General features: G+C 41.0%; 4 protein-coding genes, 2 long non-coding RNA genes and 1 pseudogene across 8 annotated transcripts in view; 4 read left to right on the top strand and 3 right to left on the bottom strand.

Moving 5' to 3' along the window:
• The window catches only part of LOC144712315 (lysine-tRNA ligase), a 4,771-nt gene extending 859 nt beyond the window's left edge, over window positions 1-3,912 (bottom strand). The window contains exons 1-5 of the mRNA XM_078586552.1: window positions 3,446-3,912; window positions 3,223-3,372; window positions 2,332-2,590; window positions 930-1,148; window positions 1-92 (exon numbers count right to left, since the gene is read on the bottom strand). The exon at window positions 1-92 is cut by the window's left edge and continues 51 nt beyond it. Of these exons, the coding sequence (XP_078442678.1) occupies window positions 1-92; window positions 930-1,148; window positions 2,332-2,590; window positions 3,223-3,372; window positions 3,446-3,709 (984 nt within the window). The 5' untranslated portion in view covers window positions 3,710-3,912. The remainder of the gene's footprint in view (window positions 93-929; window positions 1,149-2,331; window positions 2,591-3,222; window positions 3,373-3,445) is intronic.
• A 15,264-nt stretch (window positions 3,913-19,176) lies between these two features.
• On the bottom strand, window positions 19,177-20,146 carry LOC144712029 (3-dehydrosphinganine reductase TSC10A pseudogene; annotated as a pseudogene).
• A 4,336-nt stretch (window positions 20,147-24,482) lies between these two features.
• Window positions 24,483-28,004, top strand: LOC144711817 (uncharacterized). The gene is made up of 2 exons (XR_013583666.1): window positions 24,483-24,928; window positions 25,004-28,004. It is a non-coding gene; the product is annotated as an uncharacterized LOC144711817 (long non-coding RNA).
• On the bottom strand, window positions 25,997-27,806 carry LOC144711816 (3-dehydrosphinganine reductase TSC10A-like). Its single transcript, XM_078585901.1, has 3 exons — window positions 27,267-27,806; window positions 27,050-27,197; window positions 25,997-26,550 (listed from the first exon to the last, which is right to left on the bottom strand). The coding sequence occupies exons 1-3, from the start codon at window positions 27,804-27,806 to the stop codon at window positions 26,231-26,233; spliced, it is 1,008 nt and encodes a 335-aa protein (XP_078442027.1). The 3' UTR covers window positions 25,997-26,230.
• Window positions 28,005-29,638: 1,634 nt separating the features above from the next.
• On the top strand, window positions 29,639-32,324 carry LOC144711942 (uncharacterized). Of its 2 annotated transcripts, XR_013583691.1 has the most exons (4): window positions 29,639-31,062; window positions 31,131-31,296; window positions 31,371-31,417; window positions 32,148-32,324. It is a non-coding gene; the product is annotated as an uncharacterized LOC144711942 (long non-coding RNA). The 2 variants fall into 2 exon arrangements; XR_013583690.1 differs by having other exon boundaries at window positions 29,642-31,062; window positions 31,371-32,324.
• Window positions 32,325-35,376: 3,052 nt separating this feature from the next.
• Window positions 35,377-38,581, top strand: LOC144712200 (putative WRKY transcription factor 3). The gene is made up of 4 exons (XM_078586405.1): window positions 35,377-35,843; window positions 36,906-37,447; window positions 37,530-37,691; window positions 38,261-38,581. Exons 1-4 carry the CDS (start codon window positions 35,610-35,612, stop codon window positions 38,454-38,456), a joined length of 1,134 nt encoding a protein of 377 aa, XP_078442531.1. The 5' UTR covers window positions 35,377-35,609; the 3' UTR covers window positions 38,457-38,581.
• A 6,990-nt stretch (window positions 38,582-45,571) lies between these two features.
• LOC144712412 (Prefoldin chaperone subunit family protein) lies at window positions 45,572-48,767 on the top strand. 2 transcript variants are annotated; one of them, XM_078586668.1, is made up of 7 exons: window positions 45,572-45,722; window positions 45,967-46,083; window positions 46,309-46,338; window positions 46,515-46,616; window positions 47,287-47,398; window positions 47,586-47,636; window positions 48,519-48,767. In XM_078586668.1, the coding sequence occupies exons 2-7, from the start codon at window positions 45,992-45,994 to the stop codon at window positions 48,558-48,560; spliced, it is 429 nt and encodes a 142-aa protein (XP_078442794.1). In that variant the 5' UTR covers window positions 45,572-45,722; window positions 45,967-45,991; the 3' UTR covers window positions 48,561-48,767. The 2 variants fall into 2 exon arrangements, with proteins under 2 accessions (XP_078442794.1, XP_078442795.1); XM_078586669.1 differs by having other exon boundaries at window positions 45,959-46,083.
• Window positions 48,768-71,401: the final 22,634 nt, after the last annotated feature.

The raw sequence follows: 71,401 nt of genomic DNA, 5'->3' as shown, positions 1-71,401 counted from the left end.
CAGCTTTTGCGACATCTGAGAGAAACTAGCATTTGGCTCCAGAAGATTAGATGGCCCCAAGAACAGGATCTGAAGAACCATTCTTTCCCAGCCTGCAAGAATGCCTACATTATCAAGCTGAAAGACCAACTGGAGATTCCAAAGATAGTTTCTCCGGGTGCAATGAGATTTTCAGTGAGACATTTAGATAATGAGTGAGAAAAACAGGGTGAAAATGATTTCTTGAGAACAGAAAACACATAATATAAGATAATGCCCCCTAAGATTCCAAAAAGGTAGATAAATAAGAACAGAAAACTGAAATGTGAGTCGTCGGCTCACCACTGCTCATTATAAAGGAATTTAACGGGATAGTTCATCCCCATGATGGTATTTCAGCGAGACATTTGAATATATGGATAAACATAATCAAGAGAAAGAGGGGAAAATTGGGTTTTTCAATGCTGAAGAACTTTGGGAATGCATTTCAGACAGTAATGTCAAATGCGAGACATGATTACAAGTTCCAACATACAACTGCTACGGTTTTTAATGAAACTTTATTAAAAGATATTCGATCGGTAAATATTTTGGAGAAATTGACTGATACTGCAAGGAGAACAAATACCATATCTGTGGAATAAAACTCAAAATTAAGGGGAAACTGAGTCTGATGACAAATATATTCCATCAAAATTCAGTCACATCATCATAAATCCTGACCATGGTTCCATCAACAAATCAGATAAATAACAGCAATTTTCCAAGAACTTTGAGTGGTTAACCACGTACCCGAAAGGAAAAAATGGAGCAGAAGACTTTTCTTGTGAAATATCGAAACGATTAGGGAAAAGTGGCTGCACTTCCATGATTTAAAGAGTCTAATAACTTTTCAAAAAAGAAGTTATAAAACTGAAAATGAGGATCTTGATTTAGAAAAACAGAATCACCTTTTTGACGGTTGGCTAAGTTGTCCACAACAGGGTCCTGAGGTACTTCTCTCCCTTTGCTGAGGATCCTCACAGCGAGCCCGTTCTCCGCAGCGGCCAGCAGGGACTCTTTACTAATGCAATCAGGCGGCTGCCGAGGGACGAAGATAACAGCATCCGTCACAAGCATTGTTCTAGAACGCTTATGGTAAAACGCGACTTCGACATACGGCCCAATTCCTGCCACACCAGTTAATCATGAGAGACACAATCACAATCTGATCCCATCAAGAAAATATGTGAGTTGACCTTACAGGCCCAATAGGCTCTTTTATCCTCATCTCTCTACATGTTTATTTTTTTCCTGTCACACTAGCTTTTAGCCATGAGAGGTTCAGTCACAATCTCACTCCCTCAGAAGGAAGCAAAGAGGTAAATGTGTGAGTGGACCTCGTTGGCATAATGGGCTAATGGGCATGTTTATCATTATCTCCCTATATCTCTATCTCTATCTCTTCCTGCCACCCTTGTTTTTAACCATGAAATGCACAGCCATAATCTCACTCTCCCGGAAGGGGTAAATGTGTGAGTGAGCCTTATAGTCATAATGGGCTGATGGGCATATTAATCCTTCTCTCTCTATATTGCTCCCTCTTCATGCACCTTAGCTTTTAGCCATGAGAGGCGCAGTCACAATCTCACTCCCTCAGAATGGAAAGAGGTAAATTTGTGAGTGGCCATTACTGACGATACGGGTTGATCGGCATATTTATCGTTATCTCTATGTCCCTACCTCTTCCTGAAACACAAGTTGTTAGCTATGAGAGGCGCAATCATAATCTCATTATCGCAAGAAGAATGGAACAAAGAGGTAACTGCGTATGTGGGCCTTATAGGCCTAATGGGCTGATGGGTATATTTATCCTTCTCTCTCGATGTCTCTATCTCTTTGGGGTAAAGGGGCTCCTGCCACCCAAGCAGCCTCCCTATGCTCCATATCTCTCGCGATTGCTCACAACTTCATTTTTGAAAAATAAAAATAGAACTACTTTTTTTTGCTAAACCTTGCCAATTTAACTTCTTACTACTGCAGCAAAAGTAAGAGCCTTCTAGAAGACCAGCTGGTTTATGGGAATTCAATTTTCAAAAACCAGTTGCTGCTCTCCAACCAGAAGGGCTACATCTTTAAAGGAGAGTGCATGAAAGGTAAAACGACGAAAATGCCCCTATTAAGCCAAAATACCAAACCCCCTTGAGATTCAATTGGGATCGTACCATTTTCCCATAAAATTGGAGTAACATAATTTTCTCCTCTATCATTATTTCGCATGTAGTTTGTGTTAAGAACAGTGGAAGATTTCAAAAAGGAAGAGAAAGACAAACCGCGCAAGTTAAGGATGAAAACAAAAGAGGAAGGACTGACCCACTTCAGGGGAGCTTAGGACTTTCTGTTCAATCTCATCAGCCCATGGAGTGGAAGTGTCCTCATCTTTCAAAGGCTTGGACCCGAAAATGCCAAAGAACTCGAGAGGAAGGTTGATCGGCCAGCTCCATTGCCTAGGCGCCACCCAGATTCTTGCTTGAGGGAATTTTCGAGAAAACGGCCCCACAAAAATTTTATGTTCATAAGCAAATGTTGGTAGGAGTATGTACTCCACTGGAGCACCCAGTTCCTTAATGAGCTGCACAACACATTTCATAGTCAGAGCTTCAAGTTGAGCTTAGTGGTTGTCATCACCGATGACGATGACGAGAAGGTGAAGAAAGGACGATGAGGAGACATCATCATCCCTGTTATTTTTCCATGCCAGGATGACAATGATGATGATGATGGTGAAAATTTTGTCTTCGTTGGCGTCCCTTTGTTAAACCTCACTCAGATAATGAGAGACAATGGCGAAGTCATCACCGTCATCGCCATCATTTGTCTGCAGCAGGATGACAATGATGATGACAATGGCAAAATCCTCACCATCACTCAAACCACAGGTGATGAAGACGATGAAGAAATCATCATACTACTCAAACACCTCTTCAAAAAAAAAAAAAGATATTCCTCAAACACAAAGGTGAGATAAGAAATTGATAATTCTCACTACAATGTGCGAAAAGATAATGAAACCTCCCTATAATTCATAAAACCAATTATGTTTTTTGCCCCACCACAAGCAAAAAACAGACAAGTATCATCTCGTTATCATCCAGTAACCGTCTCATAATTGATTAATTGTCATCTAGTTATCCTCTCGTTATCTAATCCATTGCAAAAAAAAAAAAACTAGTTCTTAACTTATGAGAGAGAATTGAGCAGAACCTGAATGCACTCTTTCGTGGGGGCAATCGGCGCATGAACCCACAAACCCCCAGACTTGAGCTTGATCACGGTCATCCTAATATTGGTAGAGACGCTGCTGAATCCCAGTGCCTGTTCTTGTTCAAAAAGCCATATGCTACCTTTCACGGCCTTCAAAAACAAAGAAATAATCAGAAATCAAAGAACAGATGATCATCCAAACAAGAAGTACACGTTAAACAACCTCAACTCTCGTCGTGCGCCGATTAAGGAAAGGTCCGAGAGGGAAAGGGAAGCCGGTGAAGTTGAGGTAGAACCTCTCTCCACCGCCAACGCTAGAGCCAGGCCCAGAGGAAGCGACCACCCGACAATGGGAAGTCCGCTTGCTGGGAGAAACCAAACGAGGTAAGGCTCGTCGGAGGGAGAACGACGACGTTGAGCTTGCAATTGACGCCGAGGTCTGCCGGAGCTCCGCAGTGGGCAGAGAAGTGGTCGCTGCGGTCGCCATTGAAGCTTCTAGTGATCTTGGTTCTTGACCCACTTCGCCAAATGGTAGGGAAAAGTTGTGGGAGCGAGATTTGAAGAGCTCGCCATTGCTGGCATGCTGTGGCCATGGCGGGTACACGTGGAGGGTGGAGAATTGGTGGGTTGAGAGTCGTGGGTTTCTCTTGGTTTCTGCTGGGTGTGGAGAAATTCGGGAAAAGGGGTGGAATTTTAGTGGCCTGAGAGAAATTTGAGGGGAGTGTGCGTGTGAATTGAGTGTTTATTGAAAGCTTGGGACTTTGTTTGTAGATGTTGAAAGGGTGCTCTTGGTTTCTGCTATGGATGGAGAAATTGAGGGAGAAAGGTTGGAATTTTAGTGGCCTGAGAGACATTTGACGGCAGTATGGGTGAGAATTGAGTGTTATTGAAAGCTTGGGGCTTTGTTTGTTGATGTTGAAAGGGTCATCATGGGTTGCTCTTGGTTTCTGCAATGGATGGAGAAATTGAGGAGAAAAAAGGTTGGAACTTTAGTGGCCAGATAGAAATTTGAGGGCTGTATGTATGTGAATTGATTTTTTTTAAAAAAGCTTGGGACTTTGTTTGTTGATGTTGAAAGGGTCATCATGGGTTGATCTTGGTTTCTGCAATGTATTGAGAAATTGAGGGAAAAGGTTAGAATTTTAGTGGTCTGAGAGAAATTTGAGGGCAGTATGGGTAAGAATGAGTGTTTATTGAAAGCTTAGGACTTTGTTTATTGATGATGAAAGGGGTCATCATGGGTTGCTCTTGGTTTGTGCTATGGATGGAGAAATTAAGGAAAAAGGTTGGAACTTAAGTGGCCAGATAGAAATTTGAGGGTGATAAGGGTGTGAATAAGTGTTTGTTGAAAGTTTGGGATTGCATTAATTGATATGGGTGTGTATTAATTGGCATACCCACTTTACAAATAACAAAAATGTGGCTTGATGACAAACACAAGTTTTAGTTCAATACACGACTACTTTAAAAAGGGCCCAAAACAAAGTTTCTCTTGATATATGAAAATTCGATCATTTTTATGATCAATAATCAATTAACGGATTTGGATTATTGTGGGGGTTCTATTCTTTTACTGATACGACGCAGCCTTAATGCACAAACAGTGTAGGAACAGGACTTGAATTCGCAAGCCTTGCTCTAGTCCAAGGAGACATTCTGAATCCACAGAACTAGCTCCAACCCTTGAGTCCACAAGCGGTTGTGCTTGAATCTACAAACACTAAAGCACTCTCTAGCAAATAGAACACTTAAAGGGGAGAAACAACCGGTTCAACAAACAATAGAGTTCAATAATAATCTTTCAAAGATACATCTGGGCCTTATATAGGCCACAACAAGTGCAAGGTCGTCCATAATGACTGCACATTCTGAGCCCTATAGAAGCTGTCAAGGGATATTCGTGTGGCTCAAAAGATCATGATGGGACAAAACAAAAAATATGAAGCTCTGACAAGTTAGAGCAGAGATCGTGGAAGAAGAAGAATCTGTTAGAGGATTTGTGAGATATGAATCAGTCAAAATATCTTGTCAGAGAATATCCTGACAAAGGATTTTTAGGGGAGTTAGGTAATTTTCTACATATCCTGTCAGTTCTAGAAGAATCTATTTCTTGAGCCACAAGTTGCTAATGGGCCTCAGAAAATGGGCTTCTAGGCTACATCATGATAGTTTCAAACAATTTGTGGGTAAAAATTAAGCAAATTGAATGAACATTTAAATACAAAAACAGAGATATGACTTACTCATCTTCATTGGAGTCAAAGCTGCAAATTATTGAATCCTTAGTTGATGTACGCATGTTGCCTTGGTGTATCACATCTCCTTGTTACCTTTTCAGAAAATGTCGCTAGTGATATGTGAGGATCTTCTGATCATTCCAATCACTCCATGGTGGGAAGGATGCCTAAGAAGAAATAATAAAAATTTTCTTCTGTATTTCACATCTCCTTGTTGCCCGTCTATACTCCAATTAACTAAACTCACCTAGGCCTCCCACCTCCTTACCACTCTCGATGCAATCTAGATGGCATGACAATGACACCAGAGGGTGAGCAAAGATCGTCAAGGCAAAGGAGGAGATTCGACGTGCCATGGATTGCGTGGACACATCTAGAGGCTGCACACATGAGCAGCTTGACCTATCTTGCTCAAGGATCTGAGAAATTATGGATGGGATCCATGCATAGGTTTTACGCTTCATGGTTTATTGAGTTGTTACGATTCTATTTAGGTCCTCCGCTGTAGATCATTTTGAGTTCTTCATCCAGATCAAGGCCTCTATAACTCAACATTTTCAAGGTTTAAAAGACAATCTATTTGTGACTTCAAGAGTCACAAATATAAAGTAATTAGTTATCCAATGATTTAACGTAATCGATACATTGAGTATCCAATCCATCTGGTTCCAAGCTACACCTCGCACTCCAGAAAATTGAGACGAATATGATGACTCTCTCATGGAATCTCTACCCCACATATTAATCTCTACCCCATGAAGGTATATCATCATCTACTTGATGCTTCTAAGACAATTTAGGGTAAGTTATACTACTTGACCCTATTCAGTCATCATAGTTAATACTGGTCTATTTGAAAATCATAAGAGTACTCTTTTCTGATATTCTACTTCCTTGGCTGAGGACTTCATTTCATCATCTTCCTTGAGGTGAATTATCTAATATCAAGAGTTGAGGTTCTCATACTGAGTACTCAATTATTTTCATGAACTTCTTGGTGCGTCCAAGCTAAGCTAGTTTTTAATTCTATAAGTTAGAACTCGTAGATCATACATGAATCATAATCTATCATCCACTACGTAGCTTAATATTCCAAATCGAAGGACCACTTACACAACCATATGTGAATCAATCAATGATAAAATATCATCCAGGATTCATAAAGATCAATTCAATCTAGTATTCTTCCTAAATAGTGACCACTATCTATCCCTAGTGTCTTTACATTCATGTCAATGGGATCCACCATACTAATCATATGAGTGGGACTATAATGTATGTGAAAGGGAAAGGAAATTCATGTGTATTCCTTGTGATGTGACCACGTCCCCTTAGAGAGAAAGAGAGAGAGAATGAAGCTATAACAGAGAATGAAGCTATAACATCTCTCGCACTGTGGAGGCCATAGCGCAATACTCGTATCCCGCACTAGAGTAGGCGACCACCTTCCACTTCCTAGATCGCCATGTAACCAAATTAGCGCCGATGCAAGTGCAATAGCCAATTGTGGATTTGCGATCCCCTGGGTCAGGTGCATATGACACATCTGAATAAGCTTCGATGCAAAGGTGATAATGTTTTTGATAAAGAAACTGCTATACAAGTGCACTCTTGACCTAAGAAAGTACTTGTAAACCTCCTGACCAATGAACTTGACGTGGTTCCTACATGAACTGGCTAGGAACACTAATCGCATATGCAACGTTGGGATGCATCATTGTCCGCCAGATGAGCATTCCAACTAGTCTTCGATACTGGTCAGCATGAGGTAGGACTGGTGATGACGTGTCCCAGAATGATGGATGGGCCCCCATTAGGAGGATGCAGGCTTACAGCCCAAAAGTTGCGTCTCGTAAAGTATATCTAAATTATACTTGCGTTGGGAGAGTGAGAGTTTATCACCTTGATAAGAGAATTCAAGAAAATATCGAGGAGTTCTCAAGTCATGAAGGCTTAGGTGTTTTTGGAGATAGGCCTTGGCGTTCTAAATACTTGCGGTGTCACTGCCTGTATAAAGCATATCATCCACATAAGCAACAAGAATGATAACAACTGTAAGTCTGCGTTTGGTGAGTACGGTGGGATCGGCCTGACACAGAGTTAAAAAAGGTTTTGAGAAGACCACCAAACTTGGCAAACCATGCTTGAGGACTCTTCTTGAGATCATAAATGGGTTTCCGGAGATGACACACCTTGGATGAATCACCCCGAGCGACCAACCAAGCTTTGTGCCTGGCAATGGACTTATCGGGATTGTGTTTCACCGTGAACACCCACTTGCAAGTGAAAATATTGGCGTCGCAAGGGTGAGGGACTAAGGTCCAAGTGCCCCGAGAGGTGAGTGCATGAAATTCAAGATCCATGGCGGCTTTCTATGCAGGTCCCTATGCAGCTTCATCATACGTCCTGCGTAATGACGCAAAGGCCACGACCATGGAAAAGGTGTGAAAGGAGGGGGAAAGGCGATCATATACAACAAAATTAGAGAAGGAGGTGATGAGTGCACGTACGTGTAACTTCGCATCTGGCAATGAGGAGGTGAAGGTCATTGACAAGATGAGATGGTTCCAAGGCTGTAGAGGCAGGCGCTAGGGCTGGAGAGGCTAAGGTCAAGTCACCATCGAAGGCTACAGGATCTGCATCTGACGCCGGTGAAGGGGGCTGAGCTGACAATGAACGAGAGGAAGCCAATGAAGTAGAACCTGGACAGATGAGAAGATCTGAGTGATATCGCAAACGCTTTCTATGGACAGAATATTTCCCTTGATCTGTGAGGAGATGGACAGATGTCATCCAACAAGGTGCGCACCTACGATCAATTCTTGGAAAAAATGCTCTAGTGTCTGTATGTCTGTCGCATAACTAATTCCTAGATTATTGTAAGAATGCATCCAAAGTGGTTCTAGAGAGTGGAATTACCCTGCATGAATGATATGAGTACTTCGAAGATCTCCATTGTACGACCAAAGTTACTCCTATTTGCATACATACTCTCCAGTGTAGCGCATAAATGTTTGGCAAGGTGGATTCGAGTGTGGGATTCAATGATTGGATGCAATACTCTGGAGCATCCACGATATGATAGTTGAACCCAACAAATTCCACGATGCATATTCGAGTGATGCCAGGCTGGGAGGCTTCGTCGTCAAGTGGTGACTCATGTTGTGAGACATCAAGAAGTGCTCAAACTCTAACGCCCATGACCCGTATTTGTTGCCCTTGAAGATATACGTCAGCCGGTGCAGTTGTGCAATGATGGAGTATCTTAGGGCAGCTTGTTTGAGTGGAGACTCTAGTGGAGAAATAATCCCTGTTAAGGGATTTGAGTTGCTCAAGTTTCCCATATGTCAAGATGGACTGCTGGTCGTGCCGAATGAGCTGGATGGGCAGCCCTATTGTGATGCCAAGGGAGGACGATGTTGATGAGATGGCATCACTGAGGTGAGGAGGGCTCCGAGGAGATGCGTAGCCTGGGCTGCGTAGCTGTTGGCAGGGAGAGGCCTCTAGAAAAGAGTAGAGAAGCCACTTGGAGGATAGCATCGAGGAGGGCAGTGCTTGGAGGAGATGGCACGCTGAGAAGACACTCGGAGGATGGCGTTGAGGAGGGCAGTGCTCGGAGAAGATGGCACACCAATGAGCCACTCGGAGGAGCTGGAGTCAAGGAGGGCAGCACTCGGAGGAGATGGCACGCCGGTGAATAAGATCTCTCACTGCGAGGAAGGCTGATCGCCACGAGGAAGCGATGGATGATCATCGAGATAAAAATCTCTCTCCGAGAGGAAGATGGTGAAGAGAGATGATAACTTCCCTGAGAGAGAGAGATGGCAGTGCTGGTTGGCGAAGAGAGAGGATGGTCGTCGCGAGGAGGATGTCAACCACGAGGAGATATGATGACGCTAGGCATCTCTGGTCTCTCGAAGAAAGTGGTGGCGAGGAGGAGCTGCCGGAGAGGAGTCACCGGCGAGAAAGATCACAACGAGGATGGCCACCGCAAGGACAAATGATGGTGCTAGGCGTCATTAGTGACACTCGAAGGAGGTGGTGGTGAGGAATAAGCTGCCAGAGAGGAGGATTCGCCTGTGAGAAAGTACCCTAGTGCGCTGCCATGATACCATGTGAAAGGGAAAATAAATTTGTGTGCATTCCTTGTGATGTGACCATATCCCCTTACATAGAGAGATAGATAGATAAATAGAGAGAGAGAGAGAGAGATAGATAGATAGATAGAGAGAGAGAGAGAGAAGGAGAGAGAGAGAGAGACGGAATAGAGAGAGAAAGAGAGGGATAATGGATTATGGGCTAAAACCCATTCACTTTTTGTATAGTAATTCATTCACTTTTTGTAGAGGAATATGAGAGAGAGAGATAGACAAGGCTAGGCCTTGTTTAATTGTGTCATTTTCTCTAGATATTTTAATGCAGATCTCGAGTGTCATTTGTATAGGAAGATTTAAAGATACATGTTTAAAGACTAGTTATCTTTGAATTGTGATATCACCATAATTCACTTTTTCAAGTAATATATTCATAGAATTCATTATAATCACATGCACAATATAATAAACTGCTAGGTCATAATTAAAGCATAACTGTTCATCCACTTGATGTCTTTGGTGTCTCAAGGCTAAGCACTATTCGAATAACCATAATGAAAATCAGCTTGATTACTACTTTTGTTTAACACCATTAAGGGATTCATGTGGATCAATTTAGTGAACTCTTTTCTCTAATGATCACTCATTATCTCTCCCTAGTGTTTCCACAATAAATACCAGGGTATCCACCATAACCATCATACAAAAAGGAATCTATTGTATTATTCTCTCTATATATTTTGGTGTCCATCTCAACTATCCTTTCAATAGGAATATGAGAAACACATATTTAAAGAATAGTGATCTATGTATTATGATCTCATCATACATCACCTAGTTAAGTCATTAATGAATATATTGTATTGGTGAACATTGAAAACAAGTTTATGTATAAATATGATAAATATATTAGGAATTTCACGTAATAAAGAATCTGTTAGGTTCTCATAATTATTCTCATACTTATTTGCTTCCATCTATGCCTGATGAAACCAAATGGCAATAAAATGATAGATGATTGATATATAGACTGATAAACATGAAATTATAGTTTCATCGATGCATCAAATTGCCAACTAAATCATGACACATGCTTCACTTATGATTAAATGTGATAGTGATACAAATTTCAAACCATAACCCTATTATGCATGTTTGTTGGTATTTTGTGAGATTAGGCCCATTTGACTTGTTTGAAGCCAAATGATTTTGGTGGGTTCTAGGTCTTGCTATGGATGAAAACATAATACAATTCACTACAGAATACTTAGACATAATCATTGTGACATCATTAAAACAATGAAATGAATCATTTAGGAACATACCACATTCTTGATTTCTTGGATCCTCAAGTGACACATGTCGAGTAGCTCATGTGTGCAGCCTCTAGACGTATCCATACTGTCCATAGGATATTGAGCCGCCTCCACCATGATGAGCTCCATTCATGCTATGTCATCATCGTTATGACATCTTGATCACAAGGGAAAATGAGATGAGCTAAGGAGAGAAGGGACAAGAAGGAAAAGAGCCCTAAAACAAATTCTCCCTGTTCAATTAATGAGGTGACTTTGACTTCCTGGCTTATCCATGGATTTGCTTTGACTGTTTTTATAAAATTGAACCCGAAATTTTAGTACTAAAAACATAATATTCTTATGCAATAATTGTTTCTCAAAATCTATCTCAGAACAAGGTATTTCACTTCTTTGACTTATATCTTTCTAACAGTAACTTCAAATTTCTCCCAATTCAATCTAATTATCTATCACCTTACAGAGATTTATATTTGGAAGCTTTAGATCTCAGAATAAGCAGAAGATCAATCAAGTTTAACTTGGAAAGAAGTGCAATCAAAATCAGTATTCAAGAAATAATATGTTAGTGATTCAAATTTGTACATATATTAGAAAGATCTGAAACCCGATAAACCAACTTGAGAATTAGAAAATCAAAATCTGAAAATTAACTGTGGAACTCAAAATTAATAATTAGAATCTGAAAATGAGGAATAGATAAACTCAAATCGATCAAATAAAACAATTGATTTTAAAATTTAGATTTCTGAAAATCAGAAATTGAAACAAAAAATTTACTCAGAAAATGGAGAATCTGGATTCAAACAAGATAATTAAGGATTCAAAATAAAACAGAAATTTAGAATCGAAATCAAATTGAGGTTTTAAAATAGTAAATCAAAACACAGAAACTCATCTAAGTGAAGACAAAAAAATCGACCTATTTCAAGAACAGTTTTTAAGATCTTCATTGCACGCTCAAGAGAAAAGGAAAAATACCTGGACTGATGAATCACACGCACAACAGTTGGAGAGAACTACTGTTCAATCATCAGATAGAGTTTTCTTAGTCAGACTTAAAACGAGAGAGTGTGCACACTTTATCTAGAATGAGATGTAGAGGGAGAGAGCTTTCTTGAAGATCTTGGAGAACACATAGTTGAAAATTCCCTTTGGGATATCTCTTCTTGATGGATCGATGGGAATCGTTCAGCATACAGTAAGAGAGCAAAAATTGGCAGCCAGAGATTAGATTCTGAATCACGAGAAAGAAAGCTAGAGTGTATTTAAGTAATAAGACATCGGAAGAGAGAATCAGTAGGGTTACTGATTGAGTCAGAAGAGAGGTACTAAATATCAGGAGAGAGAGAGAGATAGAGTATTTTTCTAAAAGAGAAAGAGAGAGAGAGAGAAAATATTTCCGTATGAATTATGACTTCAATTAAATTGATCTGATAATTATGATATTTTTCAGAAAAATGATAATATAAAAATAAGAAAACAATTTATAAAACTATAAAAATAAAGAAAGCTTATCAGTTATGATTCGATGTTGTCCCTCATCGCATACCAGCTCGATCTGTCAGTACCTGCACCCACAAAGATATACTTTTATCATATAATTTTGGCTAAGAAAATATTACTCATTAAAATCATTGACACTACTTGCATTAACATCAATGGTCATATTGTAAATTTATCAAACTCCTTTTAACTCATAGTATTTGTCTAATGAGTCTTGTGGCCCAATAACCTCTAATACCTCCATATTAATTGACTATATCATAGTATATATTATTAATATCAAATCACTTTAACCCAATTGATCAGTTAAGATAGCCTGTGGGGTGCCAAGCTTTATCTTGATAGAGCGCAAATCACAATGTTAATTTTAGTGTCGTTGTACTTTTAATGTGGATAACTCAATTAAGTTTGTTAATTATAGAAAACTCACTTAAATTAATAGTTGAAGTGAGGTTGGCTCCAGAGGGACTGGCCCGTGGAAGTGAATCTAATTGTTGGGTTATTGTTAAAGAGAATCAAGATTATATGTAATAATTACTGGTAAGTAATGATAGAGAAAAGTAGCGGTAGTAAGATAAGATAAGATAATATAGTGATATTATTATATGTAATAATAATAATGAAGAGTTGAGATAGGGATAATATAAGATCACTATATCGCCTCTTTTAACTAATATTTTTATTGATTTTAGAGTTAGCAAGCAATTAATATTATCATTCTGATTTATATTTTTAGAATAAAGGATGATGCTAAGATATTAGAGGAATATAGAGAGATTAGTAGTATATCAAACTTTAGTATATGAGTAAACTTCACTTGTGAGATGAAAAACACCTTAGATTTGAAGAAACAAAAATAGATAAGTTGGCCAATTGAACTTATTTCAAACTCTTTTTGCATTAGATGGGTGAATTCATCACTTACCTTTTTATGAATAGTGTCAAATCAACATGCCCTCTCACATACCCATGAGTGATGAGAAAACTATTTTGTTTCTCAAACAAGATCTCAGAGCTTGCTTCACACCATACAAGGCTTTACGAAGTTGATATAACCATTAAGGGTGCTCACAATCTCCAAAACCATGAGGCTGTTCAACTACACTTCTTCCTTTACTACTTCATTTAGGAATGCACTTTTGACATCCATCTTGAATAAATATGAAATCAATTTAAAAATAAATGATAATAATAACTGAATGGCATCTAAGCGTGCCACATGGGCTTATGTTTCATCATAATTGATTCCCTCTGCCTGAACATACTCTTGGGCAGCTTATCGTATTTTATTTCGAACAACTTTGCCATCTTTATTCAGTTTATTCTTAAATATTCACTTTGTACCAATCATGTTTTGCTGATCAGGACGTGGAACTAGGCTCCAAACATGATTACACTCAGACTGTTTGAGCTCCTCGTGCATAACCTTAAACCATTCTATTTCCAAAAGTGCTTCGTCCACCTAAGTGATGGATATATGTGGCCGTCAAGCCAATTACACTACCATGTTTATTTAAGTCCATTGAATAAAATATTTACGTTTAGTATTATTCTGTGTGATGTTTATAATGAAGTCCATGAATACGTGCCATGACTTAGTGAATTATGAAGAGATCATAATACAGTGATCAATAGTTTTTAAACATGTATTCTAAATATTCATATTCGAGGATAGTTGAGATGGACATCGAATTATCCGGATAGAATAGCACTAGCTGATCCTACGTATTCGATAAGTATAGCTGATCCTATGGCTATTAGTATGGCGACACTAAGGACAGATAGTGGGTGATCTTTAGAGAAAGAGTTCACTGAATTGATCAGTGTGAATCCCTGAATGGTATTATACCTAAACGTCAATCAGATCGATTCAAGTCACGGTTTTATAAGTGATCCACTGACCTGAGACACCAAGGACATCTCGTGATTGGACGACTTTATTTTGACTATGAGTTATGAGCCTCTAATCATGGGATTCAAATAAGTTATAGATTGGATGTAGTAAGAAGCTTGCGGAGATGATTGAGTGGTCAAGATGGGATCATCCGCCATCGGTATAAGAGGAGATTGACTTGAGGAAGACGATGCAGAAAAATCCCTAGCCAGGGTAGTGAGGATATTGGAGAAGGCATTCTCCAATGATCCCCATTACGCATCAGTACTAATTGAGTGATGAATTAGGGTTTGACGATAAATAATGCTCTATGTCTTTCGAGAGTCTCGCGTGGATGATAGATTATACAGATACGGTAACCGATGACGGTAAAGATTCCATGAGAGAGTTCTAGGCTACTTGGTATCTTCTAGAGCACGAGGTGTAGCTTGGCACCCCACGGGCTGGAAACTTAGCCTGTCGATTGGGTTAAATCGATCCTTATTTAATTCATCTATATGTTGATAGAGTTCATGAATAAGGTTGGTCAATAAATGTTATTGGGCCATTAATTAACTAGAACGATACATGGGCCTAGAGGGTCACACGCACAAGGTCATAAGGGCATTGGTGGATATATTTTTCTTTGGAGGGTTTTTTAGAAAAACCTTAAGTGAAATATAAAGAGGGAAAGAGGTCTTATTTTAAGCATCCATGCCAGCCTCATTTGAGAGCCCCCCCTCTCTACTCCCTTCTACACTCATCCAAGGAATAATGTCTTCATGGTGACGAGATCTTCTAGATTCTCAAGAAAAAGTGAAGAAGAAGACGTGGAGATCCAAGCACTAAGTGATCGTGTGGACACTTTTAGAGGCTGGGCACGTGAACGGCTTCAAAACGATCTCGGAGCGGCAAAGTCAAGGGTGGAACGAGTTCCCCAAAAGGTGCTACAAATTTTTTGTTTTATATTTAGATTGAGAATCGATTGATCACACTTCCGCATACATGGAAAGTATTCTTCCATGGATGAACCAAAGCACAGTTTGTGGGTTCAGTGGGATAAATGCAACATTCATATCATCTCTAACGGTAGATTTTGTCCTCACCCCATTCTCACATTTCCTATTATTGATGTTGAAGGATGAGGAAACCCTCCATGGTCTTGGAAGTGGGACGGCGCCTTCCTCTATGAGATTAACTTCAATGTTATGTGGTAATGAATCATTCTCTGATGAGCTTTGATCATCACAATCAATGAGCACATCATCATATTCATTCTTGATAATTACGGTTTTATGCAGTATACGTTCTGGATCAACATGTTTTCAACAAAATATTCATGAATTGATTCTTCAAAAACTAAGGTGAGTCTGTTGAAAACTCGAAATACCTTTGATATCTCAGAATATCCAAGAAATATACCGCCATTAATACGTAAATAAAAATTTTCCTAATATTCCTTTCCATTTACTAGAATGTAACACCGACATCCAAATACTCGAAAGTATGCAACGTTTGGCTTTCTTCCCTTAAGAAGCTTATATGGGATCTTCCTAAGAAGTGTATGCACTAATGCACTAATGACCTTCTTAAGCTCGAAAGTTGTGTTTACTGCTTTGGCCAAAAAATAACTCAGAAGGTTACTTTCAGACAACATTTCATAGAAATCTCTACTAGGGTCCTATTTTTATGCTCAGCTACCCCATTTTGTTGTGGAGTTCATGGAGCAGAATATTAATGAATTATCCAAAATATGTCACAAAATTCATCAAGTTTCTGATTTTCAAACTCATCACCCTGATCACAACAAATGATTTTAATTTCTACCTCAAATTCATTTTGTATCCTTGTGACAAAGCTTGCAAAGATTTTAAAGCTATCAATTTTGGAAGACACATATATCATGAATAGTTTTCCACTATTACTAGTCCATACACCTAAACCGGATACACGGTTGGGCCTGAAAAGGTCCATATGAAGTAATTCTAGAGGCCTGTTAGTAGAGATATCTATTTTCCTCTAAAAACTACATTTTAACTGCTTGAAATTGATACAAGTCTCACCTTTCTAGTAGAAGTAGTTTTCTAGATTCTTCATCTAGGATGTTACATCCTACTCGAGTATACTAGACAATCATTTGATTCTCACACATCTGACTTATGATGATTGAGTAATGATGGAGACCATACACAAAAAATATATTCTTAACCAAAATATCATCCTTGATAGAAATCTCTCATATTCCATGTATTTAGACATTTGAAGCAGATCTCACGGGCCGATATGACATGGGCTTCAGGATGGGTTGGCTCAAAGCCCGATCATAGTTTATTCCTTATGCTATTCAGATCATGGCCTGTTGGATAATGATGTGTTTCTTTTGGCCCAGCTCGATTCTGAGTTGAAATAAGTATGTCAGGCATTATCCCATATTGATAATATTAAAAAACGGGAACTTGTGCCTACATTTTGACTAAGGATACTGTTCAAATTAACTAAACACTTATCCTCTTATGCACACATCCACATTCATCCATGGGCCATGTGGGCTCCTTCTGGGTTCACTTGTATGGGTTTTTGAAGAGTGCTTATGCAGCTCCTTAATCGCAATGGTGCTTGCCAGGTGTATGCGGGCTTGAATGCTTCTGACTCGCCTGCCTATGGAAGGCTTGAGACCTGCCCCTCCTGGTGCTTGGCTTGGCTCAACCCCATTTTTACTTCTCCCATTTATTTATTTTCATGGAGATAATAGAACAACCACTAGAAAGAATTTAACCAACGAATAATTTTAAAAACTCGATTTGCGAGAAAATAAATTGGACTTGTAATTTATGCAAACAAACTGATCGAAATTTATTGTTGTAATCAATTAAAATATCTAAAGCATGAGATGAAAATGTATATAAAGATGTGGTAATATAGATAAAATAATCCCAAAGATGGCCTTATAATATTCATAACTTCATGTCACATTTAGGTTTCATCACTCCTCATGCTATAGAAGATATAGATCAGCGTGTATTGGCTCACTCATGGAACCTATCTATCATCTTGTGTGAATATTCCCTTATCCGCTTGATGCTCAAAAGATGACTTAGCCTATGGTCAGTGGTAAAACCCTAATAAATTGAGTGAGTTATTCTTAAGGCATTCAAAAAAGTTTCACTGCCTTGGCCAAGGACTACATCGCATAATCTTCCTTGAGTTGTCTCCTCTTATACCGAGGGCATATATCTTGATCAATCCATCATGAGCTTGAAATTCTTGATGCACATGAAATACGGCTATTTAGAATTTCATGATTAGGAACTCAAAGGTTTGGTGTCTCGGGTCTAATTTTTACTTAGATGATTGCGATGTGAATCAAAATAATTGACAGTCCAGTATAATATCATTAAGGGATTAATACAGATAAATTCAGTGAAATATTTCCGCTAAAGAGAATTCACTATTTATCTGTGGTGTATCCACATTAATGGCTATGGGATATCCTATACTAATCATATGAGTGAGACTAGACAATGCTATTCTATTATGATATTTTGATGTATTTCTCGAGTATCCTTGAAGCAAGACTATTTAGTACACATGCTTAAAGATTAGTAATATCTGTACTACGATCTCGTCGCAATTTACTAAGTCTGATCACACAATCGTGGACTTCATTATAAGCATCAAATTTGCACCATAATGAATACATTATATTAATGAACATGGCATTAATATATGGATGTGGATGTGAGATTAATATATACATGGCATTATATTAATGATATATGGATGTGAGATTGGCTTGGGGGGCCACATAATTTTTTATCTGGTTTAATTCTCAGGCTTTCCATAAACATGTAGATGGAAGAGAATAGGATAAGCACAGGATGCAAATGCAACAACAATAACAAAGAGAAACATACATGCCATTAACTCCGACAAAGATCCAAATCAGGTTTGAATATCATTTAATGGATAAGTCCTCTATGTCAGGATGATTCATATTCTGTCATTGGAGTTGGTCAAAATTCTCAAAATAAGGAAGTTAGACCAACAACGTCATCCCTTGGTATCAACACGTGATTTATCTGATGTGACTACCTACTTTTTCATGGCTTCAGAAATGAGGGGAAGTGAATTATTGATCTAGTGGATAAAATTTGAAGGAAAAGATATTTGCATTTTAGGGAACTTTTGTATTTTCTATATGGAGGAAGTTGCCATGTGGCTGAGCACCACAAGGCACTATAAGAAGCACCATGAGGACATGTGTGTTATGGTCCGTTCAAACCAAACATGTGCCTGCATAGCACTCTTAGCCGGTGTTGGCACATGAGAGGTAAGTAAGTTGTGTGTAGACTCAACACAAATAACTACGCTTGTTTACTTTATACTTAAAAAGAATCCTATTTCTCCATTTTTTAAAAGAGAAGTGATGTGGACACATGGTGTGATATATGTGTTCATATTGCTGGTGCACAAAGGAATCTCACACCAATGAAGCACCAAAATAAGGTCAGCTTGGGGCTTTGTAGGATAGAACAATGAGTAGAACCTTTAGGTGGGACCCTTCTCAAGGTCAAACCCCACATTGAACACGAAACCGTTTAACGCTGAATTTTCAATGGAAGGATGCAAAAATTTAAAGAGTTGAGGGCCTCCATCACTCTACGAGAAGAGTAACATAAAACCGTTCACACTCAGCCGGTGAAGAATAAATGATCCTATGGTTCATTGAAATATGGGCCCCGTGAGTCTTTGATCTTCCTATTTACGATGTCGGCATATTTATTCAGCCAAATGTAGACATTGAATGTTGATGATTCTGCCGTCGTGTTTTTTTAGAAATGACTAACTGGATAACATCCGAACATCGATGCCAAGTTAACCCACGATTTTGAGCAACTCATCTTATGAGATCAGAAGCAGTCCGACAGTCATCCTGTCGTTTTCACTTTCGCATGCTTCTTGGCGTTCCATTGGGATATGGTCTTGTACCATCCGGCGACTGCAAAGAGGACGCCGAGGCCAACGACGCCGGCCAAGGCGACCTCGTAGAGAGCGATAAAAGGAGACGTGGCGGGGCTTCCGCCGGGCCCGGCCAGGCCGAGGGCGAACCCTTCCCAGTTACAGTTTACGAGAAACTGCCCCGACTTGACGCCATTTAAAGTTCTCCTGGCCACTTTCTCCACGTCCACATGAGGCGACGACGATATCAGCGCCCTTGTAAATGCTGGAAACTTATCAAGCCCTGCAACTCGAGAAGATCATATTTAATTGTAATTTCTTAAATGGACAGTGGTTCATGTTACTGTAGATTTACGTTATCAGTTAATCAGGGACAACTAAACAGGATCAAGTAAAGATTTGCTACTAACTAAGGTATGTTTTCTCAACCCTGTCATTTACATATTCTAGAATCCCCGTTATGCTCTCTAACAATTTCTACTTTTAAAATCGATTGCACGAAGATCCCTCAAGTATAGATCAGATCTAGCTAAGATAACGATTGAAAGAGGAGAGAAACGTACGGTCGAGAGTCTCTGGGGTGTCCACGCCGGGGGGGCAGACGAGGCAGATGTGGATGTTGTGGGAGATGACTTCTTGCTGTAAAGCCTCTGCTAAGCCCCGAAGTGCAAATTTGCTCGCGCAGTAATGCGTGTACCCATAGACTCCAACCTAAGAGACGATCCAGCACGGCGATTGAGCCAATAATAAGTTGCGCCGGGAGTTTAAGTAAGACAGTACCTGCCCGGCCTGGGAGGAGATGATGGCGATGGAGCGCGGCGTAGAACTGGCCGTCTGCTGCATTGCGGGAAGCGCATGGCGTATCAGGTTGAACGTGCCGACGAGGTTGACGTCCAGCATGTACTTCACCTCGTCCATGCCCATTTGAACCAACTCCCGCGGGAGGAAGAAGCCTTGGTTGCAGATCAACACGTCGACAGTGCCCGCTTCTTGCAACGCCTTCCTCACGCCGTCCTCGTCTCTCACGTCGACACTGTAGATTGAAACGTCGATGCCTGTCACTCGGCGGATCTCGTCGCGGGCTTCTTCCAGCTTCTGGCGACCGCGGGCTAAAAGAGACACTCTAGCTCCTTGTGCAGATGCCGGCTTGGCTATGGCAAGGCCGATTCGCATGGACCCTCCAGTGACGAAGACGTGGCGACCCTTGATCGGTACCCTCGCTCCTCCAGGCTTGATAACATGGCTGAGGACGGCAAGAAAGATGAGCACGACGGCCACCACAATGCCGACAGAGATTAGCAGGAGTGGGATGGTCTCCATCTTCGTCGTTTGTGCCTTCTCCAGCTGCTGTGACTTATATATCCGTTTCGTTATTTGGAGAGTAAACAAAGTCTTTGTTGCTGTGTTGGGTGGATGTTTATTGTAGGGAAGCCTGGTGGTTGGATGATGCCAAGGTAAATGAAACCAAGTTCAATGTAGTAGACTATTCAATTTAATAGATAATTTAAGTTGGATGATGACCGGCATCACCACTTTCAGCACCTTTAGCCATGAAGGAAAAGATAATATCGCATAGCTATGTAATACGGTAATTTTACTTTTTGTGCTCGACATTACCTAATATTAGGGAACGGTACATCGGGGACGTGACGCCCTGGACGTGACGGGACGGTGACGAATCGTGACGAACGGTGAAGCGACGAACTGGTCGTCACGTCACCGTCACGTCACTCATCCAAAGATTTTCAGGAAAAGCGTCACCGAACCATCACTCGTCCGCAGACCCTCGTCACCGTCACGTCACCGTCACCGTGGCGGAAACTTTTTTCATTTTTATAGGTTATGTATTTTTGTTCACATAACGGCACGTCCGGGAGAGAGAGAGTGCGAGAGAGAGAGAGAGAGAGAGAGATTGGGAGAGAGAGAGAGTGCGAGAGAGAGCGATCGGGAGAGAGAGTGCGAGAGAGAGATCGGGAGAGAGAGTGCGAGAGAGAGCGATCGGGAGAGAGAGTGCGAGAGAGAGATCGGGAGAGAGAGTGCGAGAGAGAGCGATCGGGAGAGAGAGTGCGAGAGAGAGATCGGGAGAGAGAGTGCGAGAGAGAGCGATCGGGAGAGAGAGTGCGAGAGAGAGCGATCGGGAGAGAGAGTGCGAGAGAGAGATCGGGAGAGAGAGTGCGAGGGGGCGAGCGGGAGAGCGGGTGCGAGAGAGAGATCGGGAGAGAGAGTGCGAGAGAGAGCGATCGGGAGAGAGAGTGCGAGAGAGAGCGATCGGGAGAGAGAGTGCGAGAGAGAGCGATCGGGAGAGAGAGTGCGAGAGAGAGAGATCGGGAGAGAGAGTGCGAGAGAGAGAGATCGGCAGAGAGTGCCCGAGAGAGAGATCGGGAGAGAGTGCGAGAGAGAGAGATCGGGAGAGAGAGAGAGAGAGAGAGAGAGATCGGGAGAGAGAGTGCGAGAGAGAGAGAGAGGTCGCACGAGAGAGAGAGAGAGCGATAGAGAGAACGAAAGATAGAGTGCGAGAGAGAAAGAGAGAGCGAGAGAGGGAGAGAACGAAAGAGAGAGAGCGAGAGAGAAAGAGAGACCGAGAGAGGGAGAGAACGAAAGAGAGAGAGCGAGAGAGAAAGAGAGAGCGAGAGAGGGAGAGAACGAGAGCGAGAGAGAGAGAGAGAACGAAAGAGAGAGAGAGAGAGACTTATTAAAATACCGTCACGGACGTCATCCGTGACGGACGTCACTCGTCCGGACCACCCCATCACCGTCACGTCACTGTCACGGGCCATCCGTCACCGTCACCGTCACCATCACGGGCCCTCTGATTCGTCACCGTCAGTGTCACGTCATCCGTCACGAAACTGTCACGGTGACGGATGACGATTGCCAATCCCTACCTAATATTGCGCCTGGTTGGAAGCTCGACATGTGGTGTTGGATTGTTTAATTTATAATCTCATAAATATAATGTGCAGATTAGATCAGTGATTAGCGATCACGCTGTCAGTATTTTAAAAGGAGAGAATATTTTATGGAGACGGTCTTAAAGTAGCGAATTGGCATCATACCAATATTGTATACCAATCGCTGGCCAGCACAGGACACCCTTTGGATGGTTAGATGTTAAGCGAAATTTGAAAATGAATTCTATATGATAATCAGAATTTTGAACAATTCATATTAGGTACTCGTAACGTCCAGTTAAATTTCATTTCAATAAATAGAGTAAATGCGAACACAAAATTTTCGGGTTGATTACTGAGTAAATAAAAACCAACATGACTATGTCATCAAAGCTTCCCAGATTTTCCCAGATATATAGGTTCCGTCTATTAATTATCTACCAAAGAACCCATATCTTAAATTAATGGCAACTGAAATCCGACTTTTGAGAGCATTGAAAGTAAATCAGGAACTGACATGACCGTTGCGGGGAGAAAAAAAAGCAAGACAAAAAACAGATGATGGAACAACATCAATGCCCTTTTTCTTAGTCCAATTCCTCTCTCTAAATATCTTCTTCATTTCTCCACAAGGACGAGCAGGAAGTTTCAGACCGACGAATGTAGATGATTAATTTGGCAACATCATCATCATCATCGACGAATGTAGATCATCTACATCATCTGTGGTTCGGCAAAAGAGCCGGTTGAGTTCTACTTGTCAAACGCTTTGACCTTTCTACGTATGTCTATCTTAGGCTCATTGTTCCGCGGTTGCATTTAACTTGGACGGTCCATTTGGTATCACTCAAACATCGCTCCAATCATCTAACTTGATCACGGTCTATGGCAATTTATCTCTTTAATTTCATCAAGGGATTCTGAAATATATAATCTGAGAGTCATTAGAGCATCTTTGTTTTCCTCTGTTTCTCGGCGATATTCCATTTTGTTATAACCTTATACCATCCTCCGACTGTGAAGATGAGACCGAGCCGAATAACGCCGGCCAAGGCGAGCTCGCAGAGGGCAGTCTTGGTGAGGTGGCCAGGCCTCCGCCGGAGCCAGCGAGAGAGAGGGCGAACCCATGCCAGTTGCAGGGAACGAGGAACTGCCCCGACTTGATGCCATCCAGAGTTCCTCTGGCCATGTCCTCCACATCCATCCTCGGCGAAGACGAAGCCAAAATTGCTGTAAGCTCATGAAACTTATCCATCCCTGCAACTCCAGCAGAACTAGCTTAGTGAGAGAAAGAGATAGAGAGCGGACAGGAGAGAGGGAAGTAGAGAGAGGGCAAAGTAGAGAGAGGGAGAAGTAGAGAGAGGGAGAAATAGAGAGAGAGAGAGAGAGATAGTGAGAGGGATGTTGCTACTTGCTAGAGTGACCAAGAGAGAAAAAATAGTGAGAGAGAGGTAGAGAAAGCGAACGAAGAAGACAGAGATAGTGAGAGATGTAGAACATCGAGCGAGAGAGAAAGAAATAGTGGGAGAGGAGGAAGATCGAATGACAGAGGAAATAGTGAGAGGAAGGGTGATAGACCCATTATATGTCATGTAATTATATATATTTTAAGAGCATTTTGGGATCAATTCATGTGTATTTTACCCTATTTTATGAAATATTGCATGTTATGCACTAAATAGAACAATTGATGAAAATGATGCATTTTGATGTCATTTTTATGCACATTAAACAATTTAAATATTTTATTGGTTGAAATATACATTTAATACCTATTTAATTTTCTCATGATCTATTTAGTATCTTGTCTATGAAATTTTAGGGGAAAATACTGTATTCAATTTGAAGAAAGAGATAGTGAAATATTATTAAATATATATATATAAATAAAAAGGATAAAAAGGGAATCCTTTCGGGCCTCTATGGAACATCACAAGTATGGGATTAAAAATCTACTCTACTTCAAAACCGCTGCGGGCCGGGCTATAGAGTAAAAACATGATCGCGGCCTGACGGGCCGTGATCTTAAAGAAAATAAGAAAGAAAAGATACCAGGCTTCAAGCTGGCCCGCCCCGAAGCCCGTATCCTTTCGGACTTTTTAAAATAAGAGGTCTAGATCTTAGCCGTCTGATCTTCTCAAGGAAGATCGAACGGCGAGATCAGCCTCTTGTTATATAATATTATCATTTTATATTTTGCAGGACTTTGATTGGCCGAGCTCGCTGACAAGGATCGTTAGACTCCTCGAGGACGAAGCAGAGAAGGCGACGTGGACAAAACTCTGACGGAGCTCGCTGACGAGGCACTGACGGGGCAGGAGATGGGGCACACCATCCATATCAGGGTCCACGGCTGCGACTTAATCGCAGTCGTCGATCCCAAATGAGGCCCATCGAACGACCAGGGGCAGTTCGGTCCAACGCTGCCCCTGGCCGTCGACGACGCCGTTCGAACGGCGGTTGATGGCCGGCGGGGGGGACCACCAGGCCATCCAACGGCGTGGGAGGACTCACAAGTCCGTTCCCCTCCATCGGACGGCCCTGGGGCCCCTCCCAGGCCATTAAAAAGGACCCCCAATTCGACATCTTCTGCCCAACGTTCCACCTAGATCCAGAGACGGCGGAGGACCCGTCCGGCGGCAGAAAGATCGGCAGGAGGGTTGTGAAAACCTCCTGACCGTTGGAGAAGCTCCGGGAGGCTTCAAGGAAGAGCTAGGAGAGCTCGATTCTGCGCCAGAAAGGGAGAGAAGGAAGGGGCAGACCGCGTACCGATGCTAGGCGGCGGCGATCGGCGCCGCCACCCCCTTACTTCTATTCAGGGAAGAATCAGGTACTCTAGCTCATCTTTGTTGAACTTTGAGATTTGTATAGTTTACTTTTGAATCGAGTTCGTTTATCTTTGCAGTGATCCACTTCGCATCCAAAGATTTTTCCCGCGATTTCTCTCGGGCATTTCATCGAATACCTCACGTGTTCGATGAATATGTCTTGATTTATATAAGTTCTACTCCACTCAACTATATAAAAACATCAAAAATATATATATCCCGTCTTCTTTTGGGCATTCTGTCGAACACCTCACGGGCGTTTGACAGAAATACCCTCTCCTCTTCGATTCCTCTACAAGACCTATCTAAAATTCATAATATATCTAAGTATATTATACATCTCGACCTTCTATTGGGCATTTAGTCGAACTCCTCACGGGTGTTCGACTTAAGCTACTCAATATTTTTGAAACCGACTTTAAATATAACTATAAACTATATTAATATCATATAATACTAAAACACCCTCTATTTCATTAAATTGACTCTACAAAAATCCATAAAAAATATAAAAACCTCTAAAACACGTATAATAGTTCTATACTAAATAGTTCACCAATATCAGTAGTATTCTATAAGCATAGACTATCTTATAGTAATATAACTACTTCTTGACTACTACTAGTAACCATTTATTCTCTCTTAATATCTCTACATACTTATCTAACCACTTAGTATATAATATCAGATACTTATCCTCTTCCTATCTACAGGTATATATTTCTCTTGCTTACCTATCTAAATTAAATAGTATTTCTCTATCCTTCTTGTTCTATTCTTATTAAGTTCTTATCTACCCTTTTACAAACTACATTATTATCCTTCTTGAATCTTATATCTAATATCTTACTTCCTTATTATTCTTAGTATCTCTAATTTTCTTATGAAACTAATATTCTCGATACCTTACTAATTACTTTACTCTTCTTATTATTCCTATATCTTTATATATATCAACTCATTTATTGAGTATAAACCTAAAGGCCAGTCCCTGTGGAGACGACCTTACTCATACTATGCACTTGAGTAAGTTTCTATACATGTTATAAATTTATTTGATTGTGGGCAAATTAAAATTACAACAACCATTAAAATTAACACCGAAATTCGCCTCCGTCAAAGAGACAGAGTGACAGGGAGAGGTAGAGAGAGAGGGAGGTAAATAGAGATAGAGAAACAAAGAGACAGAGGGAGGGGAAGATATAGAGAAAGAGGGAAAGGTAAAAAGAGATAGAGAGACGAAGGGAGAAGGAGAGTGAGAGGTAAAGAGAGATAGAGTGACAGACAGAGTCCGGACGCAGAGATCACAGTTTCTTGGCCGTTGCCTGCATCTTGGCATTCCAGGCAGCTGTCTTCTTGTACCATTTACCTACAGTGAAGATGAGGCCGAGGCGAATCGCGCCGGCCAAGAACACTTCGCAGAGGGCGGTCAATGGTGAGGTGGCGGGGCTTCCACCGGAGCCAGCGAGAGAGAGGGCGAAGCCCTGCCAGTTGCAGGGAACGAAGAATTGCCCCGACTTGATGCCGTCCAGCGTCTCCCTGGCCACATCCTTCACGTCCATCTTAGTTGAAGACGTTGCCAGTTTGGTTGTAAGTACAGAAGTTCCCTTCTTCTGCACCGCAACTGGAGAAGATCAACCTTAGAGATGTCTGGGCACTACCCCATGCCGTACCCAAGAACTGGACAGAAACCCAAAAACGCAGAGAGCGAAAGAGATATATATATATATATATATATAGAGAGAGAGAGAGAGAGAGAGAGATACATATAGAGATAGAGAGATAGAAAAAGAGATAGGGATATAGGGAGATAGAGAGGGAAATTAGAAATATAGAAGTAGATAGAGAGAGAGACTGAGAGAAGGAAAAACAAAGAGTGATTGAGAGACAGATAGAGAGAGAAAGAGAAAGAGGAATTGAGAGAGAGGACTGGGAGAGAGGGAAAGAGAAATAGGGATTGAGAGAGAGAGAGAAAGAGCAATTGAGAGTCAAGAGGGAGGGATTGAGAGAGAGAGGGATCGATAGAGAGAGAGAATGAGAAAGAGGGATTGAGAGTGAGAGATATCGATAGATAGAGGGATTGAGAGACACAGATTGAGAAAGAGAGAGAGAGAGAGACTCACTTTTCTTATAACCAGGCGTCTCGACAACGGGGGGACAGACCAGGCAGACGCGGATGTTGTGGGAGATGATTTCTTGCTGTAAAGCCTCTGCTAAGCCCCGAAGTGCAAATTTGCTCGCGCAGTAATGCGTGTACCCATAGACTCCAACCTAAGAGACGATCCAGCAAGGCGATTGAGCCAATAATAAGTTGCGCCGGGAGTTTAAGTAAGACAGTACCTGCCCGGCCTGGGAGGAGATGATGGCGATGGAGCGCGGCGTAGAACTGGCCGTCTGCTGCATTGCGGGAAGCGCATGGCGTATCAGGTTGAACGTGCCGACGAGGTTGACGTCCAGCATGTACTTCACCTCGTCCATGTCCATTTGAACCAACTCCCGCGGGAGGAAGAAGCCTTGGTTGCAGATCAACACGTCGACAGTGCCTGCTTCTTGCAACGCCTTCCTCACGCCGTCCTCGTCTCTCACGTCGACGCTGTAGATTGAAACTTCGACGCCTGTCTCTCGGCGGATCTCGTCGCGGGCTTCTTCCAATTTCTGGAAACCGCGGGCTAAAAGAGACACTCTAGCTCCTTGTGCAGATGCCTGCTTGGCTATGGCAAGGCCGATTCCCATGGACCCTCCGGTGATGAAGACGTGGCGACCCTTGATTGGTACCCTCGCTCCTCCAGGCTTGATAACATGGCTGAGGATGGCGAGAAAGATGAGCACGACGGCCACCACAGTGCCGACAGAGATTAGCAGGAGTGGGATGGTCTCCATCTTCGTCGTTTGTGCCTTCTCCGGCTGCTGTGACTTATATATCCGTTTCGATTATTTGGAGAGTAAACAAAGTCTTTGTCGCTGTGTTGGGTCGATGTTCATTGTAGGGAAGCGTGGTGGTTGGATGATGCCAAGGTCAATGAAATCAAGTTCAATGTAGTAAACTATTCAATTTAATAGACAATTCAAGTTGGATGATGACCGGCATCATTAAATGCCGGTCTTTACGTTGGATCGATGCATAATAGTATAGCCATGAAGGAAAAGATAATATCGCGTAGCTATGAAATACGGTAATTTTACTTTTTGTGCTCGACATTACCTAATATTGCGCCTGGTTGGAAGCTCGACATGTGATGTTGGATTGTTTTATTTATAATCTCATAAATATAATGTGCAAATTAGATCAGTGATTAGCGGTTGCCCTGTCAGTATTATAAAAAGAGAGAGAATTTATCCATCTCTTACACTCTCTGATCAACTTATCTACTGCCCTCTGCTGATTTTTTCTATAGTTTGTCTTTTTTTTTTATCCTTTCTGAACATTTACGTGCATTTCTCTTTCTTCTCTGTCTCTGTACAGTATATTTATAACTCTCTATCTTCTTTCTCTGCCACTTCTATTTTTTATTCTCTACACTGTTACCTGCCATCCTGTGTAACTTCTTACCATCTTTCTTCTCTGCCGTTCCATATAATATTATTTACATTTATTACTTGTCTCCCTCTCTCTTTCTTTCTTATGTTTTATTTTAAAATGATTCCAACTATATCATAAGACCATTGACTCGATAATTCTCATTGTTTATTATGCCTGACGCAACAAAGAAAAAAATACCTTCTAGATAACTTATTTTTCCATACAGGCTAAAATTTTAATCCCTGAGTAATTATTTGGATTTTGGATATTAAAATATAAGAAACTAATACGCTTACCAAGTTCTCATTAAATCAATTGATTAGTACAAACGAATCTATACTACTATAATAGGAATACATGTGCGCTTCTGGCCTCCGATTGACTGACAAAATAGTATGAGAGAAGAGAGAGAGAGAGAGAGAGAGAGAGAGGAGAAAGAATGAGAGAAGAGAGAGAGAGAGAGAGAGAGAGAGGGAGAGAGGAGTGAGAAGAGAGAGAGGAGAGAGAGAGTGAGAGAGAAGAGAGAGTGAGGGAGAGAGAGAGGAGAGAGAAGGAGAGAGGGAGAGAGGAGGGAGAAGAGAGAGAAGAGAGAGAGAGAGAAGAGAGAGAGTGAGAGAGAGAGAAGAGAGAGAGGAAAGAATGAGAGAGAGGGAGAGAGGAGAGAGAATGAGAGAGAGGGAGAGAGGAGAGAGGAGAGAGAAGAGAGAGAGAGAACGAGAGAGAAGAGAGAGGGGAGAAGAGAGAGACGAGAGAGAAGAGAGAGAGGGAGAGAGGATAGAGAATGAGAGAGAAGAGAGAGAGGGAGAGAGGAGTGAGAAGAGAGAGAAGAGAGAGGGGGAGAGGAGAGAGAGAAGAGAGAGAGGGAGAGAGGGGAGGGAAGGAGAGGGAGGAGAGGGGGGAGAGAGGAGAGAGAAGAGAGAGAGGAGAGAGAAGAAAGAAGAGAGAGAGGGAGAGAGGAGAGAGAATGAGAGAGAAGAGAGAGAGGGAGAGAGGGAGAGAATGAGAGAGAAGAGAGAGAGGAGAGAGGAGAGAATGAGAGAGAAGAGAGAGAGGGAGAGAGGAAGAGAATGGGAGAGAAGAGAGAGAGGGAGAGAGGCAGGGAATGAGAGAGAAGAGAGAGAGGGAGAGAGGAAGGGAAGGAGAGAGGAGAGAGAGAGGGAGAGAGAGAGGAGAGAGAGGGAGAGAGGAGAGAGAGAGAGAGAGCGGGAGGAGAGAGAAAGAGAGAGAAGAGGGAGAAGAGAGAGAGGGAGAGAATGAGAGAGAAGAGAGAGAGGGAGAGAGAGAGGAGAGAGAATGAGAGAGAGAGGGAGAGAAAGAGAGAGAAGAGAGAGAGAGAGAGAGAGAGGAGAGAGAACGAGAGAGAAGAGAGAGAGAGGGAGAGAATGAGAGAGAAGAGAGAGAGGGAGAGAATGAGAGAGAAGAGAGAGAGGGAGAGAATGAGAGAGAGGAGAGAGAATGAGAGAGAAGAGAGAGAGGGAGAGAGAGAGAGGAGAGAGAGGGAGAGAGAAGAGAGAGAGGGAGAGAGAATGAGAGAGAAGAGAGAGAGGGAGAGAGGAGAGAATGAGAGAGAATGAGAGAGGGAGAGAGGAGAGAATGAGAGAGAATGAGAGAGAATGAGAGAGGGAGAGAGGAGTGAGAAGAGAGAGAGGAGAGAGAGAGAGAAGAGAGAGAGAGAGAGAGAGAGAGAAGAGAGAGAGAGAATGAGAGAGAGGGAGAGAGGGAGAGAGGGGAGAGAATGAGAGAGAGGGAGGGAGAAGAGAGAAGAGAGAGAGAGGGAGATAGGAGAGAGAATGAGAGAGAGGGAGAGAGGAGTGAGAAGAGAGAGAGGGAGAGAGGAGAGAGAAGGAGAGAGAGAGAGAGAGAAGAGAGAGAGGGAGAGAGGGAGAGAGGAGAGAGAATGAGAGAGAGAGAGAGGAGGAGAGAGGGAGAGAGGAGAGAGAGAGAGAGAGAGAGAGAGAGAGAGAGAGAGAGAGAGAGAGAAGAGAGAGAGTGAGAGCGCCTCCTCCCCGCCACCCCGCCCTCCTCCCTGGGCCTCCCTTGCCCCCTCCCTTCCGTCGGCCCGCCCTCCTCCCCCGGCCTCCTGCGGCCCCCCCTCTCTGCCGCCGCCCCGCCCCTCCCCCGGCCGCCCGCTTCCGCCCCGCCGCCGCCCGCGCCCCCCTCTTCCTTCTCGCCCCCGCCCCGCCGCCGCTCAAGCCGGGCGGAGGTCGAGCCCTTCTGGACGTTTCTGGACGCTGATTGGCTGACAAATCGGCGAAAGGATGGTGCGGGCGAAGAAGAAGCAGAAGCAGCAGCTCAGATCTCTCCTGGCGATCTCCGTGGAGGCCACGGAATCGCAAAATCAGTCCGCTCGATCTGATTCTGGCGATCATGGCGTTGATCAGCAGTTGCGGAATCTGACGAGCTTCTGATCCTGAAGAATCGCCGAGAAAATCGGCCGACTAGAAGAGCCGCAAAGAAGAAGAAGACGAAGAACGACAACGGAGAAGCTTCCGCCTCTCCAGACATCTCCAAGAAGAGGAAGAAAGGCGACGACGCGGAGAAGAAGAACAGGAAGAACAGGAAGAAGAAGAACGCGAAGAGCGGAGCAGAGGAAGAGATTTCTACGATCGAGGAGAGGTGAGAACCGAGCGAGAAGAGGGATGAATCTCCTCTTCCGTGGTTTGATCCGATTGAAATCTGCACAGACGAAGACGCGGGCAAGAAGGTATACGTCTGGGGAAAATTCCGTACTACTCGACGGAAGACGATAGTCGGAGCTTCTTCCACGGCTGCGGGACTGTGACCGTGCGCGACGGCATGATCTTCCCTTAGAGCGGCAAATTCAGAGGAATCGCCATTGTTTCCTTCAAGGTCTGCCTTCTCTCCATCTCATAGTTTATGAATTCATCTCCGTAGACTGAGATTTTCACATGGTTTGAGCGCAGATGAAAGCAGCCGCGAAGAGGGCCCTGGCGCTCGACGGCTCTTACAGGTATGATCAAATTTGCTGATATTTATCTGCTTTGATCAAAATTCGCTGACATTTTTCTACTTTGATCTAAATTCGCTGAGATTTATCTATACTTTGATCTAAATTCCCTGAGACGTATCTACTTTGATCTAAACTCGCTGGGATTCATCTACTTTCATCCAAATTCGCTGAGATTTATCTACCTTGGTCTAAATTCGCTGAGATTTATCTATTTTGATCAAAATTCGCTGATATTTATTTACTTTGATCCAAATTCGCTGCGATTTATCTGCTTTGATCCAAATTAGCTGATTTATCTACTTTGATCTGAATTCGCTGAGACTTATCTACTGTCCCCAAAAAATTCACTGGGATTCATCTACTTTGATCAAAATTCGCTGAGATTTATCTATTTTGATCAAAATTCGCTGATATTTATCTACTTTGATCCAAATTCGCTGCGATTTATCTGCTTTGATCCAAAGTGGCTGATTTATATGCTTGGATACAAAATCGCTGAGATTTATCGACTCTCCCCAAAAACTTTGCTGGGATTTATCTTCTTTGGTCTAAATTCACTGAGATTTACCTATTTTGATCAATGTTCGCTGATATTTATCTACTTTGATCGAAATTCGCTGCAATTTATCTACTTTGATCCAAATAATTTACCAGACAGTTATCTACTGTCCCCAAATAATTTACCAGACGGTTAGGGTTGATATTGACCGGTTTGTGGAGTCTTTGACAGCTGCTTACCAGTTCATTTTCCAATGGAAGAGATCAAAGTTAGGCATGAAGTTCATGTCATGAGATTCTTATTGGAATTGTCCGCAGTTGCGGGGATTGAAAAATTATGTATTTTTATGGAAGGAATGAACCTGAAGGTGCTATTGTTAGCCAAAATGGAACAGCGCGCTTTTGATTATTGGGTTCTGTAGGGAAGAAGATTTCTCCACCCTTAATAAAAGAAATCACACATAATTTTTTTGCATAAGTATTTGCATATTTCTTGCAACCTTCTTTGTCATTTTACCCTCGTACTTTGAACTTAGATCATTTCTGCTCAAGTATCAGGCTAACATGAATCATAAGCAAAATGGAAGATGAGATAGTTTAATTCGCGAAACCCATGTATATTGAGTGGTTGTTTGCGGAGGTGAAGGTCGTGGTGGGAGGGGAGGGGGTGCATATGTTTACAAATGCTCACTCCCCGGCGACAACATCGTGGTGAAGGACCTGAAGCGCGGGTTCATGGCGTTGAACTCGAAGGACAACCCGGCGAAGGAGGTGGCGAGCTTCACCTCGCAGGTTATCATCATGAACCACCCAGGGCAGTTTGGCAACGGGTACGCGCTGGTGCTGGACTGCCACACGTCACACATCGCCGTAAATTTCAAAACTCTATAGCGGTATCCATTGGTTTCAAGACCCCATTAAAATGGAGAAGGTATATTGAACAACCTCATTAAGACAGAAAGCTTTTGAGAAGTCTTTCCATATAATATCTGGACGCTGTAGAGGCGAATTTCGGTGAAATCAATACAGATATTAGTAAGGAAAATTTCGAATAGAAATTGGATCAGCGAACTCTTGGATCAGAGGCTTCTATCGAACTCTTGGTTTAAGAAATGTTGGGTACTGATCCAGCATACGTTGTCTAATTATTGTGACTTCCTTTTGAATCTATTTCCTAAAAATGAATCTATTTTTGAATTTAATTTCTGTTGACTTTTGAATCGATTTACTGAAATTAATGTCTGTTGAATATATTTTCTGCTGAAAATGTATTTCAGTGAAAATTTGAATTTATTTTAATGAAATGAATGAATTTTGAATCTATTTTCTGCTGAAAATGAATCAACGGCAGATGAATTTCAAATTTTGAATCTATTTTTGAAAAATTATGTATTTTCTGCTGAAAATGGATCAACGGCAGATGCTGAAGAAATTGGTGCATTGAGCGAACTGTCTAACACAAGTGCTTGGGAAAGGAGAAGGACAAAGTGAAAGACTGCAATTCAAAAAATGGTTCTCATTTTGATGTAGCTTTATCTGCGTAGGATTACAAAAAGGCCAACACCGTACCCAAAAAACTTTGTACATGGAATAGTACACCTCTCTTTTTCCGTTTGAGCCCACTCAATATCAAAAAGCGGGCATGGAGCCTTTCTAAATACTGCAATACAATAACTTGAAATCTACGGAAATCTAAGGAAATCAAATATCTTTAATCCAATACACAATCGATTTCTGATTTTGCGAGCGCAGATTTCCATTGATTTCGAAGTCTTCATTAATTATTTAGGGCAAAAGATCCAAAAATCAACATCATCATGATGGCTGCCGTCGGGGCATTCTTGTAATTGTGTTAGAGGACCAGTCCGAGGAATTCTTCAGAGATGACGAGCCGACAGATGTTGGTAATCAACTCCTCCTCATGAATTCCCGCCCCTCCTCTCTCTCTCTCTATAAAATCTCATCTTTCCCTACCAGGGCGCCATCTCTGTTTGCTTCTTCCTTCATAAAAAGATCTTCTACTTTGTCTGCTGCCATCTGTCGTACGGCGGGGCCGCCAGAGACAAGCGGGGGGGGTGCAACCGCATCGCCGCCAAGACACTGGATACATCTTGACATTTAAGTATCCAGATCCTCTCTCGCCCCGCCTTCCTCCACCGACAGCTAAGGAAAATTCACAAGCTTTAGTTCTCTTTGGTTTGTCAAACTGGCTGAAGATGGGATTTTTTTCTTCTCTCCCAGGATGAGAACGACCCTTCTTTCTCTCTTCTCTCTCTATAGAGGTTTATCCTTATTGTTGATTTCTTAAGTTTTCCAAAATCTGGCTATGATTTATTGTTAACATTTATGATTTAAACAATTAGAGATACTGATTTATGATTTGAAGAATAACTGATGCCCAAAACCTGCTCTGAAAAAAATAAAAAAATGGTCATGCTTTCTCTCTCTTCCCCAATTGCGAGTGGGCCCCACTAGTGTTTTTAAAACCAATTCGGCTGATGTTAATTTTTTTCATTAAATAAGTTGTTTGCTGTCCTGTGATGGACCATTGCGGTAAGCATTTAATGATCTGACGAAGGCTTGCCTCAGCTGACGTGGGCATAAATGTGGGCCCCAGCAGCCTGATCGCACTTAACTTCTCTCTCTCTAAGACTTTCTCTCTCTAGTTTGACTAGGTCAATTATCCTGCCAAAAAACATAGTATAAAACAAAACAAGTGTGAGATAAATCGAAAGTAATAGACAAATAAATACTATTTATCCTGAGGAAAAAAATCATAAAATTAAAACGGGTAGTGAAGAAGCTCATGGGGGGAAGATAAACATTTTAAATTACAATAGATAAATATCATCGAGTGAAAAATGAAAACGCAAGGGGCAAACTCATCAGATAAAATAACCAAAAACAGAGCAGAAGTAACTACAATCTTGGAAGTATTTTTTATTTTTTTTGGTTGAAAAAACCCACTAACTTGGAAGGACTAGCTTCAAAACTGACTACATTAATGCAAAAAAAAAAAACTATATTTCCGCTTCCCTCAAAGATTATGATCATGGATCTTGAGGCCACTGTAGTTTGCGCCAAAAAAAGAAATCCTCCTTGAAAAAAAATAATAAAACGGTAAATAGTATGAAGAGTGAAAAATGTAAACGCAAGGGGGAAACTCATCAAATAAAATAACCAAAAACAGAGCAGAAGTAACTACAATCTTGGAATTTTTTTCTTTTTGTTGCTTGAAAAAACCCACTAACTTGGAAGGACTAGCTTCAAAACTGACTACATTAATGCAAAAAAAAACTATATTTCCACTTCCCTCAAAGATTACGATCAATGATCTTGAGACCACTGCAGCTTGCGCCAAAAAAAAAATCCTCCTTGAAAAAAATAATCAAACGGCGGCCCCGCTGACTTTAATATCATTTGGCGGCTGCACATCTAGTGCCACCCGCATTGTCAACGCTCTCAATTTCATTTGATCTCAATCTGGAGATAATTTGAGGGACATTGGAGAGAAGCCCACTTCTCAGACTGCAATCTCCGCCAATGGGTCTTCATTTCCCGCTTCTAATCCACCTTCTTCCCTGATTCCTTCCCTTCTTCCGAGAAGATCCAGGTAGGGAGGCTGAAATAGGGAGCGAAAGAGAGATAGATGGAGAGAGAGAGGACTTAGAGAGAAGAGAGAAGAGAGAAGAGGATGGCAAAGGAAGGAGGTGAGCTCCCTGGAGCGTTGATTGCAAGCTTTCTTGGGGAGGATAACGAGGCGGATTACCGTTCATACTCTCAGCTGCTGGCTGGTGCTTTGGCGGTGCCGCCGCCTCCAATTTTGCCCAAATCGGCGTTTTGGAGCTTCTCCGGCGGCGAAGATCGACATGGGTCATCGCCCTTCTTCCCCTTGCTCGATTCCCCGCCTCCATTTTCTCCTCATCCGGTGAGGAAAAAAAAGCTACTAAAACCATCTTAATTTTGCATTTTTCTGATGGTTTTCTATTCGGTTGGTAGTTTTTGAAATGATCGGTTGAGGGAAAGAAAAACCTAACAAAACCACCTTAATTTTACATCTTTTGATGTTTTTGGATCTGGTTGGGAGTTTTGCGATGACCCGTCAAGAGGAAAAAAAGCTCCTAAAACCATCTTAATTTTGCATTTTTCTGATGGTTTTCAGTTCGGTTGGTAGATTTTGAAATGATCCGTTCAGAGGAAGAAAAACCTAACAAAACCACCTTAATTTTACATTTTTTCTGATGTTTTTGAATCTGGTAGGGAGTTTTGCGACGACCCGTCAAGAGAAAAAAAAACCAACATAACCGCTTTAATTTTTTAAACATTTTTCTTATGATTTTCTATCCGCCAGGTGGTTTTTGCAATGACCCACCCAGAGAGAAAAAAACAACGAAATCCGCCTTAATTTTATATTTTCTGATGATTTTGAATTCGGCTGGGAGTTTTTGCGATGACCCATCTAGAGAGAAAAAAAACCAACAAAAACCGCCTTAATTTTCCGTTTTCTTATGGTTTCAATCGGTCATTGAGTTTTTTCAGTGACCCATCAAGAGAAAAAAAAACCAACAAAACCGCTTAAATTTTACATTTTCTCATGATTTTCTATCCGGCTGGTAGTTTTTGCAATGACCCATCGAGAGAAAAAAAACCACCTTAATTGTCCATTTTCTTATGATTTCTATCGGTCAGTGAGTTTTTGCAATGACCCATCAAGAGAAAAAAAACAAAAAAAAACCACCTTAATTTTCCATTTTCTTATGATTTCAATCGGTCAGTGAGTTTTTGCAGTGACCCATCAAGAAAAAAAAACCAACAAAACCGCTTAAAATTTACATTTTCTGATGATTTTCAATCCGGCTGGTAGTTTTTGCAATGACCCATCAAGAGAAAAAAAACCAACACAAACTACCTTAATTTTACATTTTAGAGAAAAGAAAAGCAACAGAAACCACCTTAATTTTACATTTTCTGATGTTTTTGAATCTGGCAGGGAGTTTTTGCAATGACCCATCAAGAGATCACCACCCAGGCTGAAGATAGCATCTGGGTATTAGCCAAAGACCGGGCCTTTGCTGAAACCCAGATAGAGGAAGCCCAAACTAAAGAGGTTTCTCTCTCTAAACCGAAACTGCAAGCTTCCTCTCTCATCTTAGATGACCCCTTCGACGATGGATACACATGGAAGAAGTATGGGCAGAAGGTGGTGAAGGGCAGTGAGTGTCCTAGGAGTTATTTCAAATGTACTTACCCAAAGTGTAATGTGAAGAAGAAGGTGGAGAGGTCTGTAGATGGCCAAGTGTCTTCAATTTTGTACAATGGAGAGCACAACCATCCTCAGCCATCGCCTAGCAAGCGTTGCAGGGATATCGGGTCCGGTCGGGTAAGTGGAAGACCCGACCAGGGAGAGGAATCCGGATCCGAACGCTCCTCTGGATCTGGCAATGAAGAAGAGGAAGAGGAAGAAGAAGAAGATGATGGGTTTGAAGAACGGAGGGCTGATGGGGTTGATCCGGAGTTTTGTTCTAAGAGAAGGTTTTTTCTTTTTTTTTGGGTTCAAATTTTGTGTTTTCCCGAGTTTTTGTTGTTTCTGAAGTGATATTTGTGATGGGTTTAGGAGATTGCAGACGATTGCTGGGATTAAATCGAGTTCTTCGCAGAGTACTGTGACCAAACCCAAGATCATTGTGCAGACAACCAGCACAGTTGACCTTCTTGATGATGGTTACAGGTGGAGGAAGTACGGTCAAAAAGTGGTCAAAGGGAATCTGAATCCGAGGTGAGCTGACCTTTTTTCTCACTATTTATGAAAAAATTCTGGGGGTTTTCAATTTTCTGATTTTCGCGAAGCTAGTTTTTTTTGCCCATTCAGCGTTGAAATAATTTACACGTTTTTCTTAAAAAGTTATCTCAAAGACTGCCTAGAAATAGTTCAAGAGTGACGAGTAGACTTAACATCATTCTGCCTTGACAGAATTTACTCATTTTCAAAAAATTACCTCAAAATTTACCTAGAAATAATTGTAGAGTGATGAGCGGGCATAATACCATTCAGCCTTAAAATAATTTTCTCAATTTAGTAAACAATTACCCAGAAATCATTGCCTAGAAATAATTGTAGACTGAATGGGGTTACCTAATTCCATTCAGCTTTGAAACTAATTTTCTGAAGAAATCAACGTAAACGTTAACTCGAAATAAACATCTTACTCTGAGCAGAAAAATCTTCAAAACATTATCTGAAGATGTTGCTATTTTCTGAAGTCAATAGTCATTTAAATTATGGGGAAAATGTTGAAAAATTTATGCACAAAGCCTCCTCTAATGTATCCAGCTCAATCTTTGCAGGAGTTACTACAAGTGCACAAGCCTTGGTTGTAATGTCCGCAAGCACATCGAAAGAGATTCCACCAATCCAAATGCAGTGATTACCACTTATGAAGGAAAGCACAATCACAATGTCCCTGCAGCAAGAAACAACAGCAAAAAGACAGCTTGTGAAAGTTTTTCGATGGCGGAAGTGACAAGTGTTAAAAGAAGGTAACAAAAACCCCAAAATTTTCAGTAGAAGAAGCAAGAACACGCCCTCATGTGTTGAATCTGGTGTTCACTTCTTCCCATTGATGACGTGTTCCATCATTTCAATGAAATTTGGCTTCTGAATCAGAATTTTGCATCTGAATCACTTGCTGACTTCTAATTCAGAATTTCTGAATTATAATTCGGCATCTTTTGATCAAGACGAGTGAATGGGGGTATGGTTGAACAACATATTATAAATTTTAGCCTATGACGGGAGGAGATGAGCATATTGTGAGATAAGGCTCTGGAATGGACGACGGAATAGGATGGATGGAAAGGCGTTTTAATCACTCATCCTTCACCGCATCATATTTTCTGACTGTTGGATTAACTTTCAGTGAAAATAATGTGAGAATGAATGAAGAGATAAAAAAAAGTACAAAGATAAAAGGTAAATATAGTGTCTATTAACTCTTACTTATGAGTTTGAACTTGATGAAGGAAGTTGACTCTTGAGAACTCTCAAAGCCTGATAAATAAAACGTCCAGAAAAAAATAAAGGCGAGAAAGAATGAGAAAAGAAAGGCAAGAACTAGAAAGGAGTAAATGTAATATTTTGAAACTATTATTTTCTACCTTGATATTATCATAATTTGAGATTTTGAATTCGATGTTGGTTGTATAGTAATGGAGGATTGTGAGAAAATATATATTTCCAATCCTAGCAGGAAAAAGGGGGAAACGGATACTCAATTTAAAGCGAGTAAACAGAATTCCATCCTTAGTATTGAAATTTTGATGAATAAATTATAGTATTATATTTTGTGATTTTAAATTGGCTTGGAATAGAAGATTTGGATTCATTTGATGGTGGAAATAACATCAGTTAGATAGCTTCAAGTTAATTCTGATTATGAAAATGATTTTTGATATAGTGATATGGGAAAAGATTGAGATAGGATAAAATCTAACTTAAGTTTAGAAATTTGAATGACTTTGAGATTTTGGAATGAGATGAAATGAGAGTTCAATAATAGAAATTGAGTACATGTTGAGTTATTGAGAAAATATAGTTCATATTCTAAATATAATGTTGGCTCTTAGTATATTGTTACTAAATTGGTCTAATCTTATATTATCGATGATGATTGAATATTGAGCGAGATAATAATTTTTAATTAAAGATCGAGGAATGCCCTAACCTTGTTGTGCAAATTATCATATTCTAGATGCTCAACCTCAATTTTCCCCTATTGTCTATGCCACATAGCCAAAGCTCAGTAGATTGAGGCTATCCAACATAAAAATGTTCCAAACTTATCACTGTCTGTGAACTCCTTCCTGACCTCAGCAGTCTTGGCTTCCCATGAAGTTTAAGCTTCTACTCCTATTATGGCCTTCACAGTGTCGCATGAGATGCTTTATTTCAACAAAATATATGGCAACAAGGGAGCAATAACAAAGCCCACTATAATGCTTTTAATTTTACCTCTTAGATGGGGCCCTTTCTATCCTTCTCAATCTTGGTTTCCCCTTGATGCCAGATTAAACATTGACTTAAAATATCTAAATAAAAAATAAACTCAATGAATCTAGATCAATTATCAATTAAATCACTTCCATTTGGATTTATTAACTCAATGTCAAACAATTTGGTTCAATCCGAATTTAATTTAACTAAATCTCTTAAGAATTAATTCTCAATGGCAATATTATATTCGATTTTAATAAAACTATATACTTTTGTATTCATATATATCTTAGCATGTAATCAATTTCTATTTTTCAACTCTCACTTTATCTCGTTCCAAAATATCAGAGCCAATATAATTTCTAAACCCGAACTTGATTTTTTTCATCTATAAAACAAAAATATAACAGTATAAAATTTTTCATCAAATTTCAATATTCATTCATAATTCTTCATTAGGATCTAACTAGTACCTAATCAGAGTATTATATTATGATAATATCAAAAGGTAGAAGGAACCAAAATTATAAAAGTTTGGGAATTTCAAAAAAAAACTCGAGATGATATCACATATTCATAAGTACACTATTAGATGTAGTCTTATATGCTAAAAACCAATGGATATCTTGAAATGTTGAAATTATATTAAACATCTTTTTATCAATTGTCACTTAGAAATATTCACACATAGGGGTCTAGGCCTGGATTATAGTTACGTACTATTATAACTAAATATTGGGATTCCAAAGTCCATTATAGATATAACTAACATATAATATGAGTACCTATTATTTGTTTATGTCATTGTATCCAGGAAAAATGATCAGGAGGGAGATGGAGACCAATTTAGTGTGTACTTTATACTTTCTAGTCTTTTATTAAGGAAAACTGTTCAAAATTATGAAGGAAAAAGTATCCTATACATTTCGCTTCATATACTATGCCCAATAAAAACATATATCTTTTATATTTAAATTACATTAATATAGCTTTATTTGTTTTAGTTTGGACTTCACATTGATAAATCATATTCTGGTTTATACGTTATATTGATAATTAATAAAATGCATTCATATCACGAAAGTACGCAAAAATTAATATCTTAATTCAATAAAGTAATGCAAAAAATGCATTTGTCATTTAGTTCCTGTCAATTTACATAATTAATTGAAAAATAATTTTAAAACTACATATTATTTAAGGTAATAAAATGCAAAAAATAATGTGTGCATATATTGAAAATATTTTTTGAATTCTTATGGATAATTTTCTAATTCTTGAAGACGTAATTAGTTTCCAGATGGCAAAAAATTTAGGAAGACCCAAAAAGTAAAAACTCCTCGAAAATATTAAAATAAATTCTAAATGTATCTTTTATAACTTTTAAAATTATTTTATATATGAATTGAATGTTAAAATATATAAAAATGCCATGAAAATAGGGAAAACCATATTTCATTCTTAAAACATAATAAACTGATACATATATATTGTGACTCATTAAATTATGGTTTTATAAAATTTTAAGGTTATGCATTCTACGAAAATACAGAAATGGGAAAAACCAGAATTTATCTTAAAAAATACAAAAAACCATTGGAATGTTTCAATAAATCTAAAATAAATATTCTGAATTTTTTTAAAATTTTGAAATTAATGTTTAAAATTATGTTATACCATAAATTTGAGAAAAATATTAAGTCCATTAAAAGTAAAATTAACTATTTTAAGCATGAATAACGCACATGCATGCTTATTGAAATGAAAATAAGCACATGTAAATAAATAAAATTATAATCGAAATTAGAATGTTATTTGTGAATATAATGCCTCTGAAGTTCTTCGAAGCTATTTTGATTTTTAATCATTTCAAAGATTTTTTATGATGAAAACACACATCCATATGATCTATAAAAAATCATCAAATAAAAATTTACACATATAGAAATCATATCATGGTCACTAAAAAAATAAGAAACTAATGGAGCTCACCAATTGTTTTTATTTTATTGTTATCCTTTGTAGTGCACTATTACAAAGAAGTTTTGTTTTTGGCTCATGGGCCTCAGCGCATTGTATTTATAATGATAATAAAAATGGTTTAGGACATGATTCAGGGGCTATCCCTAAATTTATCAAAACACGTACACCATTCCGCTTATCTAGCTCATTCCTTATATAGTGTCACAAAAAATTAAGTTATTAAAATATTCAATACCTAATTTACCTCATATTATGTTATAGACTAGATCCAAAAATCAAAAGTATCATACATTTATTTTATCATCATTTTATGCATCATATTTATTTAAATAGCATATAGTTAATTATTCCTTGGAAATGCATCATACAATCCTTATTTAATATGAATAGTATATAGTTAGCTCATTCCTTGAATTTATACATACTTATAAAAATTATATATAACATGGAGTTAATTATTTTTGAATTAATTTAATATGAATAGAACGAATGAAAATATTCTTACTGAGTTTTCCTCGAGTCATTGTAACATTTTTAGATTTAGAGTATTTTTGCAGAAGTTATGATACTTTTATGAATAAATAAACTTTTACGGTTAAAAAAATGTAATTTAGGGGTATTTAATATTTCTAAGAGATTATATGGGATATAATATTGGATTAGGCAGCCATCAGGTACAATAGTAGGCCAATGCGTCATGGTTGGGGAGCAGGTGGGCAGGTTGTGAAGTTGGTATGGACTCCACATCTGATTTTTAATATGTGTGGAGATGGGGGTACATATCATTCACACAAAACAACCTATGTATTCAAGGCCATGCTCAATCCAGGCTGTCTGATTTTAATCAGACTGTCAGATTAATTCCTCTCTATAATATTTAAATATAGCCCTTCTTTATTGTCCAGTGATATACTCCAAGTATTTCAGTTGTGAAAATTATGTGCTGATTCAAAGTTTATTTTTGATTTCAGAGGAAATCTAAAACATAGGAAATTCAATTGATTTTAAGAGAACACAAATTTAGTGAATGGACTGAAAGGATTGAATACTCTATTGTATTGCAAAAAAGTGTGGAATAAATATGAAAAAATATCCAGAGGTATATCGCAGAAATGACTTGCTTTTATATATATGAAATATTTATGATAAATCCAAAATAGTAATTTAGTTACATAAATTAGTTATAGAAAAATTATTCACTTGTCTTTATGATGTTTAGAGCCTGAGGGAAATGGAAAGTCCTTAAATCACATATATCAGATCGTTTTTGGTTTTAATTTTATTCTCTAGATGTGTACGCGAGTATCCTCCAAAAACATAATATTAGATGACTAGTGAACTCAAATTTGTGCTTATACTTGTAGTTATTTGAGTCATAACTACAAGTATAACCACAAATTTGACTTGCTAAAGAAAAAAATATAAATCTTGACTCATAACATAGTTTGACTTGTTAGTGATGAGAAAGGTTTGTTGATAATGTACTACCATTATGTAAATTCTTATCAATATTTACCAATACTAATACATAATTAGAAATAATTAAGTGGAAGCTATCAGCAATTTCTGTTATTTTTTCACTCATCACGTGTTTGCACTCATTCGCCTAATTTTTTGCAAATTATTGATGTATTGGAAAATTTTTATTTTTGAATGTTTCAAGGTCAAAATAATTTGATCTAAACATAGTTTTTGAGTTGAAACTGTTTCGACTCTGGAGTGAAAGAAATCACAAAGAGTGGCAGTGTGCGGATGATGATTGAGCCCAGAAATCTAAATCCAAAGTGCCATCTTTGGCATGAATTTGAAATTACTTCCTCGTTTATTTCTGAATTCCAGGATGAATGACAGGGACGAGGAATATAAGTATCTAATGAGATTTCCTTGAAATTACATTGTCTCAAAATTTAAGTTTGCAGCATCGTTAGTTTAGATCAATCTATCTTATCCATTCTAATCCATTTGATCTCTATTATTATTTTTATATATGTATATCTATGTATCCACGTCCTTGCACAATCTATATCTAATGCATTCATAATGTCTATTATTATTTATCTCCCTCTCATCTCACCTTAATTAATATTTATCTCTATTCTTATCTTATAAGATATCCCTTGGTCATCATTTAAAAATATATTAATGCTTTAATCTCTGTTCCTCATGGCCCGTGCTTATCTCAATTTTATTAAAATGTTAATTTTCAACTTAATTTTATATTTTTTAATTCAATAACCAGTGACGAATAAGTACATTAAACTTGAGTTCATCACCTCTGTCGGTCTCATCTTGATCTGGGCTAGACCCTAGGAAAAGAAAAAATTCCTAGTTAAAGGAGCGATAACTGTCATTGGGTTAATCCTGATGGTTCAACCTTGATCAATGAATTGACTGTGGTCAGCACATTAGCCTTCTTCAATGGATTTTGTGGTTAGGGCACTATTGTGGTGATTGGATTGACTGTGGTTAATTGATTGAGATTAGGCATTGGGTTTCTAATGGTTAAGAGGTCCTCCATGGTCATAGGATTGGCCATGGTCAGGGCGTTGGCCATGCCTTATAACTATTCATTCGGGACTCAACTCATCAGATGCAATCCAAAAAGATCAGACTCATACCGATAAAATAAAAACTACACAAAAGGGGTTTTCAAATCTTTTAGTCACCAAATAATGGGATAAATCCCATAGTGACAATTTGATAAAAATCCAGCATAAAGTCTTGGATGTCCAATAAAAATTTCAATAAAAACAACTTGATCCCATGCTCCCTAATCCCTATTGTCCCCTGGGTGTGACAATTGGCTACTGACATGAGAACATGGGTAAGGCCCAGGGCTCATATTTGGGCCAATGTCAATGGGCCACTGACGCCAGCGGTCTGCTTTGGTAGGCCTTGTTTGGTTTATTTAGTCGCCTAGTTACTTTCTTAGTCACTGAGGTATGGTCTAAATTACCTATCAAGCAGGTTAAGTGATTAGAGCACACATTGAGCCAATAACCCATTTCTATGAAAAAGCAAAATGACAAGGTTTCTTTACAAAAACCTGTTTAAATGGCATCTAGAAATTCAAAAAATCTTCAGAAATTAAAAAACCTTAACTAGTTTAAATGGACTCCAAAAATTCTAGACATCATGACAAATAAAGAACCTTTACCAGTTTAAATAGCATCCAAAAAACCAAAAAAACATGGGTAATAAAAGACCTAAGGATTAATGGGCTAATTATATTTATGTAGTTTCTATGGAATAAAAAAGGCATTTTTGATAATTTTCGTGTATTAAATTGAAATTTCCTATATCCTGAATTATTAAATATATCAAGAGAAATTAAAAACATTAACCCGTTTAAATGGCATAAAAAATTCCAAAATTCATGAGAAATAAAAAACCTTAACCAGTTTAAATGGCATCCAAAACTTCCAAAAATCATGAAAAATAAGAAAAACCTTACCACTCCCTCCAAATTTCAAATCCAAGTTCTAAGGATTAATGGGCTAATTAAATTTATGGAGTTTCAATGAAATAAAAAAGGCATCTTAAGCTAATTTTCCTGTCCAAAATTGAAATTCTCTATTTCTTGCTTTAATTATAACATGAGACACTGAAGTTTCATAATCTAGAGCAATGATATATTTGGTATATATATGTAGGATTGCATATAATCTTAAACCCCACCTGCTCTTTCAGACGACGGCAAGAAACTAAAACAAGAGAGGAAGAGACGGCGATTTTTGGCCCTCGCCATGCAAGCAGCAGCAAAATCGTAGCTTTCTGAAAGAGGTTATATCCATTAATCAATTCCCGAGCGAAGGAAATACGACATATAAAGAGGTGAGGAACCGATAATCCACGCTTTGATTTGACCCATTGTCCTCTTTCAGTCAATCTGATTGTGAAAATACTTAAACCCAATTAGTTGCGCTATTCAAACTCTAATTCAGGGGAGTTCCTAGATTCTTTCGATCATAGTTGTTTGACTTACATCTTCTGCTCCCGACTAGAACTCTACGATAGTTTGTTTCGCCCATTCTGCCACGGATGATCATTATTTGATGAAAAAAATGTAGTTTTGCAGGTTTCCTGAACAGGGTTAGTGAAGAATGGACAAGATGCGGGAGGAAAAGATTAAAAAGTTTGAAGAATTTGTTGATGTCAGATTAAAGCCCGATTTATTACTTGCGGTTTCCCAAAGGTCGCTCCTCGCTACGTTTTATTCTTACACCATTATGATATTTAAACATTAGACGTCAAAAACTACATTAGTACTGCTCTATCTTCTGATGAATGGTCTATCCTTTGCTCTATTGGAAAACATCGAATTTCACCAAAATTTTCTCTGTATCATTGGACTATGGAACTGTGTACTCTTATATAGGCGACGCTAACTATAAAATTTGGATGCTGATATATTTCGCAGGGACAAGCTGTTTGAAGAACAGAAGGTTTTGTATCCTTTTTATATAGCTACTTTTTACATTTCCCCGAAATTATCTTTCTCATATTATAATTTTCAACAAATAATGTGCATGTCTTAATCAAAAAAATTATCTTTATGCTACGTTTATCAGTCTTTATCTGTATGCCCTTTGTTGCGAATTCTTGACTCATCTGTCTATCGCTCAGCTCTGATCTGAAGAGGAGTATCGAGATCCTTCAAAAGAATGAAGTTACTTCTCTGAGAACAATGGTCAACATTGGTTCTGAGGTTTACCTTCAGGCAGATGTGTATGCCAGAAGATCACCTCTTCCTTTAACATTATGGATAACATCTTTCATACACATTCTTGGCTATTATGAATTGGATTTATCACATGCGGATTGTATAAGTACTTGGCCATTTTAGCCTCACTTTAATTACTTGTTCAAAAGGTGAAGATCGTTTGTTTGCTTAATTGAAGGTTACATTCATCTATATCTTTCTTTCGAAAAAAACTTTCATCTGTATGTAAATGAAATTCATTTACTTACTCTTTTATCTATTTTTTTCTCCTTCAAACCCGATAGAATCTCACTGAATTCTCAAAGGCGGGGAACTGCCATAACTGTTTCTTGATATGAATAAGGGTATAAATACGGTTGAATGCTACTTATAATCGTGGATGAATTCATCTTTGGGGTCTTGACTGGATCCCCATCACATCAAGGGTCATTTTAATCATTGCAGTCCACGAGGGAGGTATTTTTATCAGTTTAGATTTTGGGGTTTTCCCCTTTCAATAGTTATAGGAAGAACTAGTCTACACGTAGTTCTTGCTCTCTCTCTCTCTCTCTCTCTCGCTCTTCTCTGGCATCCATTATATATTTATGTCAACCATGTTCTCTTGATTCTGTCAAATCCATTATGTTTGTCCGAAGGATTACTATGGTGGTTGATTTTGTCTTTTTCTCTGTACAGGCCAGACACTCGTCGCATATTTGTGGATGTTGGTTTAGGTTTTCACGTGGAGTTTACGTGGTCAGAAGCTCTTGAGTTTATAGCAGTCAAGGAAGCGAGAATAGCTAGGCATGTCCTCTCATTAATGTGTTGCTTTTTAATATATTCTAATTTATATGAACTTGCGTTGAACCATTTTTCTCTCAGGAAAGTACTTTTTTATATATCTCTTGTGATCTATGTTAAACTTCAGCACCACAAACCAACAGATGGTTCTTTCTCTTTTGTCATTTGGTTTGGTCTCTGGATTTAACAGGCAGATCGAAGAAAGTACCCAGTTGATCGCTGGTATCAAGGCACGAATTAAACTTGTAAGAATGTGAAAACAATTATTATTGCTTGCAGATGTTGATGCGTCATGTGCATTCCATCTCTTTTTCGTTGAATGGACTTTGACTTTTTGGCCTTACTTTTGGATTTGGTCCATATTTTCTCTTCATTTCATTACGTTTCTGCCCTTAAGCTCGGGTTCTCACATCCAATTATGTACATTGGTTACAGTTTATCTTGATATAATGGTTGACAGACAATAACTAATTTGTCGTCATCTTCCATGGGTGGGTTCGAAGAGTAACAACAAAGATGATGAAATGATGAATCTTGGAAACCAGATAATGATGAGGATGACAAAACATAGTCGTTCTATCATCATCTTCATTGGTGATCAGAAGTAGGCATGGCGGATGATGACAAATTTTGTCGTCGTCTTCATCACCCCAAGTCTTGTTGTCCCCGTTGTTATCCATGTTTGAGCTAGGGCGATTGATGATGATCATGGAAATTTATCATCAACTAATGGATGATGATGACAGAGTATGATGATTTGCCATCATCATCATTAATGCTGAACCCTGCTCGACTTGTCCCATTATTTTTTTTAACTCGTCTTCTTACGTTGGGCTAAACATATTGATTAGTGCACAATTAGGGGTACAATAACAGGAATTTCTATCTCTTTGGGTTTTACTCCAGTTTTCCATGGTGTCATTCTTTGGCCCCAAATTAACCATTACTTTCCTCCGTGTTCCATGAAAATACTGAAAGTTTCAGCCCCTTGAATCAAACCATAAAACAGCATGCTGCAAAACTCTATCTTATACTTAATTACTGATTGATATTTATGATGTAGAGGGATATTGTAGAGTTTTTGTCTCTGATTTTGGCGCTCCCTTAAAAACCCTTGTATTTTGCAGGTTTGCGAAGGCATACGAGAATTGCTTATGCTTCCAGGGTAAACCAAATGGTCTTATTGTCCATCCAAGAACTGGATTGAGAGTCAAAGCAGTGAGAGATATAGAGAGGTAGAGAGGAGGGCGTTTTGTTGGGAGAAAGCCCATTTTTTCATGTTTTCTAAAACAGAGCTGTACATTGGGAAGCAAAACTTGGAACAAAATTTAATTTGCCTCTAATATATTGATATAAATTTGATTGTTTTGGTGAAATGAGGACTACTTACGGAAGAAATTGAGAATTGAATTCCTTAACCCTCACTAGGGCACATTACATTGTATTTATAGGAAGAAGGAGAGAGAATGAAAATGTGCCCATTGTCATGGGTCATATTACAGGGAGATATTAGAAATAAGAAAAGAAGCCCATTCAACACTCCCCCTCAAGATGTAGAGAGGAAGTTATCCAGTCCCAACTTGACACAAAACTCTAGAAATCATTGGCCAAATAGGCCTTTGATGAAGAGTTCTGCCACTATAGAGTAGAAGGGACATAGTGTGTGCAGAATCGATCCAAATCTAATTTCTCCTTAATGAAGTGATGATCAACCTCAACATGTGCCGTGTTGTAGTGGATCATCCGCGATGCTGATTATCAATTTATTATTGCAAAAAACTTTAGCGGGTTGATCACAAGACCACTTTAGCTCACAAGACCACTGCCCTCCTCGCTCTTCCCTTTCGGACCCACTCCTCCCTATACCTCACTCATCCCCTTCCCCTTCCCCCCCCCTTCACCACCCATCCCCATCCCTAGCTTACCGCCCTACCCTAGCCACGCTCCTCCCCCACCTGATATACTCACTTCCATGCACGACCTCCATCCATCACATATCCCTTTCGAGCAGGCGGAACGCTTGACTAATCATCAGACTTCACTCACTAGTTCGGAGGACACTTGTGGAGGTACTAGTGGTCGGACTTTCATGAGAGAGGAGGAGGACGATGTTTCTCTCTCTGAGGATTCAAATGTGGATGCCTCTCCCCCTCCGGGACATCGTTTGGAGCCTCCCATACATGCCGCATATACAACACCCCATCGAGGGTGCATCACGTGAGCCGGTAGTTTTATGATTCCAAGTCTTATTTAGAAGTGTAGAGGGATTGGTAACCCTCTAACCCTATCACATCTACTCTCACTAATAAAAAAGCACAACTTAGGGATAGTTGGGCTTATCGAACCGATGACAACATCGGATCATTCCCACTCTATAGCAAGTAAACTCAGAATGGATCATGTTTATTGTCATTCCTCGAATAAACAACTGGAGCAAGAGGCCCTCTGGGAGGAACTCGCCTTACATGCCCATTACCACTTACGGCTTGTTGATCTCCCTTAGTTTATAGATGGGGATTTCAACTGCATACAGGGCAGTTAGAGAGCGCCAGGGGGGCCGCCCACCTCGGTCACGATCTATGCAAACGTTTAACGACTTTATCCATCATGCATCACTAGTGGAGCCGCCTATCATAGGTGAGCAGTGGACTTGATGTAATGAACGTCAAGCAGATGCGTGTATGTACGAACAGCTCGATCGTTATTTTACCAATAGTACCACACTGATGCATTGCACCATCATGATTGAGATCCTACCGGCACATTACTCGAACCACTCGCCGATCCTCCTCCATTACTCCAGCAACCGAGTCCGCGGCCCTCCATTCCGATTCCAAGCCCTGTGGTTAGAGCACACCGGCTTCCATCGTTATGTATGAACCATTGGCATGGAACGATCTCTACATCACTTATGGAGAACTTCAATTACAGACTAAGGAATATCAAGTTCCACCTTAAATGGTGGAATCGACCTGTCTTTGGAGACATACACGCACCGGTCGAAGCACTCAAGCAGGAACTAGCTGCTATCGAGTGACAGTTGCAAGATGGTTGGACGGGCGACGTGGGAGAGCCCCAGCTTCACCTTAGAGAGCAGCTTGAGGACGCTATGCAGCGCTAGGAGATTTTCTATCTCTAGAAGTCGCGTGTCCAATGTGGCTACGAGAAGGTGATAAAAACACATGTTTCTTTCACGCTTCGACCCATCATAGAGCGTGTCCTAATTATACGACACTATTAGAGACATATAGCCAGGACCTCGCCCAACTAGCAAGTGTAGGAGTGGAGTATTATCACTCGCTCCTCTCCTCACAACCAACTGTTGTGAGTCAGGACATCCTTGCCCCTATCCCACACTTGGTGACCGACCAAGATAGTGCACTTCTCACAGCCTTCCTACCTGGGCAGAGATTAAGGAGGTCATTTTTTCCTTGGGTAGGAACAAGGCCCCAAGATCGGATGGATTTTCGCAGAATTCTACACTACATGCTGGGATATCGTAGACATTGACTTGGTACTTTCTATCAAAGAGGTATTCACGAGCAAAGTCTTCTCGCGAAGTTAGAAATTCACTTTTTTGGCGCTCATTCCAAAAGTAGACACTCCAATTTCCTTCCGAGACTTTCGCCCCATTAGTCTTTGTAATTTATGCTACAAAGGTGCATCCAAGATCATTACAAATCGACAAGGGCAATTTCTCGATAGACTTATCTCGCCTGAACAGTGTGGTTTTGTTGGGGGTTGACAGATACATGCCAATATCATGCTAGTTCACGAGCTAGCCCAGTCACTAGACGCTCATATTCGGGGCTCAAATGTTATCATCAAACTAGATATGGAGAAAGCCTTCGATCAAGTCGAGTGGAATTTTCTTACCCAAGTGTTATGTCGCTTTGGGTTCACCGATTGGTTCATCGATCTAGTCAATGCCTGCATTCAAGAGAATCATTTCTCTCTCTTGATGGATGGAAATTCCACTTACTTCTTCCCGGCTACGAGAGGTCTACGGCAAGGTGATCCTCTCTCACCCACCCTTTTTATATTGACGGAGGAGGTCTTCAGTCGATCTCTCACACGTGCGATCAGGGCCTAATCCAACTATATTTTATGAAAAGGGGATGCCCGGTCCTCTCGCACTCACTCTTTGCGGATGATGTCATCTTTTTCCTAAATGGATCCAAAAAATCCATTAAGGAATTTATGAGCATCCTCAATGCGTACGAGCAAGCCTCGGGCCAGCTCGTCAATGCCTAAAAGAGTAGCTTTATAGTTGGTCGTTCAACCACTACAAAGCGCTCTCAGATAATCCAACACTCTACCTATTACTCACGAGGATGCCTCCCTTTCGGCTATCTTGGATGTCCTATCTTTCTCGGACGCACTAGACATCATTACTTTGATGTCCTTCTGGCCAAATTGAGAAAGAAACTTTAGAGATAAAAACTCCATTTTCTCTCTCCTAGAGGACGCATTCAACTTTTCAACATGTCCTCATGAGTATTCCACTACATACCATTGCGGTCCACTCGCTATCTCTCACAGTCCTTCGCTTAGTGAAACGATTATGCACATGTTTCTTATGGTCCAGTCATCTCGAGGGCGAGTGTCACAATCATTAGGTCTATTGGGATAAAGCATGTCGGCTGACGGCCAAGGGGGGTTAAGGGATCAGACACCTCTCAGACGTCTAGGACATGCTTCAAAAGAAACTCGTATAGCGCATGCACACCACACACTCCCTATTGGGAAGTTTTATTTCTGCCAAGTACGGCTAGTGGGCCCGTCAAGAGATGGATATCCGGGGCCATCGGAGATGGCAGACATGGCAGCGATAGTGGCTTGAGATCGCCCAGGCCCCCTTTTTCGTATAGGCCGAGATACGATTAGCGCCTGGTTTGATACTTGCATGCTGACAAGCAATTCGCTCACTATCCCCGCTTTGTACCACATCGAGTGTGACTCACAGTGGCCCAACTGCTTATGGGCAACACGCCACACCTTTGGGAGCAACATGGCCTCCCCTCCGCCATGTTATCCCAGGTCTAGAACACTTCAATCGGGTCCACTCCCAACCGTGTTATTTGGATGCTCACACTCGACGGTGCATACTTATGCAGTTCTTCTTGGGAGAATTTCCGTGAGAAATCCCCCATCCAGCAATGGGGTTGCCGCATTTGGCACCCGATCATCATTACCCGCGTCTCTTTTTTCCTCTGGACTCCTACACCGTGGCCTCCTGACTGATGATTGGGTGACCTGTCTAGGCAACTCTCTCACCTCACGTTGCAACTATTGTCCCACATTTCCACATATTGAGACTGTAGAACATCTTTTTTTCCATAGTAAGACAACCATATAATGTTGGCGTCAAATCATGCACCTTTGGCGCCCACTCCTTCACATTCCACTGACCACGTTAGAGTGTTTTGGCAAGATATTTCTCTTGCCAATATGCTCTAAATGGAGTCTCATCCTACACATCACCATAGATTATTTACTATGGGAGATATGGAAGGGGCAAAATTCTTCTCGTTTTGCAGGGACTCCCATGCTCGCAGTGGATATCATTTGTCGCGTCAAGCTGTGGATACGACGCATCCACCATCTCATCCCCACTTGCGACTGCAGCTCAGCACTCAGATGCGATCTCCTTCATGCCTAGGGCATTACGGTGTCCCTTGCCCCTATGTGCATTCAGCTACATGTCATCCATTAGCACCCACCGTCAATTGGCATCCTCAAACTGAATGTGAATGGTGCATCCAAAGGGAACCCAGGGCCAACAGAGGGAGGTGGTATCCTCGGGATCATACAGGGAGTATTCTCTTTGCTTTCTCCTCTTTCTATGGCATACAAACTAACACAGTAGCCGAAGCTATGGCGATACGTAATGGTTTACTTCTCTGCGAGGAACGAAACCTTCATAATATCATCGTAAAATCGGACTCATAGGTGTTAGTCGACATGCTTCATGCAGGTACATGCTCCCAATGGCGACTACACTGTATATGGTAGGACATCATGCGGTGCCACCCTTGCATTACTAGCGTTCTTCATTAGCTGCGAAAATGCAACCAGACAGCAAATGCCCTTGCCAACCACGCGTTACACACACGACTCCCTTCCTCCATTTTCCTTTATTGGCAGACACTCCCTCCGACTGCTAGGTGATGCTATCGCATCTAACATCTCGGCTTGCCAAACCTCCGCACGTGCCACACACTTTTGAAGGAGGTCCTACAGTAGTGGCGGATTGCGTGGAGCACTCGAGATGGAAGCGCTCTCGCCTGATCCAATGACCACAAAAGTAGGGTGGACTGCGCCCACCTCGAATGAGGTACTCGCCACACACTTCATCGATGCACTTGTTAAAGACGGGGACAGCTCCACTATCTCTCCACCATCATCATGCGGGGGGCTCGTGTGAGGCGTCAATGCGAGCACTTCGCCGAGCACCTACAAGGTATCACTTATGTATCATTTCCTTTTCTGCACATGGGCGTGGACTACTGGGATCCGAGTGTAATTATGATATTTATACTCGCTCCACGCCTATAAACATTGATAAACACTTCACTTTATAAATGAAATCCCGCTAGGTGGCATCCGGGGCATGGTTGGATCGGTCTACGGGCACAACCGCAGGGTTGGCCGTACCTGGCACCGTGTTTTTTGCCAACTCTTTTAAAAAAAATGACCACTTTAGCTCTACAAGAAGATTTGTGAGCCATAGTGCTTCGCAAAGACCTTGAGCAAGAGCACAAAGTTCTTATTTAGCATTGGACCTAGAAACCACCGATTGCTATTTGCTATGTCATGTAATAAGATTGCTGATAAACTCAATTTTGGGGTGTTTTTTACTGGTTATTTGTCAATTGAATTCGTGTGAGGATTGAGCTTATGCAACGAAATTTATAGCCTCACAGCCTTTGGCAAGCAAGGGTCGATCCACAGGAAGCAGAGAAAACAGCATACAATTCTTTTCTATTAAATCAGTCTATTCAGTTCTCTAATTCCAAGTGTTAATCTCTGTAGAAATTTTCTTCAGAATAATTTGTAGAGAATTCCTTAAAAGTATTGATTCAGCTAATTCTTCAGTCAAATTATCTTCAGTTAAGTTTTACAGAGATATCTTGGCAAAACTCAATTGAGCAGAACCGTCAGCAGAGAAATTTTCTTTGTTGACGGTTCGCTTACGCCCTGTGAGGAAATTGAGCAAACACCCTGCAGGTGTTTGTGCACGCGCGAACGCCGCGGCTGGTGAGCTCGCTGCGCGGCGCTGCTGCAGACGCGAGCTGCGCAGACGGCATCGCTGCCTTGGCGCTGCTGGCGCTGGCGAGCGAGCCTGCGCGGCGAGCCTACGCTGTGGCGCTGCTGCGCGCGAGCGAGCCTGCGCGCGAGCGAGCCTACGCGCGGCGCTACTGCACGCGGGCGAGCCTGCGCGCGAGCGAGCCTGTGCGCGGCGCTGCTGCGCGCGGGCGAGCCTGCTCGCGGTGCTGATTCGCGCGGGCAAACTTGCTCGCTGCTTGGATTGCTGGCAACCTAGGCTGAGGCCTGGGTTGCTAGCAGTTGGAAATTCTGCAGGGAAGGATTTCACGAGCGGATGGGAGAACAATGAAACTTTTGCTAGACAGAATGGAAAACGATTCAATCAACTATGGGATTCGAAATCAAACGTAACCAAAGGAACAACAGAAATTGGAAATGCTGAAGACACAGCTTGTGATCTTCAGCCCAACCTTGATTGTCTTAGAAGGGAGAAGAAGATTGTACCAAAACCGAAACGCTCACGCCTCCTTGTGTCACTCCTTCCGGGCAAGGCGGCGATCGTCGTGCTCCAGCTACTCCTCGGCTTGCTTCTCTCCCAGCTCCAATGCTCATCAGCCTTGGATGGTCTGCAGAAATCCTTTCTCTCCAAGCCCTAGCTTTCTTGAGAGAAATTCTGGACAACCTAAACTCCTCTCTCAAGAGAGTATTTATAGGTTTTCTCTTAAGTCATGCCCAGGGGCATTTTCGTAATTTTTGCCACTTTGAATTTTTGCCCACTTCTCTTGATCCTCCTCTCTTACTTGATCTTCTTAACCTGTTTCTGAATGTTCACTAGCCATAAAATGTTAAATATATTCCACTTGATTCAAAGAATCAAGTGGGGTTAGTGATTTCATAAAACAATACATATGCATGAACTTAGCATGAATTCACAAGATAATTGTAATGAATTTAAACTTAAGAACTTGATTATTTGATGACATATTTTAGAGTCATCAATTGCCACTAAGAAAGGTGCAATACCCAGTCGTCGATCAACATGGAAACCAGCATAGTCGGCATTTGTATAAACTTCCAAATGAAGGCCACCTTGACGCTTGAACTAAAGCCAAGTCCAATGGCACCCTTGAGATAGCAAAGTACACGTTGGTTGCATGCATATGACAGATCTTTGTGATGCCGGACGTCGTTAAGGACATCATCCGGTCGTCACCAAGGTTATTGACTCGGAGCCGAAGTGAGGCCTGTTTCAGACTACGGTCATGTGGTAATCTGATAATGATACTAAACAGTTAGAAACTGTGATCAAATGCATGAATGACTAGTTAGAGTACGTGCAAGTGCCGACTAACACAGGGGTCCGACCTCCGTGAAACTAACGGAGTCATCCAGTTGGTGGGCTGGGCCTTCCAAGCCTCGTCCGAGGGGTTGAGGACAATACGGCGCTGAACGGGATAAATTCCCGCAAGGTGTGCTGACACAGGACGTGCGTGCCCGACTCGTTACGAACAGGTAAGACACTCAAGTTGCGTAATTTCACTCATCTAATCCCACTCACCTACATCTAACCCGTGCGCGGTGGAGGTAATTTAAAGTGCACTGAAAAAGATAAGAGATGAAGGAAGGGAGGCGTATCGTTCGTCGCGACCGGCGATGGTTGTCTCAATATCTTGTTCTGTATGTGGCGGCGTTGTCGGTGACGAGAGGCAGTGGTGGTAGGCTGCGGCAGGTTGTGCGACAGGGGGGTGTGGGCGGCCAATGGCTCTGGTTTGCGATTGCGTGCGGAGACGTCACGAGCGGTTGAGCCGGAGGCGCACTAGGACCGTGCACCGGTTGTGACGCAGAAGGGGCACGCAGAGGCATTGGGGCGTTGTCTACAGTGACAACAGGCAGCTCTAATGATCCGAGCGTGCGCGAGCGAGGAGGCACGGGCAGCGAGCAGTGGCTGCAATCAGCAGCTGGCGGCTCAAGCGGCCCAACGAGTGCGGGCGAGGGAAGCGCTAGTGAGGGCGGCGGCAGGCGGCCATTAGGGGGCAGCTGGCAACTCCGACAGCCAGGACTTGCGTAGGCGAGGGGACGAGTATGCAAGCGGCGAGTGGCACTCGTGGGTGGTGAGTGGCGGCTCAAGCGACCCAAGCATGCGCGGGAGCGGGTTGCGAGCAACGGTCATGGACGGCGGCAGGCGTTGCTGTGGCTTGGGGCGCGGGCGGATCGCGCGGAGCAAGCACGGAGGACCGTGGGCAGAGTGTGGGATAGCGGCGGCGGTGGCGCGAATCTGGTGACGGTGATGGCGCGCCGCTCTAGCGGCGGCGACAGCTGTGTGGTGCGGGCGACAGCGGCGGCGCGGGCTGGTTTGCCTTCCTTCTTCCTTCCTGCTCCTCTTATTCTCCTCCCTTCTTCCTTCTCCCGTCTTCCTCCCTCCATGAATTTGACTCTTCAACTTCCAACATATTTCTTTCTCAAACAAAAATTTCAAAGAGTGAGTCTAAGGGCGCCCACCCTTTCCCTTTTTATAGGGGAGATGTGGATGGGCCCCTTTTTACAAATTCAAAATAGAAATAAGAGGGGGGTATGAGCCCATTAGCAGGAGGGGAAAATCCTCATAATTGGGGTTTCCCCTCGCTACAACGGTGCTACGAGAAAAAGAAAATACGAGAAATAGCAAACATAGAAAACACGAATAAAAACACGAATGAGAGCGGCAAACGAGGCTGAGGATGGCATGTCATTACACGGTATATTTGAATCCGGGTGTGCGCGTCATCGCTTTGGCTTGCCAGGCGGGCTTGACGCGAGTCAGCGGCGATGTCGACGACGATGACGACTTCTCCGATGATGATCCTGGGGTCTTGGGCTGCGTCGTGCCATCACTTTGGATCATGCATAAATTGGCTCAAAGCACCCACTATATAGGCAATATCGGGATGAATGTGCATTAGATATATCAACTTACCAACCAGTCTTTGATACCTCCTTGATCAACATATTCCTCATGTGCCGCTATAGGTAGCCGATGATTCACTTCAATAGGTGTGGTAAGAGGTTGTGAGTCCTCCTTCCCATGCTTCTGAAGGTCAGTAATATATTTTCCGTTGGCAAAGAAAAATACCTGTTGTGGAGTATGTAACAGAGTGGTCCGAGGTGTTTAATGTCAAATCCACTAGCAAGATATGTAGCCAACTAATCTGCCTCAAGAGATTCATGCCCCGTAATGATAATGCCATCCATATAAACAAGGAGGGTTACTCTCCCTAACGTGGAATGACGGTAGAAAGTAGTACGGTCACCATTGCACTGAGAATAGCCAAATAATGCAATGGAGTTCGTGAAGTGACCAAACCTAGCCCGAGGAGATTGTTTTAAGCCATAGAGGGACTTATTAAGATGTCAAACCTGAGGAGACGTAGAAGGAGCAGTATAGCAGGGAGGCAAAGACATAAATCTCCTCATGGAGATTACCATAGATAAATACATTCTTGATGTCAAATTGTTGTAGAGGCCAACTATGGTGAGCAGAAAGAGAAATAAGCGAGCCAACAATATTCATCTTGGCAACAGGGGAAAAAGTCTCCAAATAGTCAATTCCAAATTTCTCAGTATAACCCTTACCCACAAGACGTGCCTTATACTTTTCAAGAGATCCATCTAACAAGGATGGTGCCAATTACTAAGTTCAGGTGATGATAGAGTAGAAGGCATTGGCTGCATGTTGGCAACAGATGTAGTGGAGTCGTCGGTGGCCATTATATAACCCAACAGAGATGTTGATCAGATGTGCAGGTGACAATGCCAGGCTTGATGACAATTGTGCCGGAGCTAGGGGAGGCTTAGCCGACTCGAGCAGAGGTGCCAAAAAATTTTGTCGGGATGACAAAACCAGCCCAATAGAAGAAAGAGCCGAAGGCGCCACTGGGGCGACAGAAGATGAAGCCGAAGGCGTCATTGAATTGAGCAAAGTCGGAGTTGAAGCGATCTAGCAGTAGAGCCGATGAGAGAGAGATATGAAGGAAGACTCCCAGATCTGGCTCTAATACCATGAAGAAATCGAGAATTGAATTCATGAAACCTCATTAGGGAACATTACATTGTATTTATAGGAAAGAGGAGAGATAATGAAAATGGGACCATTATCATGGGACATTACAAGGAGATATAAGAAATACGAGAGGAAGCTTATTCAACACACCTATGCCGATCCTTCAATATTTCCTAATCTTCTCTAAAGTAGGAAACATATTATGGGTGGATATGATCTTATCAGATAAATTTGCTTCTCTACCCAAAAGAGGAAATTAGTTGGACAGATAGATTTTTATAATGTCGATCACTTATTGAGTTTGTTAATTGGCATCTAATGGGCTTATTATGTTACCATTTTTTATTGAAATTTCCTAACCAAGAAGGCAACGGTTCGTTGAAGAAACTGGCCTGTTGGAAAAAATTCATGAATTTAATATTGTATTTATAAAATATGTCCATGTAATGTATCTGGGAAATTGGATCCTACTAATATTGGAAAGAGTAATCTTTTTAAAATATTTTTTGAATGAATTTTGAGAGATATTGGACGGTATTCTTGCGACATATACAAATTAAATACATCTAACTATGTATATTATCACTAACTAGCCTTTAAAACATAACTCCAATATCTACAAATTTATGATATTAATCTTGAATAAAATAATATAATATAAAAACATAATGAATATTTTATATTCAAACTCTTATTATGATTATCTTACTCTCTTTGTAATATTAGTAACATTCAATATAAATTATAATCTATAATTATAACTTATTATATTATTTTTATTTCATTTACCATATTTCATACCTTTATTTCTGGTGTTGCGACCAAGTCTCATTCCCATGCATGAGAATCAGAAATTACTTTGGCTAAAATACATCAGTAATTTAATTAAATTATTTTTAAGTCACTTAGAACTAGTGACATTTTTGGCAATGCAACAATTTTATTATATCGATGCATCATTTTTGGCAGCGATGCCCACCATAGTCCAAAGAGGTAGTATATTTGGTGCCTATATCATTCATTGTGTGTAGCAACAGCTAACCATTATTTGTGTGAATGTTGTATAGGAAGCATAATATTTTCTACCATGATCTCTGAATTCTGCACAAAGGATGACATTGAAAATAGGTGAGAGATCATCTTGCACCAATACTATGAGTGTACAATACATTATTGTGTGACAGGTGTGTGGAGCATTGCAATGCTTGAGGATGAGAGAGAGATTCATACTGAGTAATCTTTCAGACATCCAAAGAATCATTTGTAAGGGATAATTTCAGTCTATTCCGAATTCATGTAATGGGAGTTGGAGTTTTGGGTGTCAAATCACTCCCCCAACCCCCAAGTATAAGCCTTGAATCAGTATATGAATATTAATCATACATCTTGGTACATGCACTAGTAGAGAGTAGAGAGGAATCAGCTTAATATACTTGTAAATCAATTACTACCTTCCACCATGAATAATGGCGCAAAATCTAGAACCGATGTCATTTGGTGTATGTACGATTACCAGTACAATGGAAATTTCTTTGAAATTGAATATGTAAGATGTTATAACATAATAATAATAATTTTTTAGTGTCTTTCACATTTGTTTCATTTTTATTTCTGAGTAGTATGTTATGCCTTAAGGAACGGAGGCTAGAAGATGTATGATATAGATTCTTTTTAAATGAAACTTATCCCATGCCACCTTATTAGAAAGACAGGTCATTACCAAAGGAGGTTTGTATCTCTAAAATGTTCAAGGAGCTTCACTCAATCAATATTAGTATTTCCAAATGAATAGAATGAGTTTTAACTTTTGCAAAGTTTTTTTAATAAACTCATTCACAAAGAATATTTAATGAAAAAATTGGATCAAGTGTTAAGCTTGCAAAAAACATTAAACTTCTAAAGATTTTAATAATTAGGTTCAAGTATTAGACTAGTGTGGTTTCCTAAGATGAGCTTGAGCTTCCTCATAAGGCTCAAATGATGTTATTAATTCCCCTAAAGGGAATACTGATACACTCATAAATGTGCAAATGATTACATGTATTTCTGAAGTTTTCAGAACTCTAAATAATGAATTCATTATGCTATTGACAATTCATATATGATCAAAATATTCCCTTTGAATATCACAATTTCCATGATATGAACATTTTTAGGCCACCTTGCAGAAGTCAATCAATTTTCTTACTAATGAATAATTCTTTTCATGAATGCAGGATTTTAGGAATTAAATTGAACATTATATAGGTTGGAGTAAACTATGAGAGCTTAAAGCTAATCCATTGGGCTTTTGGATCAAAAACAAAAAATTCAACTTTGTGCATCATGGCCAAGTTAGAGGGTTGTGGGCCAGACATTTCTCTACTAAGTACTAGCCCCTCAACTTCCCTTCGAAAAGAGGATCATGAACACCATAGGAACTTTTATCCCATCCATCTCTATCACCTTCATCTATTTCACTCATTTTAGATTTATTTTCTCTCTCTATTCTTCCATAAAATTGTATTTCCCTTTTCAATTCACTTTCTCTCTCCAAAGCCCTCTTTTATTTATAGTTTATTTATCTCTAAATCACAGAAACTTACATTCTTACCCTTTGAAATCATCCCTCCAATGTAGGCTGGTGGGAAACTGGTAATGGCCCCATAAAAAATAGGCAGAACACTTGTGGTCATACGATGTGCCCACCTACAAACCACGTGTTCCCTTATCCACAATGTGTGCTTGGTGATACAGTTGTGTGCTTGATGACATGACTTTGCTCGCCCCTTTTGCCAATTGCAGCCAACTAATGGCCAAGGTAAAAAATTATATAATTAAAATGTTACAATAGTTTTTTGTAACTATTAAAAATAAGCATAAATTCCAAAAGTTTAATAATTTTAATATAACTCATAGAATCAAATAAAAATACAAAAATCACATTTAAAAATTCTGTAATTTTAAAAACTAGAAAAAATAGGAAATTAAATTCATACCTTCCTATTGGTCGATCAGTTTCTTGTGACTACAATTCGTACCTTCCTAAGTCTGCATTTAATAATGACTAAAATACCATATCGTAAAAATAAAATAAATACTATTTCTGATGGCCCAAGCATTGTTCACATATAAACCACATCACATGTTACTCTAGATTCCAAAGTTCTTCCTTCATCATGCAACTGAATTAAAAAAAATGAATATTTAAAAATGTAATTTTGCATCCCTCTTCTTAAAATATGCGTCATCTCAAATAAGGGAAGATATAATATTCCCCCAACTTAAATCCTGTATGGTCTCTAATTCGTATAAGATAAGGGACAAAACTTGCAAGATTTTTGCAGGGTAGTGTTTCACCAAATGTCTACGCTACAATGCATATGCCTATCCATTAACTAAAAAACCATCGAACAAATTACATAAGGGAAAGTGGTGGCACATAAGGAAAGAAAATACATAATAAAGTTCCTACTTACTAAAAACATAGAAACTAAGATAGTTGGGCTTATCCCCACACAACTTGGGCTTTCCTAAGAAGAGCTTCCAGCTTGAGTTACATGGACAAACATGATTGTGGATGTAAAAAATCCTTTACCTAATGAGCAACATTATTGAGATCTCTGTGTTGGGTTCTTCAGTCCTAGATCTGGATGAAAATGAGGATTCCTTTTAGTGAAAGACTTAAACGAAAGCGAACATCATCGATAAAACCATTGAAACGAAGTACCTTCGTACAGATCACATCCGTGATTTTTTGAATCTCAGAATGAGAAAAGTCGAGCCACTCATGCAGCCTCTAGATGTATCCACGTTGATGAGCCTCATTCAATCCCCTCCTTCTCATTGATGAGCCTCATTCAATTTCCTTCACCATTGTTACGCCATCTTGATCGCATCAAGAATAGAGAGGGGGTGTGGAGAGAAGGGAGAAGAAGGGAAAGGCCCCTGAAAAAGTCTGGCCTAGGTGAATTTTATTTAGTGCCTTACCCTATTTATACTAAGTGTGTATTTTTAATAAAAATCCCAAAACTCAAATATATCTTCTGAAGTCCAAAATATCTTTTGCGTGTGACACTCTAGGCCCATGTATCAGTTTAGTTAACGACTCCAGTGGCCCAATAAACTTTATTGGCGTTACAGATTAATGAACTATATCATCATATAGATTAATTAACATTGGATCGATTTAACCCAATCGATAGGTTGAGTCCTCAACATGTGGGGTTTCAAGCTACACCTCGCGCTCTAGAAGATACAAAAGAGTGCGTATCGACTTACTCATCGAGCATGTTCGTCATCGGTTGCCATGTATATATAATCCCTCATCCACTCGACGCTGGTTGGATGACTTAGGGTATGGTGAACTATCAAACCCTAATAGGTCATTCAAACTGATGCGTTCGAAAATCATTGGAGAACTCTTCTCCTGATATTTTACTGCATTGGCAAAGGAATTCGTTGCATCGCTTCCTTGAGTTGTCACCTCTTATACTGAGGGTGGATGATCCCATCTTGACTACTCATTTGTCTTCTTGAACTTCTTTATTTACCTGAAATAAGACTATTTAGAATCCTATGATTAGCGACACATAGGTCATAGTCAAAGTACAACTTTTCGTCTACGAGACGTCTTTGGGGTAGGTATAAGTACCACTTACACAACCGTGACGTGAATCGCCCTGATTGACAATTTGGTATAATATCATTCATGGATTCATAAGGATCAATTCAGTGAACGCCTTCCACTAAAGAGCACCCAATATTTGTCATTAGTGTCTCCACACTAATGGCTATGGGAATGACCATATTCATCATATGAAAGATGCTAGATAGTTTTATTCTATCATGATACTTCAATGTCCTTATCGTGTATCCTTCAGATACGAATATTTAAAACACATGCTTAAAGACTAGTGATCTAAGTGTTACAATCACATCATACTTCACTAAGTCATATCATGTATTCATAGGCTTCATTATAAGCAGCACTATAATGAATATGGTATATTAATGAACATGGAACAGAACATGGAATGTGTGATTGGCTTGGCGCCCACATATATTCCCATCATTGTGTACTCTCATGTGCAACATTCCTGATATCAGGTAGTTGATTCAACTAGAGAGGTTGATTCTTCTTGGTTCCATCTAGTAAAAAGTTAACCTTTATTTTAAGCCAATAAGCTTGATGTTTCAGCTCCATAGAAGAGGTTGGGTTTTATGTAGACTATTCTATTGAGGGACCTTCATATCAAGGACTCACAAGTGATTTGATATGCCCATAAGTCGTTAAATTTATTACAGTAGTCCTTAACATCCACTCTCACAAACTTCTTGGGGATGTTCTTGATGCATGATAACAAACAATATTAATAGGTTAATATGATGATATTTACATTGTTATTTGAATTAAATTGGTCATATGTTGGTGTTATCAAGCCTAAAATTATTAATAAATATTAAAATGATATTATGAATTTTGTATTTTTAAAGGATTTTTCTAACAACATATTCTGAAAGCCAACAAGTTTTTGAGTCACAATATGATTTTTCCTGAATTATTTCATATTAAATTAATAAATATATGATCTTTTTTAGTGAAAATACATATTTATTTATATTTTTTGAGTTTTTATTTAATTTTAATTTTATATGCCAAGTGATGTAGCTCATAAGCCTTTTTTTGAGGCCCATTAGCAACTTGTGGCCCAAGAAGGAGATTCTTCTAGAAGTGACACGATGTGCAAAAAATTACCTAGGTCCCGTCAAAATCCTCTGACATGATTTTCTCAATAGGATCCTCTGACAAGGTTTTCTATGAAAATTGTTTCTATGACAAGATCTTCTGACAGAATCCTTTGATAGATTCTTCTTCTTCCAAGAACTCTGCTCTAACTTGATAGAGTTGCATATCTTCTATTTTGTTCCATCAGGATCTTCTTGAGCCACACAAATATCCCCTAACAGCTTCTACAGGCCCCCGAATCTACATGATATCTCTACTTAGGCATGCTAGGTTGCTTATCCTCTGTTTTAGCTTTTCAGAATTGTTTTTATCAATGTTTTGACTTCTTATTTCATCGGTATATTCATTATGGATGACCCTGCCTTGTTGTGGAATATTTAAGGCCCCCATGTACCCTTGAAGGATTATTATTGAAGTCCATTGTTTGTTGAAATTGTTGTTTCTCCCCTCTTAGTGTTCTCTTTGCTAGATAGTGCTTAACTACTTGTGGATTCAAGCACAATCCCTTGCAGACTCAAGGGTTGGAGGAGCAAGTTTTGTGGATTCAGGAATTGGCTCCTTCAAGTAGTGCAAGGTTGTGGATTCACGTCTTGTTCCTACATTGTTCCTGTACTATGGCTGCGTCACCATGTGTTGCCATTTGATTCGTAGAACAGTGCCCAACCATAAATTATGGTAAATGATTGGCATTGTAAAAAATATTATTTTTTAATACGTTGACTAGAAAAAAATGATGATATTGTATGATGTGTCATGAGATACCTAGGACCACGTGTACATGTGGCACACATTTTTTTTTCTTTTTTTGGTTTTTAAAGAAATCGTGCTGACACGTTGTGTTCCAATGCACCTCCACGTGAGATGCGTAAGACATTAATAATATATATTATAAATATGAAACAGTTTTGAGAACATGGAATGATGAGAGCTATTCATCAAGAATGATGATGATGAATTTGGGCCAATCATTACATTAAATGCTAACATTTGAGGGCAAAAACCATAGACATGGCATGGCAGCAATGACTGAGATTAAGGATAGAGAAATATTCACATTAAATCGACTTTTGAGAATCATCCAACTTCCATGCTGAATATCTAATGATGCAAAACTTCAATTGAGTTGAAATTTTCATCGTAACTTTGTCTTTATGTCCTCTATCCATCTATATCGTTGGTCTATAAGTTGAGCTCCAGATCTTTGTAACAAAGAAATATAAGCTCACTTTCTCCTAGAGAGGCAGGTTGAAAGAAAGTGAAATTTTAAAGGTCCATCAAGAGTGTTCTTTGTGTCTTGAGTGATTCGAGAGGATCAATAGAAAAGTGGGAAGACTCATCTGCATCCTGAAAATTCCTTGATCCCGATAGAACATAGGGATATAATGTTAGTTTCTTACCTTACATTGGTCATTCTTCAATAATTCATTTAAGTAGATCATCCATCATCCATCCGTGTCTATCATCATCTACCATCCACCTCATGTGTCACCTACACCGTCATGATCACATCACATGTCTCCCTCTCCCTTCGTCAAGGAAACCTAAACTACTATCTTCCCCCATTTCACTTATCAGTCTACTCCTCCTTCCACGACCCTGTCTCATGCCATCATCTTTATCCCCTCTTGCCTTCACAACTGCCTATTTTTTATTAAATCCTAAATCAGATACTCTTTGTCATTAGTTCGCATTTCGTCTTATTGTCACCCCTTCACATCTTCATTCATCATATACTCTTTAAGTTTCATTTCTATATCACGACCCACCACTTATGCATTACTCATCTCAGTCTTCTTAAATAGGAGTCCTCCCAAACTATGATCACTAATCGCTACCTCTTACACAATATAAATCCACTCTCATCCTCTCAAATTCACACTATAGAGAGAGTTATTTCCCAAACATACGTTCCTGTGGAGAAGAACATTGCTCATCGCTATCTGGTCAAAAAATTCACGAGTAAAGGTTTATAAATTTAATTTATTAAGCTTAAACTTGCGACGACATAATTTTACCCTAAATTTAAGTTCATCAATTGCCTCTGTTACCGATGAATGGTTGTTGTTAGGGATTTTTACTCACTTTATTGGGCGATAATCTTCTGTTTAACTATCCTCTATTTTTATTCAATCAGCGCATAAAATTTAGTAACATCGTACAAAAAGGTACATTTTTTTTACTATTTGCATTATTTTTTTAGATATTTTAATTTAAGTGAAAGGGAAGATAGAAGAATGATGAAGTGATTTTTTAATTAAAACTACACATGTTGTAGATTCATTTTATGCATCATTATGTTAGATTTATTTGTATTTTACTATAAATTCTCCTTCCATGCATTAATTCTTGGAAATATTTAATAGGACCATTTTTTCTCACTAAAATATTTAGTTTTGACCATTTAATCGCAGTAGTTGAACTCCTTCAAAAGGGGATTGGACGGACGGGGGGTAGTCCCACCTTCTCCATCCCATGGTTGTTGTCCCCATCAGCCCGAGGGGGAGGCCGATGACGAGGTGACCACAGGCTGATCCAATGGCCCCTAGAGAGCCGTTGGATCAAGCCTGATCTCTTGGGGGGTAGATAGAACCTCTCTCGACCCTTTAAAGAGAGACTTTGAGGGTTGAATTCCTATCTTCTGATCCAATAAAAAAAATCAACAGATGAAGAATCTTCATCTTGTGGCTATGGCTAAGGATGAAGGCGAGGTCATGGACGAGGGTGAGGTAGAAGCAACATCTAAGACAAAAAAGATGGCATTTATAAACCCTTAAATAAGTCCGAAGTCAAGTGTTATAATTGTGATAAATTTGGCAGTATGATTTTGAATGTCATACCAATGAGGAGCATATCAACCTAGGTTTGGCTAAAGACATGGTTGTAGAATCGACATTATTATTAGGTATTATGATGGAGGATGACTTTGGGTAATGTTCTCAATGTGCCAAAATTTTGTTATAACATTCTATGTCTTGGGAGCTTGAATAATATGGCAACTAGTGAGCTGAAAATTGAATACTTGTCAACCGAGTTAGAAAGACACGTGGATGTCGTTACAAAATTTAAGTTATACCATCTAATAAAAAGTATCATGGGATTGAAAAAAATACTAATAATGATAAGCAAGCAGTAAAATGGACAAGGAGACATTTTCAAGACCATTAATATGGTGTTAATTTCGAGCCAGCTGATACAGCCTGGTTTCACCAGAGATGATTAGACAAGATCCCATCTAGTTACCCATTGTGGAGCTGTCGGAACCCATTCAGAAACCCAAATTTATCTTCCAGAAGGTTTCAGATTTAGACTACAAGAATGTTTATGGAGATGGACATACTCACAGGAGAGAGAGAGAGAGAGAGAGAGAGAGAGAATACTGGGAAAGATAGAGATGTAGAGGGATTATCTAGAAAGAGAGGTAGATATAAAAGAAGAGAGATGGTGTACAGGTAGATATAAAGAGCTAGAGAGAGATTGACAAGGAAAATAGGGAGAGCGAGGTTGATATAGGGACGCAAATAAGGAGAGGCAAAGAAATACAGAGAGAAAAAATAGAGAATTCCATTGTTAGGCCCCTAACTAGGCGGCATTCCATGCCTAGAGGCCTGCGTGCTTATTGGGAGGGCGTGTCCGCGTTTTGTCTCACGACATTCTGAGGACCGAGTCATAGTGGGTAGTGATGCCTGAACTTTTAGGCCATTGCCCCTGTAGGCAGTGATACCCTGCAGACGGTGCACGTGCCCGTTCACGCCCAAGGCGGGATGGATCAGATACGGTCCGTGCGTGCTAGGCACCGGGCGGATTGTAGAGGGGGAAAAGACAAACATGCCCTCAAAATTTCAGCTCAATTGGACGGCTAGATCTCAAGATATCACAGATTCACTGGCGTTTAATCATGGCCATTGGATCCTGTCTCTATTTTTCTCTTTATCTCTCTCTTTGCCTCTCTATATCTCTCTTTTTCTCTTTATCCCTCTCTTCACTCTATCTCTGTCTTTATCTTTCTCTCTCTATTTGCCTCTCTGACTCTATTTTTCTCTTTATCTCTCTCTTTGCCTCTCGAAATCGGTGTGTGTGCACGTGCGCCAATGCCAAGCGCCACGCTCGGGCGCCAATGCTACGCGCCAGTGCCAAGCGCTGCGCGCGGGTGGGGGAAGCACTGCGCGCGAGTGCAGGAAGCGCTGCGCACGTGTGCAGGACGCGCAGGCCGGGCGGCGTGCCGCGGGTGCAGCACGCGGAGTTGTGCGGGGCACCGCACGGCAGTCGCGCGGGCAGCGCGCGCATCGAGTGTGGGGGGCGCAGGGCCATGAGACTAAGGCATGTGGCACACAGAGGGCGCCGAGACGGTACAGCGGGCGCATAGCGCACCTGCGGGTAGTGTTGGGCGCACAACGCCCAGCTTATGGCGTCGGATGCGACGGCGTCGCGTAGATTGCGCACAAGGGTGTAGACAAGGGTGCTGGTGGCGTGTCTGATTGTCAAGGCAGGGATGCCGTGTGTGATCGCCACGCCCGCAGGCGCGCAGCGCCCGGCCCAACGCACTTGTATAGCGGTAGAGCAGGCGCGCGCGCGGAGCGGCAGCCTTGAGGCGGTGTGGCGACACTACCTCGGCACAAGGCTCCTCGTCTCGTTCCTTGTATCACCCCTCATCTTCTCCCATTTACTGGTCCCTACGATGATGTACCTTTTATGATATTAATGCAATGACGCTATTCCCTGACGGGGCTGCGTCCCCACCATCTCCTCTAACCCCTTCTATGCGATCTTAAGCAATTGCAAAAGCTTCCGCTTCAAGAGATCAAGGCTGCTCAGTGTTCTGCTCCAAGTAGATAGACATGGTCCAAATCGTGTGCACGATTTGGAATGTGCGTTTGTGTGGTGCGGTGAAAATTTCACACCTCGCACCGCACACAAAATCCGCACACTGCACCGCACACTGCGCAAGGGTCGGTGCGGTGCGGTTATGTGCGGATGTGCGAATTTTCCTCTCCTCTCTCTCCACCTCCCCCCTCCCCCCCTTCTAGCCTGCCCCCTCCAGTCCTTCCCGCACCCCTCCGGCCCTTCCCGCCGCCCAGCCCCCTCTAGCCCGCGCCCCCGCCGGCCCTCCCCGCCGTCCCCACCCCCTTCCGGCCCTCCCCGCCGTCCCCCGGCCCCCCTTCCGGCCCTCCCCGCCGTTTGCCCCCTCTTCCGGCTCTCCGGTCCTCCCCGCCATGGCCCTCTCCGCCGTCCCCCCCCCCTTTCCCGCCGTTCCCCTCCCCGCCGTCCCCCCTCCAGCCCTCCGGCCCTCCCCGCTTCAAGAGATCAAGGTTGCCCAATGCTCTACTCCAAGTAGACATGGTCCAAATTGTGTGCCCGATTTGGAATGTGCGTTTGTGCGGTGCGGTGCGGTGCGAATTTTGCACCTCGCACCGCACACAAAATCTGCACACTGCACCGCACACCGCGCAAGGGTTTGTGCTGTGCGGTTATGTGCGGATGTGCGAATTTTCCTCTCCTCTCTCTCCACCGCCCCCCTCCCCCCCTTCTAACCCGCCCCCTCCAGTCCTTCCCGCACCCCTCCGACGCTTCCCGCCGCCCGCCCCCCTCCCCCCTTCTAACCTGCCCCCTCCAGTCCTTCCCGCACCCCTCCGGCGCTTCCCGCCGCCCGCCCCCCTCTAGCCCGCGCCCCCGCCATCCCTCCCCGCCGCCCCCGTCCCCCTCCGCCCCTCCCCCCCGTTCCCCCCCTCTTCCGGCTCTCCGGCCCTCCCCGCCGTGGCCCTCTCCGCCGTCCCCCTTCCGGCCCTTGGCCCTCCCCGCCGCACCCCTCCAGCCCTCCGGCCCTCCCGCCGCCCCCCTCTTTCCGGCCCCCGCCGTCCCCCCCCTTTTGCCCTCCCCGTCTTCCCCCCTTTCCGGCCCTCCCCGCCCCCCCTTTCCAGCCCTCCCCCGCGTCCCGCCTGATGGAAATATATGTGGTCGGTAAGCCAATCACACATTCCACATCTCGTTCCATATTCATTAATAGAACACATTCATTATAGTGCACGTGTGATGCGTATAATGAAGTCCATGAATACATGATCGGACTTAGTGAATTATGATGAGATCGTAATGCAGAGATCACTCGTCTTTAAGCATGTGTTCTAAACATTCCTATTCAAAGGATACACGAGAAGGACATCGAAGTATCCGGATAGAATAGCACTATCTAGCCTCACTCATATGATGAGTATTGCCGGTCCCGTAGCCATTAGTGTGCCGACACTAAGGATAGATAGTGGGTGCTCTTTAGTGGAAAGAGTTCACTGAATTGATCCGTACGAATCCCTGAATGGTATTATACCGAACAGTCAATCAGGTTGATTCACGTCACGGTTGTGTAAGTGGTCCTTAGACCTGAGACACCAAAAACGTCTTTTGGACGGACGGTTGTACTTTGGCTATGGCAAACGAGTCTCTAATCATGGGATTCTAAACGGTCTTAGTTCGGGTGCATCAAGAAGTACACGAAGGCGATTGAGTGATCAAGATGGGATCGTCCACCCTCGGTATAAGAGGTGACAGCTCAAGGAAGATGATGCGATGAAGTCCTTGGCCAAGGCAGTGAAATATCGGAGAAGAGTTCTCCGATGATTTCCGAATGCATCAGTACTAACTCGGATGATCGATTAGGGTTTGACAGTTGACCATACCCTAAGTCGTCCAAGGAGCATCAAGTGGATGAGGGATTATAGATACACGGTAACCGATGACAAACAGGTTCCATGAGTGAGTCGATACACACTCCTTTGTATCTTCTAGGACACGAGGTGTAGCTTGGCACCCCACGTGTCGGAGTCTCGACCTATCGATTGGGTTAAATCGATCCGACATTAATTAATCTATATGATGATATAGTTCATTAATTTGGAAGTCCAATAAAGGTTATTGGGCCGCTGGAGTTGTTAACTAGACTGATACATGGGCCTAGAGGGTCACACGCAAATGGTCTTTTGGACGTT

Source organism: Wolffia australiana, chromosome 14 (genome assembly GCF_029677425.1).
Source record: "Wolffia australiana isolate 7733 chromosome 14, ASM2967742v1".
In the NCBI taxonomy this organism is placed as follows: domain Eukaryota; kingdom Viridiplantae; phylum Streptophyta; class Magnoliopsida; order Alismatales; family Araceae; genus Wolffia; species Wolffia australiana.
The sequence above is the reverse complement of the archived record's forward strand: the minus strand, read 5'-3'. Positions and strand labels throughout refer to the sequence as shown.

What these genes read in the sequence shown, in the direction of transcription:
- LOC144711816 (XM_078585901.1), bottom strand. Translation starts at nt 27,806, where the DNA reads ATGGAGACCATCCCACTCCTGCTAATCTCTGTCGGCACTGTGGTGGCC. An exon ending in TCTCCTCCCAGGCCGGGCAG is followed by an intron (nt 27,198 to 27,266) that starts GTACTGTCTTAC and finishes ATCGTCTCTTAG; the next exon opens with GTTGGAGTCTATGGGTACAC. An exon ending in GACGCCTGGTTATAAGAAAA is followed by an intron (nt 26,551 to 27,049) that starts GTGAGTCTCTCT and finishes GATCTTCTCCAG; the next exon opens with TTGCGGTGCAGAAGAAGGGA.
- LOC144712200 (XM_078586405.1), top strand. Translation starts at nt 35,610, where the DNA reads ATGGCAAAGGAAGGAGGTGAGCTCCCTGGAGCGTTGATTGCAAGCTTT. An exon ending in CTCCATTTTCTCCTCATCCG is followed by an intron (nt 35,844 to 36,905) that starts GTGAGGAAAAAA and finishes TGAATCTGGCAG; the next exon opens with GGAGTTTTTGCAATGACCCA. An exon ending in GAGTTTTGTTCTAAGAGAAG is followed by an intron (nt 37,448 to 37,529) that starts GTTTTTTCTTTT and finishes TGATGGGTTTAG; the next exon opens with GAGATTGCAGACGATTGCTG.
- LOC144712412 (XM_078586668.1), top strand. Translation starts at nt 45,992, where the DNA reads ATGGACAAGATGCGGGAGGAAAAGATTAAAAAGTTTGAAGAATTTGTT. An exon ending in TTTGAAGAACAGAAGGTTTT is followed by an intron (nt 46,339 to 46,514) that starts GTATCCTTTTTA and finishes TCTATCGCTCAG; the next exon opens with CTCTGATCTGAAGAGGAGTA. An exon ending in AAGCGAGAATAGCTAGGCAT is followed by an intron (nt 47,399 to 47,585) that starts GTCCTCTCATTA and finishes TTTAACAGGCAG; the next exon opens with ATCGAAGAAAGTACCCAGTT.